General features: G+C 37.0%; 4 protein-coding genes across 5 annotated transcripts; 1 reads left to right on the top strand and 3 right to left on the bottom strand.

Moving 5' to 3' along the window:
- Window positions 1–20,284: 20,284 nt before the first annotated feature.
- LOC113298004 (transcription factor TCP15-like) lies at window positions 20,285–22,354 on the top strand. Its single transcript, XM_026546631.1, has one exon. It carries the CDS (start codon window positions 20,688–20,690, stop codon window positions 22,056–22,058), a length of 1,371 nt encoding a protein of 456 aa, XP_026402416.1. The 5' UTR covers window positions 20,285–20,687; the 3' UTR covers window positions 22,059–22,354.
- A 1,133-nt stretch (window positions 22,355–23,487) lies between these two features.
- On the bottom strand, window positions 23,488–25,719 carry LOC113295015. The gene is made up of 3 exons (XM_026543378.1): window positions 25,390–25,719; window positions 24,139–25,056; window positions 23,488–24,039 (listed from the first exon to the last, which is right to left on the bottom strand). Exons 1-3 carry the CDS (start codon window positions 25,717–25,719, stop codon window positions 23,488–23,490), a joined length of 1,800 nt encoding a protein of 599 aa, XP_026399163.1.
- Window positions 25,720–30,762: 5,043 nt separating this feature from the next.
- On the bottom strand, window positions 30,763–34,445 carry LOC113295014. The gene is made up of 7 exons (XM_026543377.1): window positions 34,078–34,445; window positions 33,681–33,991; window positions 32,879–33,520; window positions 32,618–32,713; window positions 31,807–32,446; window positions 31,284–31,485; window positions 30,763–31,176 (listed from the first exon to the last, which is right to left on the bottom strand). Exons 1-7 carry the CDS (start codon window positions 34,443–34,445, stop codon window positions 30,763–30,765), a joined length of 2,673 nt encoding a protein of 890 aa, XP_026399162.1.
- Window positions 34,446–43,303: 8,858 nt separating this feature from the next.
- LOC113298003 lies at window positions 43,304–50,887 on the bottom strand. Of its 2 annotated transcripts, none has more exons than XM_026546628.1 (13): window positions 50,384–50,886; window positions 49,979–50,056; window positions 49,686–49,840; window positions 49,474–49,546; window positions 48,296–48,363; window positions 47,222–47,480; window positions 46,756–46,881; window positions 46,544–46,650; window positions 46,411–46,464; window positions 46,214–46,297; window positions 45,150–45,313; window positions 44,045–44,194; window positions 43,304–43,733 (listed from the first exon to the last, which is right to left on the bottom strand). In XM_026546628.1, the coding sequence occupies exons 1-12, from the start codon at window positions 50,721–50,723 to the stop codon at window positions 44,047–44,049; spliced, it is 1,656 nt and encodes a 551-aa protein (XP_026402413.1). In that variant the 5' UTR covers window positions 50,724–50,886; the 3' UTR covers window positions 43,304–43,733; window positions 44,045–44,046. The 2 variants fall into 2 exon arrangements, with proteins under 2 accessions (XP_026402413.1, XP_026402415.1); XM_026546630.1 differs by having other exon boundaries at window positions 43,370–43,898; window positions 50,384–50,887.
- Between the last annotated feature and the right edge of the window lie 21,202 nt (window positions 50,888–72,089).

Here is a 72,089-nt window from a genome sequence, read left to right as displayed (position 1 = left end):
CAACAAGTCCGGGATCGTCGTCGCTAGAATAATTCCTCTTAGTAGCATACTTCATTCTTGTTGTTGGTTTCCATATTTTATAGAAGAAAGAAACGATTAATCGTCGTCGATCATCGACGATTTTTGGTTTGAAAAAAATGGAAAAAGAGGGAGTGGAGGAGGAGATGAATCGGTTTTTATGTTAAAATAAAAACAGATTTTTGTTAGTTAGGTTTATTAAGGATTGATGGGGATAATTTAGTAATATTAATATTTTTTTGAGGATAATTTTGGTAGTTTACATAAATATTAGACACCCCTTATCATTTGAATTGGTTAGATGAAGTAATCTATAAGCCCCAATTAAGTGGCATATACCCCAATTTAACCGGACAAAGTATAGCTATACTATTTTCATTTCTTCTAACATGAGAGCAAACACAGTTGGTCAACTTTTAAGAAAAAATAAACACTCCTGGACTACATTAATTGTTGTACAGTTAATACTACCTAAGCAGTCATTGATGCACTAATAAAAAATTTATTATCTCATTCCCGAAGAAAAGAAGAAACTCCCTTTCCACTAGCCCACTTAGTTGCTTCCACGGCTGCTAAGGTTTCGTCTTTTACCTTATTAACTATATATGTGAATTTTTCCATGTTGTTTCAAAATCACATGCAATATTACGCATAATTACACCAATGCCTATTGGAATATATTGTGTATAAAAAGATACAAGAAACATCAAATTTAACTCTCATATTTGAGTGAAGTGGTGGACACCATTTCTGAACCTGCAAATTAGATTGAGGATTAAGGTCAACAGTAATTTTTTTGTCTAATTCGAAAATGAAATCAATTGGTTTCTGAATTAAGCTTTATCAAATGTTATTGAGCATCTCAATTTTTAGATAAACCTTTAAGTACAACTGACAAGTTTCATGTTCTTATGCGTAACAGACTCACCATATTGATTAGACAGAAACAAAGATGTTAACCGATCAACAACATCCACATTCTTAATAAACACAGCTACAGAATTATCCAAATTCTACGAGAGGTCTAACATTGTATAAAGTAAGTGTTATATATTTTCATCATAACTACACAGGCAAATAGAATAATGTCATATACAAATGTAGAGATTTTATCTCTAGTTGGAAGATATTGCTAAAGACATTTCCAAACGACATGCAACACTTCAAAATAAAAGTGTGTGCTCCAAAGTCTCTTCCTAGAAAATTCACCTGCATGTTGAGTATTTCCCTACTGGATTTTATTAAGCAATAATTATAAACATATTGTAGGATCGAGCAAGAGAGAGGAGAGCATACGCGGAAGCTAAAAAAGACTACATTGATAATCAATTTTGTGTACATTAACTCATGGCTTAATAGCCTACTTATAGTCTCACAAACTTGACAATCACTCAAAGTACTTTCCTAATAAAAAAAAACTCTAAATAAAGCACACTTCTAGAAACACAAAGAACTCTAAATATAGTAAAATTCTAAAACAAGCAGCCGACACAACTTGCTCTTCTAGTTAACTCAAACTTCCAAATATCGCACAGTGTGTCAACAGTTCTTGTTGATCCAACTTGACTGCGTCAACTGCAGCAGTTGATCCATTCGGACTGGATCAACATCATATGTTGATCCATGAAACAAAACTCCATATCTTGGTTTAACTTCCAACATCCTCCCTTAAACCAAGATATCATTCAACGATAATTCCGTAACCCTCTTCAACTCCTCATCTTCTTCCATAGATCGACGTTAGCACGTCCTTGTCTTTTATCATTTTCCATTCCTCTTCTTCCATAGATAAACGTTAACACGTTCTTGTCTTTTCTCATCTTATTCAAAGAAACCACGAAACAAACCCTTACTCCTTGATACTCGATTATAGCTTATCCCAACTTCATGATCACACCGGAATTTCGTCAATCAAACTCAAACTCAAATAAAAACAAAGCACAAACAGCAAACTAACCAAAAAACGAAGCACAATCTTCTAATTTTGCTTAACAACAATCTTCTCATACCATAATGTCGTCATACCATAGCAACCAGCACAAACTTCTGTCTTCTTCATCGCACCGGAACATTTTCTTTAACAAATCCTTAACAAGCTAGAAACATCTCATTATGCTCTATTCAACTTGCTAACCAAACACAAAACCAAATTCTTTAACTCAACACTGAGCATTGTAGCTCACCTTAAACTTTCTTCACTGAGCATTGTAGCTCAAACTCAACACGTGTTTACCTACTTCACTCGCAGGATTTCCACTCAACTCTCAAATTCCACCCTGGAATTTCTTCACAACTCTAGCCAAATCCCCACTGGGATTGCTTCACTCAACTTGTAGACTTTACTCGCCTACAATCTTGTCTCACGCTCACAACCTTGTGACGTCTCTTCCACAACTCATAGGCTTAACCTCCTTTTGTTGTCTTCTCACACATCACCCCCTGGTGATTACTTATCTTACTTCACAACCTTACTGTTGTATTTCTTATTCTCTTCATATTTACTTCTTCGTTCCAGTCACGCTTGTTAGAGTTATAACTTTCACACTTCTTTGTTCTTCAAGATTCTCTCACAATCTTTTTCTTGTTATGCTTCTTCCACAAGCAATAACTATCACAAAGTCTGCCACACTTTGCAGGTCTTCCAAGTTTCTCTCACAAACTCTTCAACCACACTTCTTCCAACATGTTTGAGCTTAAACTCCAACATGACACCATCCTCCCTTAAGCTCAAACATAACCACCCAACATTCCTTGTCATTCTAAGTCTTTGAACTCGATCAACTTTAATCAAACTGTACCAGGCTTTCCCATCTACAATACCAACTTTGATCTTCTATTGCGTATATTTCGAATCCATAACTTAACCCTTTGAAACAACCACTCACCCAAAGCTTTCTCACCTTCCAAAAAATCAACCAATGCTCTGCCACAGCAAGCCTTGCTTACTAACGTCACCAACATACACATCATACTAAAAACTGCTTTCAGCCACGCCTGTTAAGACTGACACCTTTTGTTTAACCTATCATCACACTTACTGTCACACACTGTGACCTTTTCTTCTATCACTCTTCTGTAACAAATACTTCTGTAACAACTCTTATGCAACTCCTTCTTTGTAACACATACATATTGTTACCAACGTCCGATACAACTTTCTTCCTTTTTTTTTTTTGAAACGTCCAGCAACAAAACCATTAGGGTTGTGAAACCAAAAACTCCAGCTCACGTCGCCATAACTCGGTCTTGTTATTCTCAGTATATGTTCTTTCTCAACGATTGCAGCTCCATCTTCTCGCTGTTCTCTTGATCAAATCTCTACCAAACTCAAGTTTTTCATCAATACATCATCTACTGCCGATAATGGAAGCAACCTATCATCTCTGTCGTATAGCTCTCGGTCACGCCAATCATAACCAATCATCAATAACTGATCCACAAACATCATCAGTCATAGAAACAAGTTTCTTCTCTTAGTTTGCTGACCTAAACACCCACGACAGCACCAAATATCTCATAAATCACTGATCAGCAACAAACTCCTTCAACAAATTTCCTTGAATTTCCTTGTGTCCACCACAACATAATATCTTCTTCTTATGCTTTTGTTTGTACGCGATAACCCTAATCATAATCGACGAAGCATTGTTGTATAACTATGTTTCCTTGTTTGTCTCCACTTCTAAACACAAGTCCATCCTTCGCAAACACGCAATCGTTCTTAAGTAATTCCGTGTTCTTCTGATAGACGCATTTTTGTGTCTAATTTGTCCTCAATGTCCGTATTGTTGGAACTCTATTTTTGCACTAATATTGTGTTTTTATGTATTTTTAGGAAATAAACATTTTTGGAAAAATCGGCTCGAAAAGTTGCCCGGGGCACCCTTGAAGGTCAATTGTTATTCGGACTCTCACTATCGGTTAAGGGGCACCTCAGTGGACACCTGCTATTCGCACCCCAGTTCAGAATAGGGGGACACCCGTTCTTCTTCGTTTGAAAACTGTTTTTTGGCGGGAAATGAAATTCTCAACTGGCAGAAGTTTGATCACAAAAATGAAGGGGTTACGGGTCGATTCAATGGCTGAAATTTGATAGAGAGATTTGATATAGGTTAAGGAACACATTTTGGGTAGTGGGTTCGATCGGAATTGGCTGGAAAACGCGTGATGATTCACACACCCAAAACAGAGCACGTGTACTGTAACACGAGCAAAATTGAAGTTCTTGTGTGCATGGAGGAGTTATACTAGCGTTGAAAGAGTGCTGAGACGTGGAGAAGGCTAACTAGAGCGTGCAGGATCAAATCTAACGTGTGTAGAAGCCAAAAATGGAAATTATTGTTAAATATGGGCAGCGAGAAATGACAGGATTAATGGGAGATTATACGGTGTTATGGTCGGATATTTTTGTTCTAAAACACTATAAATACAAGGCTAAAGAGTTTAGCAAGTTTGGCAAGTCATTGGGAGAGAGTTAGAGCCGAGAGAATCAAAAGAAGAGGTCGACAGGCGAAGAAGTTCTGCTGCTGCTCAGCCAAGAACACGAAGAACATTGTACAGTCCAGGAGAGTCGTTGACTAGTGTCGCATATTTGCGACAATTCTCAGTTCCTTTCCCGCGACTTCAGTGTTGTGCTTACAGCACTTCTAAAGTGCCGTTGTTCCCTGACGCTTTCAGTGTGTCGCAAAGAACGGTCTTAAAACGATTTTCTTCTTATTTCATCATTTGTAATCAACTTTTGAGCATTAATAAAATCTTTTGAGTATATTTCCAACACGATGAGAGGCTAAATTCTTGGTGATTGAGGCAATGGAGGATCTATTCACTCATGTTTGATTGGCAATATTTTTATTTATAATTTCTTTAATTATTTACTTTATTTAATTCACTTGGATAAATATAAAAAAAAGGGATAAAATGGTTTTCTTAATTAGTTGTGAATCAGTTTGATGTTTTATGCTTAGAATAATTCTTTGATAAATCATGCTTAAGGATTACAACTTAATATTTGGACACCTTTTAAATTAAAAAGTGATTTAATAAGAAAAAGAGCTTAATAATAATTTCTGAAATATTATTTATAACCAATCAACTTGAAGTGGTAGTGAATCCTGAGCCCTAATCCTTCTAAAATCTTGACATTACTATTAATTTCCTTCATTTATTTATTTGTTTAAATCTTAAAAAAAAAGAGTTACCTTCACAAGTTCGAAAATAACCCCTTTTACCACTATCTACAACAACATTTGAAAATACATCAAATTTTTGGCGCCGCCGACGCGAACCTGTGCTTAGGTAGAATTTTTTTTTTTTAGGTTTTTTTTTTGCTTTTTACGTTTCTTTTTGTCTTTGATTTCCAGGTTCGAAGTGGAGTACTAAGGACCTTGGAAGGAAAAGCTTAAAGCGAAAGGAGCGAAAGAAGAATTTTTTTTGTTTTATATATAGAAAAGAGAGGAAAAAAAAAAGAGAGATTTTTGTATTTTTTTTTAGGTTATTTTTCTTTTTCTTTTGCACTTTACTTTATTTGGACTTTGGACTGGACTCTTGGACTTTATTATTATTATTTTTTTAAACCCTACGGAAGGGTAGTTAAATACAAACTGTGTGCAGGGAAGGACGGTAATTACAATATCACCTCGGCCCCTCGGGTTCGCACACGTCATAGGAGTCGTGGCCCGAGTCGACGACAACGGTTCATCCCCCGTCTGGTACGGGAGGTAAGTCCAATCGAAACACTCGCGAATCTCATGTAAGCGAGTTACTGTATTCCTTAAGGTGATCATTGATTGAGGACGAATTTGGACTGTCTTTATTTTCCTAGTAAAGGGCAAGGCCTGGCCTAAACAAGATAAGGGTTCGGATTTCATCACCGCTCCCTTCGCCCGCTTTAGGAGAACAAAACCTAACGCGAACCCAAGCTTTAAAATCTGATTAGAAAGAGACCTATATGGTATCGAGCTTGTTAAGAAAATTTTTCGAAGGATATTGGTTATTCTTTTAGCATACTTCGAAGTTCATGACGGTTTCTGTGAGTTGAATGCGTGACTGCGCCGCCTTGTACTGCGGTGAGGCCTTGGGTATCAAAGCTCCACTAAGCTTCCCTCGCCTCAATTCAACTTACTTTGACTCGGATTGATTCCAGAGGGGTTTGCTTAAATTGTAACGAATTCCCTTTCGAAAGATAGAAGCTGGTCTAGAAACAATCTAAGTGAGCCATCATGCTTTTTGTTTGCTAGATTTAATAGGTTTGATTTGGTCGAGCCAGCCTTGTTTGTTATTGTGTAGAATTCCCTTGCAATTAAGAATGTCGAGCTGGTATGATAGAAGCCAATACAATGAATATCGATCTGAATTTGAATATGGACATCATCAGTTTTATTACCATGGTGGGAATAGTGGTTGGGAACGCCAAACTTTTCAAGGTTATGGTTCATACCATGGTGAGCCCAATTACTATCCACACATGCATCAGTCTTACGAGCAAGAAGATTATAGTACGAGTTCTTCGTCTCTAGAGGATACGATCAAACTATTGAAAAGTAGTCCTTTTTATGATCCCTCTGTTCCTATTCCTCCTTTAGAAGAGTCCCTCAGGAAGTTAGCTGAGTCGACGCGTAAGTTAGCTGAGATGAATAGTATAATTATAGACGAAAGAACTACAATAATGAGTGAACCTTATTTAGAAGACCACCTCAAGCGGATAGCTGAGACGAACGAAAGAATTGCTCGAAGTTACTTGAATTGCCAATATAGTGTATCCAATAATACCCTTGAGAATGAAGATAGTTATTCACATAATCAAGATGACGAGGTTAGAATTGGTAACACTAGTTGTTTTGATGAGGTTCGACCTTTTTCATGTTATTATAATGAGGACTGTGATGAGGATAGTATTTATGAAGAATCTGAAATATGTAGGCATAGTGATCAGGAGTCTAGTAATCCAATTGAGCTGTATAGTGATTATATTATTTCTAGTTCAAATCCAAATAATTTTTATGATTATTCACCTATTCAAAAGGACGAGGATTTGATTAGGGATACCACAGTTTTAGACTATGTAGTTTTTCCTTTTGATTACGAAGCCGATAGTGGTTTAGAGGAACGGGTTCATTTCGAAAATACTGTTTTAGAGTCTAGCGACTTAGAAACAATAGTCTTGGAAGAAGAAGATAGACCCGTAGAGATGAGTAAAGATGCACTACCTGATAATAACTTAGAAGAATCTGTTGAATATTTTAAGGACTCTGAATATACGGAAATTCAAGAAATAATTAGAGGTCTATCTAGAGACACTGAAAACTCTAAGTTTGGGGGTGATTATCACTTCCCTAGTGCCTTACCTTTAACTCTCAGAAAGTCCTCACACTTAGGACTTGATATCTGTGCCTCGACCATTTTATAAGATTACCTTCATACTCGTTTTCCCGAGCCTAATGATGTCCATGAAGGAGTTCAGTTATTAGAAACCCATCCTCTAGTTGATGTGGTTTTCCCAGGCTATGATACCCAGATTGACTTTGTTTTCCCACCAAATAGTTTTCTTCCAACTGTGGGAACGTTTCAAATGAGTCGAATATTAAGTTCTGAGACTAAGCCTAAGTACTTTAGGTTAATAGAATCGACACATTTTCCTAAGAATGACCACTACTCTCACTGTGGTCAACTATGTAAGTCATATCTGATTGACTTAGAGGATCCGCAATTATTTAGGTTATTACTTCTTGATTCTAAGTTCGTATTTGAGTTTTTACAAACTCTAATACCTAGTGATTCGGATCCCATCTATGAAGAAACGCAGCCAATGAAAATATTCTATTTAGACCCTTTCATAGAACCTGAACCTGAACCGCAATTAACGATAGTTTTCAGGAAACTAGGTAAGGGCATGCTATTCTTGTCCACTTTCTTGGTTCATTGCAGTTTCCTTTGGTCAGCTCTATTTAGTTTTGAAGACCCACAGTTATTTCGACTGTTACTTTATGGTTCGAGTTGACTAATCCTTTCCTAAGTCTGGCTGAAGACTTTAAACTTAGCACTTCTTGGGAGGTAACCCAATCTCATGCAACACGGTAATATCTTTCCTTAACTCTTTTGCTTCAAATGGTAACAGTTTCTCCTTGTTCGTGCTTTTAATTTTATCTTTAGAACATTGAGGACAATGTTAGATTTAAGTTTGGGGGTATGGGAGAAACTTTTTAGTTGCAATAAATAAACTCCAGAGCCTAGAAATTTATGCGTATTTAGGATGGCACTAACCAATCTAAGTGGATGGAAGAATTTTGGTTGTAGGAGTTGAGGAACCAATCTGATTAGATGGAAACATCTAAAGAGTCTATTCATAAAAGCACAGAGCTCAGGTGTTAGAAATAACATGATAGTTTCATCATATCTCGTTGAGTCCTTTTCACTTCTATTTTTATTTTATTTTGTTTTTAAACTATGTACTCTAAGTGATTAGGTGAGGCCCACGATTCAAGTTGTTACCACTTCTAGGGTGAATTAGAGTGACTGAGTTACTAAAAAAAAAAAAAGAAAGACCGGACCAGTTAGACCAATCGGAATAAGTATTAACACTTGGATAGAAATATGCGTGTGTTCTCCCTGTTTCCGTCGCCTAAGCAAGCGTGGAATGCAGGACCCGTGGGAACTATCGTTTAATCTGCTGACAAGAAGCATGCGCTTGGATCAAAAAGATTTATTCATGCCGTTAAGTTAAAAAAAAAAGAAAAAAAAAAGGTTATTGTTCTGTGTAGTCAACTGCTGGTTCCCTTGTATTTGCCAGTTTGTTGATCTAGATTTAAGTTATTGACCATTGGTTCCCTTGTATATGCCAGTTGTGTTGATATTAGTCAGACCGGTATCTCAGTCCATTAGGATAGGTTCATTCTGGCAGTGGCCTTCAGACAGATATGGGAAACGTCGTTCACTTAGTAAACATCAAAACCATCTATGTTTCTCTATATCCATATCTTAATCTTTCCATGTGATTAGTTTGACTCTGAATATGATGTCCATAGTGCAACTATCTGAGTAGAGCTCTGTCACTTATATGAATTTTAGTATGCTTGAGTGCAAACTCGTGTACAGCAATTGGAATTTCGCTTCAGGGTTCTTCCTCCTATAGTCAATGATTGTATGCCAACCAAGGAGATTCTTTAGTGCCTTACAAGGTTCGTTGTAGATATTTAGGGTCTGGAGTAATGGTTTTGTGGGCAAACCTCTGGTAAACCCTCCGGAGACAACACTCCGCCACTAGGGCCACCTAGGGGTTCAAATGATTTCCCTTTCTAGAATAAATTTGCTCGAGGACTAGCAAATAATAAGTTTGGGGGTATTTGATAGACGCATTTTTGTGTCTAATTTGTCCTCAATGTCCGTATTATTGGAACTCTATTTTTGTACTAATATTGTGTTTTTATGTATTTTTAAGAAATAAACATTTTTGGAAAAATCGGCTCAAAAAGTTTCCCGGGGCACCCTTGAAGGTCAATTGTTATTCGGACTCTCACTATCGGTTAAGGGGCACCTCAGTGTACACCTGCTATTCGCACCCCAGTTAAGGATAGTGGGACACCCTTTCTTCTTCGTTTGAAAACTGTTTTTTGGCGGGAAATGAAATTCTCAACTGGCAGAAGTTTGATCACAAAAATGAAGGGGTTACGGGTCGATTCAATGGCTGAAATTTGATAGAGAGATGTGATATAGGTTAAGGAACACATTTTGGGCAGTGGGTTCGATCGGAATTGGCTGGAAAACGCGTGATGATTCACACACCCAAAACAGAGCACGTGTACTGTAACACGAGCAAAATTGAAGTTCTTGTGTGCATGGAGGAGTTATACTAGCGTTGAAAGAGTGCTGAGACGTGGAGAAGGCTAACTAGAGCGTGCAGGATCAAATCTAACGTGTGTAGAAGCCAAAAATGGAAATTATTGTTAAATATGGGCAGCGAGAAATGACAGGATTAATGGGAGATTATACGGTGTTATGGTCGGATATTTTTGTTCTAAAACACTATAAATACAAGGCTAAAGAGTTTAGCAAGTTTGGCAAGTCATTGGGAGAGAGTTAGAGCCGAGAGAATCAAAAGAAGAGGTCGACAGGCGAAGAAGTTCTGCTGCTGCTCAGCCAAGAACACGAAGAACATTGTACAGTCCAGGAGAGTCGTTGACTAGTGTCGCATATTTGCGACAATTCTCAGTTCCTTTCCCACGACTTCAGTGTTGTGCTTACAACACTTCTAAAGTGCCGTTGTTCCCTGACGCTTTCAGTGGGTCGCAAAGAACGGTCTTAAAACGATTTTCTTCTTATTTCATCATTTGTAATCAACTTTTGAGCATTAATAAAATCTTTTGAGTATATTTCCAACACGATGAGAGGCTAAATTCTTGGTGATTGAGGCAATGGAGGATCTATTCACTCATGTTTGATTGGCAATATTTTTATTTATAATTTCTTTAATTATTTACTTTATTTAATTCACTTGGATAAATATAAAAAAAAGGGATAAAATGGTTTTCTTAATTAGTTGTGAATCAGTTTGATGTTTTATGCTTAGAATAATTCTTTGATAAATCATGCTTAAGGATTACAACTTAATATTTGGACACCTTTTAAATTAAAAAGTGATTTAATAAGAAAAAGAGCTTAATAATAATTTCTGAAATATTATTTATAACCAATCAACTTGAAGTGGTAGTGAATCCTGAGCCTTAATCCTTCTAAAATCTTGACATTACTATTAATTTCCTTTATTTATTTATTTGTTTAAATCTTAAAAAAAAAAAAGAGTTACCTTCAAAAGTTTGAAAACAACCCCTTTTACCACTATCTACAACAACATTTGAAAATACATCATCTTCTCAAATAAAAAAAACCCATTATCACAGATAATGGCAATGAGTAGCTCACAGCATCATTAGGAGACATCAGCACACTTCCCTTCAATGACATCAAGACAACGACAGCATGTCACTGGTCTAACCTCCATCACGGATCAACATCAACTAATAACGACCAGAATACATTCTTGCCACCATCAATCAATGACAGCAGAATCGTCCTCCAACACCATGTCTTATGTGTCTCTAAAGAGACCTAGTTACACACGTTCACTTCTTGGGTGGTGAAATCCAACCCACATAGCTGCATCAACACTCGCACCTTCGTTTCTTTTCTTTTTCTGTGTCTAGATTCTGCAGACTCACACGGACAAGACCAGCACGTACACATCTTGACAGAGAACAGGTCTTAGAGCAACAACATACGGTATTCTTACGCCTTCTTCCCAGCAAACAAACGCAGCTTCTCTCTTTTTTTAAAACCCTAAAAGTACCAACGTAGCAACAACAACGACTCTCGTAAAACAGCTCCTTCAAAAACTTGCCTAACTTGTCTTCTTTTTTTTCAACACCTTCACGAACAAACTCCTCTTTTTTTTTAAACTCTCAAACCATCAGAACTTCGCACAATTTCTTTAACTTTTCTCTTAAATCCTAAAAGCATAAAACAATGGAACTTCTCTTCTTTCTCCTTCTAATCGAAAAACAATTCTTTAACACAAACGAAAAACTTGTTATCTTCTCCAACTCTTTCTCCTTCTCCTCTCCCTTCCTCTCACCTTGCTCTGATACCAAATGTAAGATCGAGCAAAAGAGAGGAGAGCATACGCGGAAGCTAAAAAAGACTACATTGATAATCAGTTTTGTGTACATTAACTCATGGCCTAATAGCCTACTCATAATCTCACAAACTTGATAATCACTCAAAGTACTTTCCTAATAAAAACAAACTCTAAATAAACCACACTTCTAGAAACACAAAGAACTCTAAATATAGTAAAACTCTAAAACAAGCAGCCGACACAACTTGCTCTTCTAGTTAACTCAAACTACCAAATATCGCACAGTGTGTCAACAGTTCTTATTGATCCAACTTGACTGCGTCAACTGCAGCAGTTGATCCATTCGGACTGGATCAACATCATATGTTGATCCATGAACCAAAAATCCATATCTTGGTTTAACTTCCAACACATATTGAACTAAAAAGATACCATTTTAGCACAAGTTAATCATTACCTACCATTGGAATTCTTACTTTGCAAATCTGTTCAACCATATCATCAAGAAATATAACATTAAACATGTACATTCTTAAGGAAGCTAACATCACACTTGACAGCAGAGCATTTGTATATGCATTGTCATTTCTGTCTCTAAGCTACTTTGTCCAGAAACTAAATTAAAAATAGCAGAATAAGAGTTCAAAGGTTCAGTAGAGATTGTAATTTCAAGCTGATTAAACTGCACTTCTTTGAATATTCATTCGATTCATTGATAAATCTCAGTATTGGTCTCTATTTTTTTCAAAACTTCTAGAGTTGCTGCAACTTGTTTTGTTGTAAGGCGATCTTCTCCTTTTAAGCTAAGAAATCATTTTGAAAGCTTTGCAACTGTATTTATTTGTTGCGGCTTTCCCTATTCAAAACTTGATCTTCAAGAAATTTAAACAATTTTTTTGCTTTCATCGAGGTTAAGGGAAAAATATAATTAAATCCCTTTGTTTTTCGAATCTCTCGAAAGAAATGAGTTTTTTTCCGGTTGAGAGTTCTACAACAACTACGCGAACTGTAAACATCATTTTTCTCTATCAATTGGCCATTATTAAAGTATATCATATCCAAATATCCTAATGTACCTTAAACCAATGTGTCTACCCATGATTGATCCATAGGAATCAACTGTGATACTCCAAAATCCGATACTTTGGCAGTGTGTTTTTCATCTAGCAATATGTCCATAGATTTAATATATCTATGAATAATATATGTAGATGTTGCAGAGTGTAAACATGAAATTGCAACTACTAACACATTTATATTATTTGAGGAAAATGTATTTGAAAGATGTTTCCCAATAGTTTGAACGCATACCTCTTTCGAAATATTAATATTGTTCCCATTAACAACACCCCAACAGTAGTGTTTCTTTATAACCTCAATACCCCAACAAATCTTTCCATATCCATGATCCAATACTACTAACCTAATTTATTAAGGGATCACATCTAGAAAAGTACTTATGTGTCAACACTTTAACCCAACATTATGATCTTGTGACATCCTCCAAACTAACTTAATTAGTAAATATTTATGTATTAAAAACTAGTTATTTTTCACTGGGAGCGGTGCACAAGCTTGATTTTGAAAAGACATTTGATAATTTGATCAATTCGAATTTCCTAAATGAAGTCTTATACAAAATGAGTTTTGGTGGTGTTTGGAGAGTATGGATTAGAAATTACTAAACCTTCTCAAAGTTCTAGGTTCTTGTTAATGGATCGTCTTATAGATACTTTAGTAGTGAAAAAGGACTTAGTCAAGTTTGGTATTTCTTTTTCTTTTTACTATCGTAGGTGAAGTTTTTAAGTTGTATGTTGAGCAAATCATAAGAAGTCATATCTCGGTTTCCTGGTAAATTGGGGGGGGGGGGGAATAAATCACTTGCAATTTGCCGATATTATTGTTCTTGATGCCAAGAGAGAACAAGTTGAAGCTCTCAATTATCAACTTCGCGTTAACTTCGCGTTTGAAGATAAATTTCTCGAAGAGTAATCTATTTTGGGTCGCGGTCGAAGAGGGAATTGAAAATTTTGCTAACATGTTAGGTTGCCAAAATCATGATTTCTAATTTGTACATGTTTGTGGGTGAAAAATGTTTCTGTCGGTTTTGGTAAATTCGGGTGTATGGATGAGAAACAAATCTAAACCCTAAACAATGCACTGCACGGGAGTACTTTTGATTCGAAAGATCAATCTGTACAGTCCTGGCCTAAACCAAGAAATGGTCGTTCCAGACTTTCTTCGGTCACAAAGTGAAGGAGAAGGGTTGGTCTTAGGGAGGTAAACGAAGAAAGTGTTGAGACCAGAATGGTTAATTCTGAAGGTGTGACTGTTCTATGACTTGTATCAGAAAGTGGAGCTGGCTTGCGGAATGAAAGCTAGCATTTCTTTGGTGATTTCTGGATACTGTGTTATTCTCTGACCAAAACTTGTTTTTTGGTGTATTGCATCCGCACGCTGTAAACCGCCAGACCAATACCCTGATGAGTATCCCCCAGTTTGTGACATGTTTGATGTCTAAAGCGTTTTCTTGGAAAACATATAGCAGTTTGCTACGTATGGCAAGTCAAAGTCAAGAGACTTGCCGCAGGAAAATAACATGTGATGGTATTAGGCTCATCTTGGCTGGTCGCCTAAAACTTGCCACAGGCCTGTCAGTTCGGTAGCGAACTTGGACGGCCGAGATTATATCTCGTGAGGAAAGGTAGCCATTGATTATGGACACACCATGTTAATGCCTGGCAATGGCATAGTGGAGTTTTTAGCGTATGCAAGTGGCACTGCGGCATGGCTGACATAGTTCGTGCATGCCAGTGGCACAGAGGTGCAAGTGGCGCCTGGCGTAGCCATGACCACTAGATTTAGGCTCATCTCGGCTGGTCGCCTAAAACTTTCTACAAGTCTGTCAGTTCGGTGGCGAATTTGGATGGCCGAGATTGCATCTCATGAGGAAGGGTAGCCATCGATTATGGTCACACCATGTTGATGCCTGAAAATGGTACAATGGCGCTTTAGCGCATGCCAGTGGCACTGCGGCATGGATGGCATAGTTCGTGCATGCCAGTGGCACCGCAGCATGGCTGGCATAGTTCGTGCATGCCAGTGGCACAGTGGAATGGCTAGCATAGCATGTGCATGCCAACGGCGCGATGGTGCAAGTAGCGCCTGGCGTAGCCATGGTCACTAGATTTTGGCACATTGGTATTAGACTCCAATGTGGTGTGGTAACATCAGTTTCAGTGGCCACATCAATCCCAATGCTCTGTGGAACATTATCTGGCTTGGTTGGCGTAACAACTTTGCCTAAATTAGGGTTTGGCATGCCGAAACCCTAATTAGCGCATGTGGCATGTAGCATGTGGTAGATGGTCGTGGCATGGCATTTTATACAAACGGTGTCAGATTCATGCCATAGGAGCCATAGGCAGGCCACCATGTAGAAACGGTCACAGGAGCAAATATTTCCACGAGTGGCTGTGGTGTGGCACCTTTTTGCACCTTTTTTAGGGTTTCCTAACTCCGCACGGCTTGTGGCATGTTGTGTGCCCGAGGCGGCATAGTTTTATGCCACGATTAGAAGTTAGAGTTCCATCCACCGCTACTAGAGCATGGCCGCGCTTACGGTTAGGCTAGCCAAAACTGAAGTCTGTTGTGATGCTGGTCACGAACAGAGAGTGGGTTGGTACGTTTTGGCATGCTGTCGCGGTAAGTGGCACGTTTGGCATGTGTACTTGCCATGCCCATTTGGCATGTGCGCCTGGCATGCTTGTTTTGGCATGTTTAGCATGTCGTTAGTATGTTGGCACGGTTTTTGGGAAGCCAACTTAGTATGGCGACTTCTTGACACAATTTCCACCTCTTTTAAAAATGTGGCAGGTTTGGAGCAACCTGATTGGTCAATAAAAGTATGGGGCCGGCCAAGCACGGGTGTGGCCACCCTTTTGGGCGCGTGGCAGGTTTAATGCGACCTGATTGGTCGATGGGAAATAGGACCGACAAGTATGGGCCCAGCCGCAAATCATGGAAGTGTGGCAGGTTTAAAGCGATCTGATTGGTCGACAAAGGAATTAGGGCCGGTTGGGTAGCATAGAGCGTGGCCAAGTGGCGCCGGCTAGCCTATGGCATGGCCATGCTCCCTCTCATAGCTGCTCATACTCCGCGGCTCCGTTATTTTCTGTTTTCTGATTTTGGGCAGGACTTTGCACCTACTAATCCACGACGGATCAATTGCTTAGTTGTTTAAGCATAATCTCGACCAACGGAGTCTAATATACTGTGCAGGGCGCAAAAATCCTAATTTTTGCAAATTAGTTAGATTCATGAATTGAATTCTATGTGTTGATACAGAATTCTTTATTTACAGAGTGCAGCATGCTTTCTGACTGAGTATTTCGTGCAAGGACCTTAACCTTTGATACTTGGAAATTTGTGCTACTCTGCTGCGAGTGAACACAAATCCGTCATGCCATACTAATATTAAGGGTTCTGTCGGGGAACATAACACAGGAAAAACACTCAGAGGGTCTTATATTAGGGAATAACATAAGCAAGGTGTTGAAATTTACAGAGTATCTGGGATTGTTGCTACATGCGCCAGTCTGGATAAATTTCATGTAAATATATTGAACGGCTCAATAAATGTGCCAGTGGAAAGGTTGACACTCATCACTTTTACATGGATCCGTTTCTTTGCAGAGTGACGGTACATTTAATGCAAGGTTTTACAAATTTAACCCTGAACTAAAAACCACCATCAACAGTACCCTAGTATTCCCTTGGAAGATAAGGTGGGTGGCTCGCAAAAATGGGAAAAATTTCTTGAAATTATAGGAAAAGAGTTGCTTCATGGAAAGGGAAACTCTTTCGAGAGGAGGTAAGCTAATTCTCGTCAAAAATCGTTTTAGCTAGTCTACCCATTTATTATCTTCCCAATTTTCTTGCCCCATGTTCCATAACAAAGAAAATCGATAGCGTAGTAAGAAATTTTTTATGGTGTGATGACTCTAATAAGAAAAGAGTAAATAATGTTGGTTGGTCAATGATTTCCAAAAGAAAATAAATAAGTGGTCTTGGCATGAGAAGAACTAAGCAAGTGAATTTGGCTTTGAAAAAAAATGATGGAGGCTTTTTGGTTTAGAGAAAGATGCGTTATGGAGAAATATTATAGTTGAAAGATTTGGTGAAGCATCCATCAGATGAGAAACTATCCAACCCAAGGAATCAAAAGGCGGTAACTTGTGGTTTAATATCTATAAAGAGCTAGAAGATTTTAACAAATATATTAGATTCAAAATTGGTGTGAGCAAGGAAACTAGATTTTGGGAAGATATTTGGCTAAGTGATGGAAGATTATGTGATATGTTTTCTTTGGCGTATGAATCTTCAAGGACCAAAGAATTTGTGGGTGATAGTATATGAAGCTAAGAATTGTGGTATATAGAGGAATTTTATATCTAGATAAAGATATCCACAAATCGAATCAAATGAAGTCCATATTATTAAATCTTGTCTCTTCCATCTTCATTAAAGAAGGTGATTTGGATAGCCGAATTTGGATTGAAAATGAACATGGTCGATTTACGGTTAAGGATGGTATGAAGAACGAAACAGAACAAGATGAGTCAAATTTCAAGTCGATGTCGTTTGGAGTCGTGAATATCCTTGCAAAATAAATTCATTTCTTTGGCTTCTTTCTCATGATAAGATAATGACGGATGATAAACTTATAGAAAGAGGTATGGATGTTTCAAGTGTTCGTTGTTTTTGCAGGGAAAATGATGAAACTAGGTCACACTTATTCTATTATTGTTGGAGGACCTAAAGAATATGTGATTACTTTGTTGAAGGATGTTATTTTCGATGGAATTATGATTCAAATGTCACCACAAAGGCGAAATCTTGGAAGTTTAATTGGGGAGATGCAAGACCTACATCATTTTTTTTTTTTGGATCTGAGTCATTTGAATCTGACTCGTGTGGATCTAACAGAAATCACACGACTCGTCTGGGTCTGATTCAATGTGTTTGTTTTTTCTGAGTCAGATGTGACTCAAAAATACGAGTCAGTGGCTTGTTCCCATGAGTCAGGGGTATGTTATTAATTGCCTAACTCAAACGGGTCCAAGCCATGGATTAGGTCTGAGTTAGATCGCGAGTCAGATTTGACTCAAATAAGAAAACACAGACGATATGACGTATGACTCGGGCCAAGTCAAATCCAGACCGAGTCAACAAAAAGTAAACCACCCCCACCCCACTCCCTGTTAATAAAATATGGAACAATATCCTTGTTACAATACGTTGATTTATATGGAGAAATAGAGGTGCAAGAATTTTCGAAAACTAAACAAATTATTTGGTGAACCTAATTAGAAATATCAAACTCCAAGTTTTCTTATGAAACAAAAAGAAAAAAAATTTGTTAAGCCACGTGCCTGAACAAACAGCGTTTCCCACGATGGGAACTGTGGTCAAATTTGGCTTTCTAGGGTCCCACTATTATTTATCTTAATATAAGATATTTTGTGGGATAAAGTTAAAATATAAAATATTATATTTAGGTGAGATAAAATGAGATAAAGTGAATAAAGAAGTAGAAAAATAATTTTTGGAATTGTACTGGACGGTTGTCGAAGAGCCGCAGGCGGTTGAAGAAGATCCTCCCGTGAATTTTGTTAATCCGCGCGGAGTTAGTTGGTTCGCTCGGTTTTTAGTGAGACGGGAGTCTCATGTTGGTCCGCAGTGAACAAACCATCAAATTTATTGGTACGGCCACTTGTTTTTTATGTTTCTTTTTTTGGTACACTTGTTCTTATGTTTATTGAGTCCATAATGGGAACAAAATGAACAAACTTCAAATCTTATAGCGCTAATGGTGAATATAGTGATAGCACTTTAGAACTCTTTATTTCGATCTTCATAATCTTGATACGTTTTTGTTTTTGGTTGATGAATCTACCTTAGATTCCCTTATCTTGTTTTCGTTCTTGTGTGTGTTCATTAGGTTGAGCTACTCCTCCTAAATAACCTCATTTTTCAGTAAATTCTTATTTGATCGATCCAAAAAATGAAATGTGCACCCGTATTTTAATAAGCTGGTGTTTGGTGTAATAATAAGTACAGAATGTACATATTAAAACCGAAAAGCAATTGAAATTCATTTACATTATTTAGACCTCGATGTCCCCCCAAGGAAAAGCTTTCCGATTGCAATTTTGTCCTGTAAAGGATATTGTGGTCTTCCTTTTAGATCAGACTCGAATGTCTATATCTGTCACACTTTTGATGAATCAACGACGTTCCTTTTATTAAGTATTCTCTCTATCAATTTACAATTAAAATAAAAAAGAAAACAAAAGAAATATATATTGCACATCCAATCGAAAGAAACTTTCTTAAATAAATCTCTTTATGGGAATAACAATCTCATTTTCCAGATCTGTTTGATTTAAAACCTTAAAAGAATCATATTAATGATTTAGGTTAAAGGAGGGGTGAAGAATTGGGATGATGGTTGTACAACTTGCACTCCTCTTTTTTATTATATGTTATCTTACTAATCCTAGTGAAATATAAAAAGAAGAGGTTTTATTTATTTTCTCATATCTCACCACTTACCTTCTCACCTTGCCATAATGCTATTTTAGGATTTCTATGGGGATTTCTCAAAGAGAACCGTACTGATGTATATTTGCACTATTTTAGAAAAATACTATGCAACTATTTGTTACATAGAGTCACATACTACATTGGTCACCATCTTAGGGACGCCAATTAAATTTTCGAATCCATTAGATGGCATTAGTTGAGCCAACTGCCATAATGTGAACGAACCATAATCGAAAAATCAGTTCAAAAACCAAACACAAATAGTTGAAATCATGGATTTTTAAAAAAATAAATAAATTATTGATGAGAATTGAACTCAGATTACTGGTATTATCGTCCAATAATTTAATTACTGTACTATAATTGTCTTTGATGAAGTAAGGAAATTCTGACCAGTTTCAACTATTTGAGACTTGCAAAATTCTGACTTTCAAGTTGGAACGTATTGCTTGCTGCAACAGAGAAAATCAACAACTAATGTGACATTACGTCAAAGATTATATTAATCATTTGCATTCCTGTTACCACCAGTAGCCAAAATATCCCTACAGCACTCTAAAGCTCCTCTAACCAAAGACCAACTCCAAAAAGCAAGTGTAGATTGAACCATGGTTAAATTACAAAGGCAGCAGGGTTGCAATGATTACTTTGAATGAATTGATGGGCCCCACTCATTTTTATTATTCATCATCTTTTCTTTTCTTTCTTTCTGATCTTCCAATATTTTTTTTGACTTTCCGGGTAGGTCACCACCAGGGCCATCACTGTCTTTATGGATTGAATGATAAAGAGCACCGCACGTGGAGTCTGAACCATGGTGACTGTCACTCCACAATAAAAGGAAAAAAATAAAAATAAAATATTTTTCATTCTCATTTTACACAACCAAGATTGTAAAAAAAAAAGAAATATTTTTGTTGATCGATATATCTAAAAGCAAGCAAATATAAGAAGGAAAAAAAAAAACATCGCTTTTAAAGACCCACCTACATAATTCCTACTCAATTCTGTAGTTGCTTAAAGCTTCCCATCCCTCTCTCTATCTCTCTCACTTATCCTCTAGCTCTCTTTCTCTCTCTCTCTCTCTCACACACTTGAGAAATTTAACTTAACCAAACCAAAGCTATCTATCCATCTATTCTAGCTAGCTCTCAATCAATATCTGTGTAAGGATTTGCTGGCAAAGAGAGAAGATATATACCATCAACTCAAACTCTCTGCACACAGAGAGCTTATAACAAGAGACCCACAAGTGATCATTGATTTCATCAAAAAAAAAAAAAAAAATTATGGTCACTTATATTGTGAGGAGTGTGTGTGAGTGTTCGGAATGATCAGATGTTTTAATTCGTTTGCCTAGCTAGCAGGCCTAGTGCTTATAGGTTGGTTAGTTCGTTAGTTACTTCATCTTTATCAAGAATCTATTTACTCATCCATGGATGGAGATAGTGGCAATATCCGCTGGCCAAATTTTCCATTGCAGTTGCTAGAGAAGAAGGAAGAATATCAAGAGGAAGAAGAAGATGATGATGATGAGGATAATAATAATAATAATAATAATAGTAATAGTAACTTGTGTTCATCGAGATCTGGTGGATATAATCCCTCATTATCGATATCTGCTGAAGCAACGACTTCGAACACTATGATTGGATCGAATTCAGGTGGAAATCTTTTAACAACAACAGCCGATCATGATAGTAATCAGTTGCCATTGGTTAAAAAGCCACCGCCGAAGCGGACGTCAACGAAAGATCGACATACTAAAGTGGACGGTCGTGGACGTCGAATACGTATGCCGGCTGCATGTGCTGCTAGGGTTTTTCAATTAACTAAGGAATTAGGTCACAAGTCCGATGGCGAAACTATTGAGTGGTTATTGCAACAGGCTGAACCGGCTGTTATCGCCGCTACCGGAACTGGTACAATTCCTGCTAATTTCACCTCTTTAAATATTTCACTTCGTAGCTCGGGGTCTACTATATCTGCTCCGTCACAATTTATGAGAAATGCATATTTCAATCAGAGTTTTCTCACTCCACAGCTGAGAATGAGAAGTGAATGGGAACGGAATATCGATGAATCTTCCTCTCAGCGACAGAATTTGTTTGCGGGTGGTGGGTTTTCATCGGAGAATCCATCATCTAGTTTACTCAATTTTGCTGCTACCAGTAATATGATGAACCCTAATCTTTTACATGCTAAGCAAGAATTCCATGAAATGTCATCAAATACCGCAGATCATCAAGGAAATATAGAAAGAAAAAATGTCATTTCTACGTCTATCACATCACAGCAACAACAACAACAACAACATCAAATGGGAAGTTATTTATCTACAAATCATGGTCAACAAATCCCAGCTGCAGCGGCATTTTGGATGGTTTCGAACCCTAACAACAGCAATAACCAAGTTATGAATGCTAGTGATAATCCTCCTCCTATGTGGCCATTTCCAACATCAGTTAGTAATAGTAATGCAACTCATGGAGGAGGGTCTATGTCAACTAGTACCAACTCAGGGTTACATTTTATGAATTTCGCAACACCTTTGGCTTTATTGCCTAGCCAACAATTAGGTCTAGGTATGGGGTTGCGTAGTGGCGGTGTTACAGCCGAGGGGCATCTTGGTATGCTAGCTGCACTTAACGCCTACAGTCAGGCGCCAGTTCATGGCAGTGGGGGTAGTGGTGGTGGTGGTTCCGATGATCCCCAAACATGTGGTTTTCATTCACAACATCATCATCATGGCGCAGGGAATGATCATGACCAACAGCAACACGACACAAGTAGTCATCACTCATAGATAGATTCATTAAAAACAAGTATGGTTGATTTACTTTTTCTCTTATCTGTTATTTTATTTTATGTTTAATCGTCGCCAAAACTTCGCAGGTTGAATTATTTTCAATTTTCTTGGAGTATTTTAGAGTCGGTCCATTTTTTTTATATATATATGGTGTATTAGGATATGAATCTGCTAGGGTTTGAGAAGATTGATGAACACTACTACATATCAAAATTGAATATTTATTGGTTAATTTAATTTACTTGTAACATAAATAGTGATTGCGATTCAAGAACAAGGTTGATTCATTCTTATGCCTTTAAAATCTTCTACTATACATGATTATTAGCTGGATAATTATACATGTTAATTGTTTGCTGATGTACTTTCATATATATACGTACATACATTGTTCAGATTCATATTCAGAAACAAGGGGCAATATGATGATCATGATGATTCACTAGATATGATTAGTTTAATTCAATAACAATTCCATTATATTTTGTCTAATCATGATTCATGAGTATCCATGTAGAGTTTGTTTAAGTAAAGAAATGGAGTGCTAAACCAACCCATGCATATTATTATCGTTAATAACAGATATACTTGATCTAATTTCTTACTGAACGCACTGCATATCTCTCTCTGTCTCTCTGCAAGATAGATGATATTGAATGATTATGTATATACATACTGTCAAGTTGGTGTGTTGATAAAAAAAAACCACAGAAATTTTCTTTTCTTTCTCGCACGACAAACACTGTGTACTGTATAGTATAAATAGTGCATTCATTCATTATCATGCATTTCTCTCTTTTCAGTTTTACTCTTTCTCTCACATCCATCCATGCATCTTTGATTCTTAAACGTTACTGCAAAGTTTTGGACATATATATTATGATTCAGAGAGAAAACATGTCAGAGCAAGGAGGAAATGGGGTTGAACAACACTATTTATTTACTATTTAAAAGAGGGGTGTGGGTTCCACGTATTAGTTCTATACACCCACACCTTATCAGATTTCAGGTGGGTAAAACTCTGGCTCACCCTGCTACCTGGTGGGAGGACCTACTCAACCCCACTCTTACTCCTTACCTCCTGCTCTCTTTTTTTTTTCTTTTTTTTTTCCTACATTTCTCTTTCCCTATCCATATATGCATCCTTCCCATTATACATATACCATGGAGTATCTTACATTTGAGTAGTTTACTATCGGTTGACATAGTTTTTCTCGAATTATCTCACAATATCTTTTTTTTTTCTTGCTAAGAAAAATATTGAATTACTGAAGAGAAAATTACGTCATAGGGTTAAGAAAACTTGGGATATTTCCCCGCCATTTCCTTGAGATTCTAGATCTCTTGCTAAACTTGACTGCTTGATCGGTCAAGAAAATGTAGTTGCGTTTTAAGAATGTAAATTGTGCAAATTGGAAATAAGAAATCAGTCCTCTATGACTGTTTTATTATACCAGTAAAGCTGGTTAGATAATGAGTTCAAAGACTCTATCACTAATTTAACATCACTAATAAAGCAAACTTTCTCCAAGCTTTTCGCCTTAGCCCATTGAACTGCCTCCAATAACGCCAAAGTTTCAGCCTCTTCAACGTTTCTTACTGACCCTGCCTTAAGCTTGCATCCAATGAAGCTGCATGAGTTATCTGTCAAGATTAAACCGATACCTGAAGTTTTAGTATCCTTATCAAAAGCCGCATCACTAAAAATAATGACACAATCCTGAGGTAAATAAGCCATAACAGTATTAACAGAAGATAGATTTATTTCTGCTACAGGATCATTGGATTGTACATGTTGAGCAGAGACATTTCTTAAATAGTTATCAGTATCTGTAACTAATTTCAGGGCAAGTCTAGCAGTAGAATAGTGATTAAGAGTTTTCCCCTGAAAAATATGAAAACATCTATCCTTCCATATGCTCCAGGCAATAGTGAATACATCACAAATCTTATCTTTCATAGTACAATCAGTGGTCCACTTAAGGACCCAATCATGAATATTAGTAAAAAAAATAACTATCCTGCTCAATTACATCTGCAAAAGGTGTTAGAGCCCAAACATACTTAGCAAAAAAACACTGGACGACAATGTGTTCAGGGTTTCAATTTGACCATTATTACACGTACTACAATAAGCATCATGTGTATTATTATATCTAGCAAGAACAAAGTTACTAGGGATGATTTTCTCATGACATTTCCAGATAAACAAAGCCACCTTTGAAAGAATAGAAAGTTTCCAAAGGGTTTTGTAGAAAGGGTTGCCGACCTGACTATTATTCATGTAATTAATCTCCCCTGAAATAACTTTATACGCAGACTTCACAGAAAAGTCACCATTTTTAGAATAAGGCCATATAAGTTTATCATTCCCTGAGAAAGAAATCCTAAATTCAAGAATATTTTTGGCATTTTGAGGAGTGAAAAAAGCATGAACAAGGTCAGTTATCCAATTCTTTGTGTCCTCATCTATCAAGGCAGAAACAGTAAGATTGGGATTAGGCCTAGTTTTACGAACAAGCTCAACAGGACTAGACAACCACTTATCTTCAAAAGCAAGAATATTCTTACCATTCTTAACTTCCCACACATCATTTTGAGCAATAAAATCAAGGCCTCTACTTATACTTTGCCAAGCCCAAGAACAATCAGTTTTCCTAGGATGATGAAGGGGGTGAACATTTCTAAAATATTTATATCTAAGAATGATAACCCATAAAGCATTAGGATTATGAATCAGTTTCCAAGTTGTTTTAGATAAAAGTGGTAGATTCATGTATTTAAGGTTTCTAAAACCCAAACCACCTTGTTGTTTATGAGTACAAATTCTTGGCCAAGCTCTAAAGTAGATATCTCCTGGTCTAGACTTACCCCACCAAAAGTCTCTTTGAGAAGATTCCATGCTATTGATAATGTTATCTGGAATAGTAAAAGTGTTCATATGATAGATAGGTGATGATTTTAACACATGTTGAACCATAACAGACCTACCTGCCTGATTAAAATGCCTGCCTTTCCATTTAAATGATCATTAAGATAATTAAAAGAATCTGATCTAGACTTAGTAATGAAAAGAAGGATACCTAGATATTTTTCATTTAAATCAATTTTATTAACTTTAAGACCATTGATAAGGGACACATCATGATCTAGGTGAACAATTACTAAAGAAACATCCAGATTTTTGCAGATTAAGAACTTGGCCAGAAGCCAAGCTAAAATCTTTGATCAGTCTCAATAAATTAGCTACTTCAGAATTTTAAGCTTTTGCAAATATGAGACAGACATTTGCAAAAAGCAGATCTATGCTTGGAGCATCTTTGCAAACCTTAACACCATGAATGAGGTTGTTCTGTTCAGCCTGTAACAGATATCTTGAGAAAGTTTCCATGCAAATAATAAACAGGTATGGAGACAGGGGATCACCCTGTCTCAGACCCCTTGTTGGTCTATAGGATTTACATGGAGAACCATTTAACATAATGGATATACTACTGGTACTAATGCATTGGTAAATGAGATCACACCAATGCTCAGAGAAACCAAAAGCCTTAAGGATATCTCCTAGAAAACCCCATTTCACTATGTCAAAGGCCTTAGACATGTCCAGTTTAAGGCCCATGACACCCCATTTGTCCTTTTTTCTTTTCCTTTTCATCGTATGAACCATTTCATGAGCAATACTGACATTATTATGTATGTTCCTATTAGGGACATATGCAGCCTAGAAAGGGCTGATCATTTTGCTTAGTAATGGTTTCATTATATTTACAATAATTTTAGAAATGATTTTGTAACTAGAATTACATAAAGAAAATGGTCTGAATTCAGAAGGACTAGATGGGTTATCAGTTTTAGGAATTAAAGATAAGAAAGTATGATTCATCTCTTTTAACAAATATTTTGATTTAAAGAAACTGTTAACAGTGTTCCACAAATCATTTATCAAGAGATCAATATTCTCCTTATAGAACCCAGGTGGGAAACCATCTGGCCCTGGGCAGTCGAGGGATTCATTTGATTTATAGTATCAACAATTTCCTGCTTAGTAACAGGTCTAAGCAAGTTGAGATTGCCAATATCAGAAATACAAGGGTTAATGCAATTAAGGAGATCAGGATTCCTAAAAGGATTATAGGTAGTTCCTATGGAACTGAAATGGTTTATCAAAAGGGTTTCAAGATCAGAACTCTCATTAACCCACTGCCCATTATCCAACTTGAGAGCACATATATGATTGAAGTGTTGCCTCCTGTTGGCATAATTATGATAGAAGGCTATTATTGGGGCGTCACACTCCAATAGAGGGGCTTCACTTGGATTCTTAATGTCCAAAAAAGTGGTTATGGGATATCCTAACACATATACATAATGTCTAGATTACCCTTTAACTAGAAGTGATTTTACGTCCAGGTTTGGATTGATTTCAACCGTAGAATTTTATTTGCATGTAATTTTACGTCCAGGTTTGGATTAGTTTTAGCCGTAGAAGCTCATTTTACGTCCAGGTTTCTTTTAATTCCAACCGTAGAATCCGATTTTACGCCCAGTATTCTTTTAATTCCAACCGTAGAAGTGATTTTACGTCCAGGTTTGGATTATTTTCAACCGTAGAAGTGATTTTACGTCCAGGTTTGGATTAATTCCAACGGTAGAATTTTATTTGCATGTAGTTTTACGTCCAGGTTTGAATTAGTTCCAACCGTAGAAGCTCATTTTACGTCCAGGTTCCTTTTAGTTCCAACCGTGGAAGTGATTTTACGTCCAGATTTGGAATATTTCCAACCGTAGAAGTGATTTTACGTCTAAATTTGGATTATTTCCAACCGTAGAAGTTTATTTTACGGACAGTTTTCTTCCCACAAAAACTTTGTCCCAGAATTCACCAAGTATACAACAAAATTCATTAATTTAATTTTTATCTAATTAAATTAAATTAAAATTAACTAAATAAGGGTTGTTTAGTCATTACAAAATTATTTGAGATAAGGGGTTTTTCATATTACTTATGGGTGACCCGTTTTTGTCCTATTAGGTGACTCCCCTCTAATGGAATGTGACGCCCCAATAATAGCCTTCTTATTTTAATAACCAGTATTTCTGTCAAAGGATCTAAAGAACTCTTGTCTAGATTTTTGTGCATAAAAGTCTTCTCGAACTTTTTGCCAATGTTCTAGATCAAACTCTACTTGTTTAATCAATTCCAAATTCTCAGGGGAATGAGGAAGATTAGTAAGACCATTGAGTTGATTATCAAGAGATATAACTTTGGTATCAATGTTACCAAAGTGCTGATTATTCCAAAGTTTAAGATCTTGATTTACAAATCTAAGTTTATTGGTGAGTTGAAATAGGAAAGAACCCCTAACTTCCTTAGAGTAGGCATTGGATATAACCTCTCTTACAGAAGGATCACTACTCCAACATTTGAAATATCTATAAGGCTTACTACCTTGGTAAGACATAAGGTTAGTCTCCAAGATAATAGGTATATGGTCACTGCCTATAGTGTATATATGATGAACTTTAGAAAGACCAAGTATACTGAGCCAGTAACCATTACCAAGAGCCCTATCTAATCTAGTAAAAATACAATCATCCCCAGACTGTCTATTACTCCAAGTAAACTTGTTACCAGAGTATCCTAAATCAGAAAGGTCAGCTCCATCTATGATGGACTGAATTTCGGGATGCTCTATAGTAGTAGGGGAAGAAAATGTGGATATTTCATGAGCATGCATAGTGATATTAAGATCACCAATCAATACCCATGGAAGATTAGCTCTAGCACCAATTTCTCCAATATATTTACATTGTTCAATTCTCTCATTATGGTATACAGAACTATATATAAAAGTAAACTCAGGTTTACTTGGATCATCAGAAATTAAAGCATTAATCATTTTATCTGTGTCTTGGACAATTTGACATTTAAAACCAGACTTCCACAATAAAGAGATACCACCAGACAACCCATTAGAGGTGAAAAATCCAAGAATTGGGAAAATTGAATCTCCTTAGATATTGGTTCATCTTAGAAGAATCATTCTTAGTTTCACAGAGAAAAATCATATCAGGGTTTTGACTCCTAATCAAATTCCATAGTGAATTTCTAGTTGTAGGGTTGTCGAAGCCCTGAACATTTCACGACAAAATCCTCATTTTAAGAAGATGGGGACAAATTAGACTCTTCTTAAAGAAACAATTAGAATAAACAACAACTTCAAAACAGTGAGAAGCAAACACAAACTTTGAATCAATTGTGGAGACAGTGGAGGGAATGCAATGATTATCACAAGCAACAGAGACGATATTATCCGTTTTAAGGTACGGCTGAGGCCGAGTATGATGGGAAATAACAATCAGGTTATAGTTCAGAATTTGAATCAAGCTACTAGAAGTGTAAATGAACAAATTAAATGAATGAATTGTTTTCCTAAATAAAAAGCTAGACCTAGAAAGTTGGTTATAAGAAATAAAAAAGATAAAATTAAATTGACAATCAAAAAAGAGCAGAAACTCAGATTTACGATAAAGATTGAGAGAGCGAAAAGATAGATTAAGAACCTGATTTGATCTGCTACCATTCATTCCAATAGCAGGGATCTGGTGCAGCAACGGATTTGATTCTCTATCTCCATTATCAACATCAACCATGTTCAAATCTGAACCTCCATGACCAGGATTCTCGAACTCTGATTGATCACCTCTGCTGTTAATCATCACAGTTGAAGGGTCTTCAAAACTAGGGTTAGGGATTTGAGAATTCATTTTGAGCATAACATAGTTATCCTCAAGGACCGAATCTCTGCTTCTTTTATATTTCCTAGAATCTGGATCGTCCACACCCGACTCATCCGACCCGTTATCCATATTATTCGATCCATTACCTCCAGAATTGTCAGATACAGTGTTTTGCATTGCTTTAACCATGTGAGCATGCTTGGCATAATATTCTTCAAAAGCAGCATCAGTCATGCCAAATATGAAAATGTTCCATGCACGTTCATCACACATCTCAGCATTCTAATCAATTGTAAAGCATTCTGTGCAAATTTTTCTGGGTTGTTTTTCAAAATGGTATTTGCACCATACTTTTTCTTTAGCAGCATTGAAGAGCCAATTTCCTCTTTTAAGAGGCTTACTAAGATCCACCTCAATCTTTGCAGTAACCACTCTTCCTCTTATAGTATGACCCCTTTGACCATCTTTTCGAATCTTCCTACCAATATCTTGGCATAGCTTATCGATAATACCATCATCCAAGTGTTCCAGATATAAGATGATGTGGTATTAGAGGAAGAAAGCAATATAGAGATTGTTGTAGGTTAAGAAAGAAGAGAATTGAGTAAAAATAGAAAAAGAAACGTAGAAGTTAGGGGAAGAAGAAGATAGTTTTATAATAATAATCGATTGATAAAGTTGTGTCTAAACAAAAATAATACTAGCCTTTATATAGGCTTAAGCAAATAACTAAACTAGGAAACGTACAAAAAAAAAAGGAAAATCTAAAAGAGTCCTAAAATAACGAAACACATAAACTAAGTAAACTTAGAAGCCAAGCTTCTATGCGGAATCTTCTGGAACAAGAGTATGCCCTGCATCAATCCCCCCTTCTTGAATGAAACTCGTCCTCGAGTTGTTTGTGCAAATCAGTAAGTCATTATCACCATGAAAGGTGAAAATCTCTTGCACATTAAATGTGTTTGAAATATTCCAGTCACTTGGTAAATCAATAACATACGCATTATCACTGATCTTCTTTAAAACTTTGAAAGGGCCATACTTTTTCATCTTGGTTTTTGTTGTAAGTCCCCACTGGAAATCTTTCCTTTCGCAGATGGATCATGACTAATTCACCTTCTTTGAAAATCTTTAGTCGCTTGTGTTTATCAGCATCTTCCTTATACTTTGAATTAGACTTTTCTAGCTTAGTCTTTACTGACTTGTGTAGTTCAGTAGATTTTTCCACAAAAGAATATGTAGTTGTAATTGTACTCTGATTGTTAGGTAATACCACCAAGTCAAGTGTATGATTAGGAACCTTTGAGTACACAATCTCAAATGGAGTTTTTCTTGTAGAACGGTTGATAGAAGTATTGAAAGAAAACTCCATATGAGGAAGTAAAATATCCCACTGCTTGCTATTGTCCATGCATTTAGCTCGAATGAGATTACCAAGTGAACGATTCACTACTTCCGTTTGGCCATCAATTTGTGGATGCGAAGTTGTGCTAAACTGTAAAGCAGTCCCCAAACGCATCCAAAGAGTCCTCCAAAAGTAGCTTAAGAACTTAGTATCTCTATCAGAAGTGATGGATTTTGGAACTCCATGTAGGCGTACGATTTCCTTGAAGAACAAGGCAGCTACGTTTGAAGCATCAATGGACTTTTTACAGGCAATAAAATGAGCCATTTTAGAATAACGATCAACTACGACCATTACAGAGTCATTACCTCTAGCAGTACGAGGTAGACCAAGTATAAAATCCATACTCACGTCAACCCAAGGTGCATCAGGAACTGGTAATGGAGAATAGAGGCTTGTATTTTGAATTGTACCTTTAGCTCTCTGACAGACCATGCATTTTTGTACAAATTTTTGTACGTATCGTTTTAATGAAGGCCAATAAAATCTTTCTTCGACAAGTGCGATGGTTTATCTCTTCCAAAATGACCACCAAGACCACTTCGATGCAATTCACGTATAAGATGTAAACATAAAGAAACCTTGCGGAATACATAAACGATTACCTTTAAAAAGAAATCCATCTTGATTGAGAAAATCATCAACTTCATGACTTTGAGAACTGCATAAGTTCCATAATTTACTGAAATCTTCATCCTCTGGATAGATATCTTTGATGTAATAAAATGCAAAACTCTCATTACGGATTGTGACCAACAAATGACTTCTTCTACTTAGAGCATCGGCAACTTGGTTCAACTTTCCACTTTTGTGCTTCACAGAGAAAGTATATTTGTTGATTGTAGCTAACCATCGATCATGCATCCTGTTAAATTTAGCAGAAGTATTCAAATATTTCAGTGCATGGTTGTCAGTATTGACAACAAATTCTCTATGTATCAAATAAGTATGCCACTGCTTGAGAGCCTGAACAAGAGCAAGTAACTCTAATTCATAAGTTGACTATTTTTTTTTTGTGCATTTGAATTCTTTTCACTGTGATATGCTATTGGATGACCTTTTTGTGATAAAACAGCGCCAATACCAATAATAGAAGCATCGCAATCTATCTCAAAAGGTTTGTCGAAATTTGGTAAAACAAGAATTGGTGCAGTACAAAGCTTTTCTTTCAGAGTATTAAAGCTTATGTTCATTGCTTCTGTCCATTCAAACTTCTCTTTCTTGAGGCAGTCAGTTAGGGGTGCAAAAACACTGCTAAAATTCTTCACAAATCTTCTATAGAAGGAAGCCAAACCATGAAAACTACGAACATCCTTAATAGAATTAGGAACTGGCCAATCTTTAATTGCTTGAACTTTAGAAGGATCGACATGTATGCCATGATTAGATATCACATATCCCATAAATGTTACTGAAGAAGCCATGAATGTGCACGTCTTCAAATTAACATATAAGTAATTGTCAACAAGAACTTGAAACACTTGAGATAGATGATCAAGGTGCTCTTGCTCATTTCGACTGAAAATCAAAATGTCATCAAAATATACGATAACAAATTTGCTAAGAAAAGTTTGGAGAACCTGATTCATGAGTCACATAAATGTACTTGGTGCGTTAGACAATCCAAATGGCATGACAAGCCATTCATATAATCCTTCACGCGTCTTGAATGTTGTTTTCCATTCATCTCCTTCTCGAACTCGTATTTGATGATATCCACTACGTAAGTCCAACTTAGTGAATATAATAGAACCTGAAAGCAAGTATATCATGTCATCAATACGAGGTATAGTAAATCGATAAGGAATTGTGAATTGATTTAATGTTCTGCAATCGAGACATATCCTCCATCCACCATCTTTCTTGCTAACTAAGAAAGCAGGGATACCACAAGGGCTGTTGCTAGGTCGTATCAAACCCTTTTGAAGTAAATCATTCACTTGACCTTGCAAAATCTCATGCTCAGTAGGACTCAACCTGTAGTGTGCTTGATTAGGTAGAGAAGCTCCAGGAATAAAATCAAGACAGTGTTGAATATCCCTTAATGGTGGTAAGGAAGTTGGTAACTCAGCTGGAAATAAAACACTATAGTGAGTTAACAAAGGTTGAACTTTTTCAGGTAACTCAATCATAGGTTTAGTTTCTTCATGGGAGTTCAAAGAATGCTTTTGTTGTAGAGAACGAACAATAGTAGCTACAATATCACTTGTTTTGTCTTCACAAAATTCCCGAATATCTGTAGATAATTTTAATGGACACAGAAGTTTTGTTTTCCCATTATGATTGAAAGTATAAGTATTGTCGAAACCATTGTGTACTGCTTGAAGATCATACTGCTAGGGTCGACCAAGGAGAAGATGTGTCGCAGTCATATCAATAACATCGCAAAGAACCGAATCTTCATAACCTTCAAACTTGAAAGTGACATAACATTGGTGAGTAATATCTTGAGTAGTTGATTTATTAACCCATCCTACAGAGTAAGGTGCTGGATGAGGATGCACTGGTAGCCCAAGATTTTTAACCACGTGAGTAGTAACATAATTTTCAACACTTCCACCATCAATGATCATATTATAAATTTTACCACCAATATAGCACTTGGATCAAAAAATATTGTGCCTTTGAGAAGGACATGGTTGTGTAAGAAGAAGTAGACGAATCATACCAACAAATTCGTCTTCATCTTGAGTTTCAGGTGAATCTTCTTCTTCGGGTTCATTAAAATCAGCATTGACTTCATTAATGAACTGAGTATCTCCAATAAAAGCATTAATTTTTCGACATTCACTAGACGTGTGTCCAGGTTGTAGACATTTATTGCACTTGTCTCCTAGAAACTTGGCATAAGAATTATTACTTTGTTGTTGTGGTGGAAATTGTTGTTGATTTCTGCTAGGAAAACGATTTCCAGAAGTAGCAGCAGCTCGATTTTGTTGAACTTGAGTCTGTTGAACAGCTTGAATCTCCATTGGAGTTGGTAAAATAGGTGCAGTATTCAAAGGAGGAGGCGTGTAAGGAGTAGTAGAGGCTTGTTTACGATAAGCATGACTACTATCATCTTGATACGAAGACTTTGAATAATACATTGGAGTAGCTTCTTGATAAAAATTTGGAGATGAAGTATTAGGTATGTAATTACCTTGGTAACGACTTTGTCTAGGTTGGGAGATCTTAGTTGAACGAAGAAGTCGACGTTCAATTTTAATCGCCTGTTGAATAGCTTCAACCATGGTGAATACTGACTGAACCATTCCTTTTTGAATCAAAGTATTCAAACCCTCCACAAATCTTGCTACTAGTTTCTCTTCTGATTCATGCAGTTCATTACGAGCAAGAAGATTATAAAATTCTGCGACATATTCCTCAACTAAATGCGCTCCAGTGTTGAAGTCTAATAAACAATTGTTGTTTGTAATCTTTTGGAAGGAATTTAGCTCGCAATAACTTGCGCATGCGATCCCAAGTACGAATAGGAGGCTTGGAAGTGTTAATTCTGTCATCACATAATCTCTCCCACCAAGCAACATCACCTCCTTTAAGTTTATATGCAACAAGTCGAACTTTAGAATGATCTGGAATCTCCATAAATTGAAAGAAAGCTTCAACTTCATAAAACCAATCTAAAAGCTCTTCAATTCTGAAACTACCATTAAAACTAGGAATATCAGCCTTTAATTTGTATTCAGGCAAAGAACTGTAAGGGTTTTGTGAAGACTTAAGCCTTTTATCTTCAGTCCAAATTTTTTCTTGATGTTCTTCTTGAATATCTTCATCTTCACTATCAGCAATAGAAATAACAAAACTTTTGTTTGTATACAACCAATAAATCCCTCATGTTGTAGTTTTATTTTTTTTATCTTTTGCATGATTTCATCAGGAATATCATCGTTGTGAACAAGCAAATTCTTCTTTGATGATGAAGGTTTCTTAGCTTCAGCCAGTAGCTTTAAGGTTTCTTCATCTTCAATCTTAAGAGTAGTTACAAACTTGTCGAGAATCAGATGAATATCTTCAAATTTCTTTTCAGAACTTTCATACTGAGTAAAGCAAGTTTTCTCAAGCTTTGTTAGGTTATCTGAAACCGTAGCAATATTTGTATTAATTGTAGTTATACTAGCATTAGTAGTATTACTAGCATTAGTAGTATTACTATAGTTAGTACTTGCAGTAATAAGAGTGGTAAGCTTGGTGATGGCAGCGTCAAAATCCTCTTGAGTAGCGGTGCTAGCCATAGAGATTAAAAATATTATTTTTTTGTTTTGTTTTGTGTTTTTTTTTTGTATAAGAAAAGTAGGGCTGCGGAAGCGATTAAAACAGGATCTAGTAAAAGTTGAGAAACCTAAACTAAGCTGATGATACCAATTGATGTGGTATTAGAGGAAAAAAGCAATACAGAGATTGTTGTAGGTTAAGAAAGAAGAGAATTGAGTAAAAAAAAGAAGAAGAAACGTAGAAGTTAGGGGAAGAAGAATATAGTTTTACAATAATAATTGATTGATAAAGTTGTGTCTAAACAAAAATAAGACTAGCCTTTATATAGGCTTAAGCAAATAAATAAACTAGGAAACGTAAAACAAAAAGGAAATCTAAAAGAGTCCTAAAATAACGAAAGACATAAACTAAGTAAACTTAGAAGCCAAGCTTCTATGCGGAATCTTCTGGAACAAGAGTATGCCCTGCATCATAAGACTTTGAACATAACTGAAAAAATTTTATGAGTGAAATCATATTGTTCTATTGGGATCGAGTTTTTATAGACCCTAAGAACAACCAAATGATCATGGATAATCCATGGCTCTCTTGAAAAAACCTCTTGAACAGCATCTAAAGTATTGAACTTAAAAACGAAAAGGTTTTTACCCATAGTGTGTATTTCCACCCTTCTTAATCTTCTCCAAATGATCTTCACATCTTTCTGGACATTATCATACTCAATATATTCATTTGAGATAACTTTCCCAATAAGGTTGTTGTCCCAGTTATTAGAAACTGCTGCGATTTCCTCTTCCGAGATTAGACTTCCTCTCTCACGAATAAGATGAGCATTATCTGGGTTAGAGTTTTGAAAGCGCTTGGTGAGAGCAGAAACTTGAAGCCTAGAGCTTTGAGACATTTTTGGATCTAAAATATTATTGATATGTTTGATAACACTTGAGCAGTTGTGAGATGAGGTTGACTTATTGTTGAAAGTGAATGCCTTTATATAAAGAATTATGAGATTAGGGTTTTTGAAGAGGTTACCTAACTTATCTGAAAAGTTTCCAAGATAATTCAAATTTGTTGAGATATTCTCGTAAAGTGTTGAATGCGAATAAACAAGAATATAGGGTTTGAATTTAGGTAAGTGGAATTCAAACTTTTGAATTTCCACAAATCGCGCCTTGTAATATTTTTGTATCACCAAAATACCCTTTTGATTCAGAGAACCGAGTTGATGAAGATCTTGAGGATGAAACTGAACTAAGTGCAAAGGATGATTAATGAACGAAATAGCAGTGAAGCCTACATACTCATGGATCATTCCTCGCGAGCACCAAATTGAGAAAACCATTATAAATAAAACGCTGCCAATAATGGAGTTGAATATTTCCATATTTAAGATACGGGAAACACTACTGTTTGAGATCTACGAGAATCAAATCGACACCACTGCTCCCACTGAAGACCACAACTGGTACACTACTCGAATGAAACAAAGCACTACAAATCACAAAACTTAGTTATTCATCACACACATATAGTAAATAAAACTCATAGAAAAAGAAATCACAATAGCTATAGATTAGAAAGTTCAGGTAAAAGGAAAAAGAAAAATAAGAAATCAGATTATGCTAAACAACAACTTAAAATCATCAGAATCATGAAAAAAAAGGAGATATTGGTTAAAGATCAAAGAATTTTATCACCGATTTCATCGACTGAGTCGACTCGGTTTTCGCCCGATCCTCAGAGCCCAAACCTCAACTTCAGAACCTCTCACAATATCAGATATACCTAAAATAATTGACCCAACGTTATACATATACCATGGAAGTATCTGACCGTTGACTATCATTGACATAGTTTTTCTCAGGTTATCTCACAATATCAGACATATCTAAAATAATTGACCGTTGACTATCCGTTGACATAGTTTTTCTCAGGTTATCTCACAATATCAGACATACCTAAAATAAGGCTGAAAGGGTGATCCCAGACCTCCCAAAATCTGAAGCTTTGACATATATTTTCTAACTTCTCCTCCAGCTAAATCAGACCCTTGTTAAGCTAACTTTTAAGCAGAGAAGTTAACTTCTTTATAACTATGAATAAACTCTATGTCATCGATTTGAATACCGATGTTATTCCATCTTGTAATAATAAGCCAGGGAAGCTTCCTTGATTATAAGCCCTGATCATATCACTGGAATCAGTTCTCAACACCATCCTAAACTTCTGGTTGTCAACTTCATATTCACCAATACAAAGGATAACAACTATTTCAGTCAAATAGTCAGTAGCAAGACCCTGTCCTCCGGCCACAACAACTTCAAAATCACCATTACAACTCCATCGTGAAACCATAACCTGCATTAATTACCAAGGTTTCCTCCGGAAGCACCAGGTGTTGGAGGGATAACAAGAAAATTAATTAACCGTCTTAATATATAAACTCTTTTACACTTTAAGCCAAAATTCTAAAGAACCCGGAGATCATAAGAGATATTCCACATATAACTTTATTATGACTTCATAATCTTTCACATTCCGCAGAATCCTACTCTGCGGGAAATTAATGTTGAGCACCACATCTTTGAAAACAACTTTATTTCCTAAGAACCACACTTCATAGTTGTGTAAGCTGCAATTGTCAATACCTATTTAACAACACCGCTATTAAAATTTGAAAATACGAGGGTACCCAAATACACCATAATCTTTAACTTATCCACCTATAAATCCTCTTACCGAAAGTGATTGTTTATGGACAAAGTCGAGACAATACTACTAATCGGTATTCACACTTCGTGTGATTTTCTATGGATACGAGATCGAGACAATACGACTACCAAAGTGTGATCACTTGATAATAGGTTTGGACTTAACCAAACTATATAGGATCATTATTAAGTAAAGCGGAGTTAACGTTTGTGTATTTTAATTTTAATTATAATAAACAATTATAATTGTGGAAATAGAAAAGTAAAAGACACAGCAAGATTTTGTTAACGAGGAAACCGCAAATGCAGAAAAATCCCGGGACCTAGTCCAGAATTGAATACTCTCAGAATTAAGATGTTATACAAAATATAAACCAACTTTGTATAGTTGAGACCAAGCAACTAACCCTAGTTCACTTAGTTTCCTCAGTATCCCTGCGCTTCCGAATTTAATGAGTGCACGCACTGGAACAATTCCTTTGGATCATATTCCAAACATTAAAGGAACAAGAAATCTATTTGGTAACAACTCTATTGATTCTTTAACATAATATATCTCAAGTCATATGCAAAGGCTCTTTCGTTTAAGCTAATAAACTTCATTGCATGGTTATAATTAGATCAATCTATCCAAAAACTATCGAAGTAGCAGAGTTTAGATCCACACTCAATCCAAATAAATCTCAAAGAGATATATTTTGAATGTCGATCTAACGCAACTAATCAATCGAATAAATCCGATTATAGTTGGATCCCAACCGATCAAGGTTTGTGCAACACAAAGATATGAGAAACCAATAAGAAATCTTCTTCGTATTCAAATCTTCTTTAATTTAATTTAATTAAAACCTGCACAACACCACTTAAATCTCTTGTGATCAATCATGCATAGAACAGAGTCTGTTAACAATGGATTATCACAAAATGTTTTTAGATCTACAAACAGTTCTAAAGATCCCATCGATACTTCGATCTAGTTTGAGTGAATCTTATATCAGAAGAGAAGATTCTCAAGAATAAACAAACTAGGTGTAATCAAAGTTTCAACAACCGTTAGTCAATCAAATCAATTGAAAACTAATAATACTGCAATTATCTAGTTTCCCACCAATGGTACTCGTAGAGCTTCTTGATCCCACGGAAGTCTTTAAAAGAGCGGTCGTAAGAGATTTCGCCTAATTAGGGTACTTTCCTCTCCGATTAGACGGCTCCACCAGAAACAAGAAAAGATGAAGTTTTCCTGGCTCTTAGGATAGTTTGATAGAAATGAAAACTTAGGTATTTGTAGACCAAGGATGTTTGGGCACCAAGGAATTTCCAAAACCGAAAGTATTCTCAAGATATGCAATAATGCCCATTCGGTTTTCATAATCCCAGTAAATGCTTTGTCCAATATTTCCCGAAATCTCTCAATAGAAAATCTCCAATTACTAAATGCACATTACTAATTTTTATTCTCTAGAGATATGCTTTTAATTGCTGGTAATTAAAGCATATAAAACTAATAACCTTAATTAAAAGATTCTTAATTTATTTCGAACAGGATCTCCTTGAGTACTAAGGAATATCTTTGAACAATAAAAGATAAGAGTTATTGTATGTGTTCAAAGAATGTTGACATCTCTTATTTGTAAATCCTCTTTCATATTTACAATCTTGGAATCGATTATACCACACTTCCAAACAAGTTTATAATTGGTTTATCGGTATTCCAAGACAACTATGTGATTGATCAAACATCAAATTACATCCATGGGTTCAATCGGTTCTACCAATCACAGGGATCGGTTATACCCCTAATATGGAGCACTCGTGATCGGTCACACAAGTTACCAGGACCGGTTACATCTGTTACCAGAATTGGTTATGTCAATTACCAGGATCGGTTACCATATACACATGGCATTACTTGTGACCGGTCACACCAATCACCAGGACAGGTTACACCAATTACAAGGATCGATTACACAACTTCTCTGTGATCGGTCACACCAATTACTAGAATCGGTCACACCAATTACAAATATCAATCATACTATCTCAGGTGATTACCTAGGATCGGTTACACTAATTAATCAAAACTAGTCATACCAAATCATAAGTCGGGCATTGTGATTAGTTGTACCAAGATACATAACAAAGTTACGATCGGTTATACCATCTCACACATATTGGTAATCCAAATATTTGCAATGAATAGCCGTACCAATAAGCCCAGCGATTTCCCTTTCGATTCATAAAACAAGTTCATGAATGTACTTCCTTTAGACAAATGTAAAACATTGTTTCCAAAGCGAAATCTTCACCTTCACCTTTACACATACACATAATCATAAGAGCATTCATGAGATTATGTCGATGTCATATCTACGAAGTTCAAAAGATAAGCGTTATACTTCGTAGTCTAATTCTCTGATACTATGATCATGTGATCATGTCTCACTACTAGAGTAATATATCCATACACAGTTTGGCAGTTATGTTTTCAATATAGCACGACTTGAAAGATACGTTAGGAATGAAACAGTTCAAGTCAATATTACTAACCTCAAGAGGAAGGATGATGTCGTCGTTGTAGCTCCTTGCTTCTTCATGTCTTCGAGTAATACTTATATGTCTCAACATTCCTAGACTTTCTAGTCTAACCTAAACGAAGTTGTCTCTAGTACATAATCAAGCGATTCTTAGATGATTTTTGACTCACTAAAATATGACAACCAAACTTGACATACAAACGCTCGGTGAGTTCAACCGAGCTATGCTCTAACGATCTCCACCCTTGTCAATTTTAATGACAAAACTCTTAATACATATGGATAAACAAATTACAAGAATTCATTATACATACGCTTGATTCCAAGTTTCAACAACACAATATCCTGCATATATTCAATCAATAAATGCCGACGTTGACATCTGAATAAAAAGCTTGTACTCCCCCTAAAGGTAAGATAGGCAGATACTCAATCCGAACATCTTTGTTATTCCACTTTTGTAGTACAGAATGACTACACAGCAATATGATATGTTTCTCCCCCTTAGTCAATGCTTTACTCTTTCGTTAGATATAACGTGTAAGTACAATTGTCCTTTCCGTAGTGATTGCAAATCACTTGTTTACTCCATATATTTCTCCCCCTTTTTGTCACAAAATGACAAAGGTTCGAGCAAATACAGGTCATACCGAAAGGATCTTACAAATCCAAAAGACTTGTAAACAACTTATAAGAGTTAAGCACGAAGGTTTTACATACCACTTTTAGATACCCAACATTAAAACCGAAACTACAAGTAATTTAGTTTTAATATGTTATCAAGAAAAATTATTTCCCGAAGCAATTTTCCCTAATAGTTTAACAAATTGAATAAGAAACTTAGTTCCCTTGTTAAACCGATTGTACACATACAATCGCTTATTTTGATAAGACCAAAATAAAGATCAGAATTAACTTTATTTCTCTCATCAGGTTCTAATTGTTAGCTTGGATTCTAAGAAACTTTAGCTTGAATTCATGGAGCCTTGAAGTTATATAAATAGACATACTCTTGCAAATGGATATCTCAATCCCTTGCACTCTTGTGTCTTAGTTGCATATCTAGAGTCGTCCTCTAAAACCTAGGTTTCTTTACGAGATTGTATTAGGTTTAGAATTTGAAGACTTCACTTAGGGGTTTGTGAAACCCGATTAGACTATCTTTTACCTGATAGCTCTTGCATCTGGATCTCATTCTACTGATTATTAAAGTTCACAGACTTTAGATCGGGAACAAGATAGATAGGAATCACAAAGTCCACTTCGTATCAGATTTTATGATTCCATAAGATAGATATTTAAACTCTTCTTTGATTTGTTTCTTCTTGTCAGGTGGTAGTCAACTAGGCTTCTCTTTGATAAAAGTATAAGTGTTCTGGATCCGTTAGTTTGCTAGACTTGTTCTACTGCAAACAGATTTCCAATCCTGGATTCAAACATATCTGAGAGGCAGATAGTCCGAAAAGTCTTCACTCAGGTTGTAAATGACGTCAACTAAGAGAATCAAGTGTGTATGATCTTGCGAGATTCAAGAGACGTACAAGAGCACAACTGGCGGCTGAATTGCTTAGAGGGTTAATTCGTTCTCAAATGCTTTCTAGCCCGAAGTATGATAGTAGGCTAGTGTCTGTAGCGGATTAACACAGTGTGGTGTTCAAACTGGACTAGGTTCTGGGGTTATTCTGCCAGCGCAGTATTCCTCGATAACAAATTATGATCTCTGGTGTTATTTTCTTTTTTGTATATATTGTTTATCTTTATAATTAGAATATCATAAGTAGTAATCAATCTAGATAGCTAGTCTTCTACCCTTGTTGATTGAGGTCCTACAAGACTCGTTATTTTAGAATTCGTATCCTTAAATATAGATTACAAAACATGTACTTGTTGGAATTCTACAATTCTGGTATATACAAGATTGATCTTGGATATTGATTTTTGAGATTGTGAACTTTTCTACAAAATCAGGTACACAAACCTTTGGTCTTTACACGATTGTATTAGGTTTCGTCCACACAGCTTGCCGAACAAAAATGGTACCCCCTCCTTTTCAGATTTATTGGGATTCTCTGCACGATTAAAGAAGTAGATAACCTAATATTTTGATTTAAATATGTGTAAGTCTACAGAAATATTTTTGGAACTTTGACTTATTATCTTATTAAAGAAAATTAATTGGTGTCATGTTTGAGGCAAGGTAGCGCTAATCTTCACGAATGACTATGAAGCAACTTTTGGGCATGTAAAGAACATCAGCAGGGGAATAAATGCGTAGGTTCTTGTGGTAGTCATGAGTCATAGGGGTACAAATGCAGCATAGTAGTTTGTATGATTTATTTTGTCTCAATTATATTCCTTACCGAAGTCATTAGGTTAGTGCTTCTAGCGGCTTAATACAATATGTATTTAAACTGGGCGATGTTCCGGGGTTTTTCTGCCATTGCATTTTCCTCGTTCACAAATTTTCTGGTATCTTGCTTTTATTTGTCTTCCGCATTAGATTGGTTTATTCTTTATAATTGAAGTACAAACAAAGTTGTACATTAATCATCCTTGTAATTCAAGAATTTCAATTAGAGATTATCCAAGGATGTTCCTTGTCTGCTTTTAAAATTAATTAATGTTCATTTAAGGAATTGTATACTAGGTTTAGAAACGAAAAAGTTGGTGGCATATTTGGTCCTTTTCTCTTTTCAAGTTTCTATCGCTCGTTAAAAATTGCCTCTAGGTTCGAGGGACGATGAAAAACGTGTTAGTAGTAAATTAACATTCTCCATGTTTATATTTATTTTATTTTATTTTTTGAAAATTCAATTAGTCGGTGTACAATTTAAGTACCAAAATCCTACCTGGAACAATGTCAGTACTAAGCGTACGTTCTTGACATAATCTAGGTATCAAACTACCAAAAAACAACAACAGTTTTTCGGTAATTTCAAAGTTGGATTCATTAAATTGTGCCAATACCCATCTTTGTTCGTGCCAAGAAGAATGAAAGCCGAAATCTAAACCAATATCATATTTTTTACATCGAATTTAGTTTTCAGTCGTATCAATTTATGACATGCATAGTGGCTCAAACCTAAAATTATAAATATCGACATCGATAGATGTGTAACGACGTGTGTAACAAAGTGGATATTCGCTATCTACCACTATGTAATGGTGAGACACAATAAAAATAAAAGATGTTTGTTTTAAGCGCTCCTTCTATCTAAATATTGGGTAGTCACTATCGAAATAGTGAAAATCAAATAACTTCATTTCTAAATATTGGGTAGTCACTATCCAAATAGTGAAAAATAACACTTCATTTCCGCTTTCTCCTTAATACTACGGATATCTTGTATAAAGAGTCTTTTTAGTCTTTTACAAATATACAATTTGCTTCTTGTCCATTATAAAAACCACCCTTGAATTCTGTGAATGATCGTCTTTCTCATCAAAGCAAGCCCGAAATCTCAATTAAAATAATTGATTCATCCAAATCTTAATGGATTAATCTCTTACTTTAGTCTTATGTAATAACATGGTCTATCTTTATCCATGAAAATCAAATCAAATAAACACAAACTACTCTTCATCTAAATGGATGACCAAGTTCAATAATCTTTGTTCAGTTATGAGAAGTAGAGGTTGATTTCAAATAAGTTATACTTGATATTTTGGTCAATTTGTTATTCTTTTGTTGTAATATACTAATAATGGGAATTTTCTACCATGATCATAACAATGGCACAACATCTGGGAATAACCACGGTTTAAGTGGGGAAACATGGGGCATGCTTATGGCGGTCAGAACAACAAACATACAATGGACAAAAGTCTTGGCGCACAAAACCTAGTCAATTGCAATTTCGTCATCTGACTTGCACTATCTAAAAGTAACATTAAAAAAAGAAGAAGAAAAAACTGTAAGAAAAATTAAAATTTCGGGCCCCACCAGTATGATGCTCTAGGCAACAGGCTAGCTGGCCTAGTCCATAACACGGCTCTGGAAGGAATCTAGCCGAAGTTCAGTTCAATGGTTTTCAAAGATTTATGTTGCAACACAACCCATAGAGGCCTGCACACAAAAATTAAAAAAAAAACTTAACCTAAATTATCTGTTTCTTGATACTATTTGTGATTTAAAGGCTCTATATAATAACTGACTGCCACATAGATAATAAATCTCTGTTATTAGCATCATCGGCCTTGTTATAACCCTTCGCCCAGAAAAGATTTGAACCTTTTATCCAAATATAGGAATTCATAAACATCAGATAAACGAACTCTTATGTTTATCAAAAATTGAAGATTACACATACAAGATGTGAAACATAATGAGTTACAAAAAAAAAGATGTTTAAGAGTTTGGATGTAGGACAAACCAACCTTCAGTTACGATTCCACATGGGTCCGAAAGAATCAGACCTCTCATTTCTTGTATTAGTAGGCTGAGCTCGCGGTGGAGGTGCGTGTACAGCTATCGGAAGTACCCATTCCCCTTTATCTCTTCCCTCAATAAGAAGAGGATGCTCGTATCTGCCATTAGAGAGTGACAACAAAAAGTAAAGGTTGCACAGAAAGAGTTAAAAACAACATTAAAATTGATTGGTTTAAGAATACACCATAGTATGACTTCAAGAGATATTACGAGATGTTGTGTTTACTAATGCATAAAAAGCCAATTTGTTACTAACACAACAGTTCTAAAGATTGTAGGGTGATGTTCCAGTGGGTTCTTTCTTCACGCCCCACAAAACTTTGTAAGTAACAAAAAGGAATTACAAAGGAGAGGTTAGCTTCCTACAACAACAGAAGCTAACTAGGAATTTTGAAATAAAAAGATCTGGCGAAGTGAGTACGAAAATACCGGCTTAGAGTCAAACTACTCAAAACCCTTTTAGCTGAGCTATCTGCAGAAACGTAACTTCTTTAAAAACATGCCAAAAATGAATTCTGGCTACAGATTTCAAAAAATTTCTCAATCTGGTTCCACTAACCAAGGGACATGATTACTTGTAAATTTAACAGAGCACTAACAGAATCAGAATAAACCTTGACAATGCAAATATTACAGTGAGAATAAATGATGCTCCAACGTGCTGTGGAGTGTGGAGTTCAACAAAAACTGAATGCAGTGGTAGCATATACTTAAGCTGACTGCAACTTAATAAAACCAAAAGGGCTTAATGCTCTTATTACCAATCACTATTGTAGAGTTACGAATTGATTCTAGATTGTATCCAAAATATATGTAATATGAATAGTTTTGGATCCGAACAGCTATAGCGGCTGAACCTAATAAGATAGCAATTACGACCCATGACGTAATAAGTACTTGGGCATGGACTTGAAAACCACCTATTTGCCAATAGAAATGTTGGCCCTACTTCCACAACGGATACTGGCGAAGGGTTGAAATGGCAGAAGCCCCTAAGTTTTGCTCCTAAAAGTGTTGGTCATCAATTATCGTATGTTATGCACTAAATCATACCTTCTCCAATCCACATTCTTAGGGGTGGTGAAGAACTCGAACCGAAGAGCCCATTGTACAGAAACAAGGGGAGTCGAAAAAGACATGGGCCCATCCATGGGAATAGAGAAAAGAAAGCTCGTCTGTACTAAATCCGCAACAACCTCATAATGATCGCTCTGAATCTAGAAGAAATGATAAAGTAAAAGACAATTGTCAGCTATCCAAATCAATCCCAAGTGTATGAAAGTGAATATAACACAATGGGGAAGTGAAGTAAACCACATAAAACAGTTAACTCGTGAAACACAAGATCCAATCAACAATTAACAGCACCAACCATAGAGACCCTGTAAAAATTTGATATTATACAACCATAGGGAATCTCCCTTCAGGGAGCATCATTACTCTTAGCTGTACAACTGACATCGTAGGCAGCCTCCTTCATGTTAGAGTTAGCAACAACAGCCTAGATAGTCTACACAAGTCCTCAAACAAATCCCTACTTCATGAGTATAAGAACCACATCCTCATTTGCAATGACCAACAAATCAAGAATTTTTTCAGAACCAATGGAAAGACCATTACTATAAGCTTCTAATAAATAATAAATATCTGTACAATGCTTGTAGGTCAATACTACAGACCAATCAGAAAGGACGGGATATGGTGACAAGGACCAGAAAAGGGAGAATTATACAAGTTCAGCTGTGTTACAAGGACACGGTGTCGGTGTGTCGTGTCCAATACGTTACCTTGACACGACAACTTAAAAAACTAGAAAATGGGGACACGGATAGCGAGCATAGCAAAATACTTACATATATTTATATGACTAATAAAAAAGGCATTAGAAATACAGACTCCATTGATATTTCTACGTATCTCCATCATCTCATAGATATAGCTGTAGTTGTGGGAGAATATCTCCATTTTTGCTACAAAAATCTAATGGAGATCAGTGGAGAGTTTCGGGAGTGTCTCTAGTTAAGTTATAGTTGTACAGACTTTTAAATGAACCATCAAATCACATAGATGTTAAATTTATCATATAACATATGCAACTTGACTAGATGGATATTCACCTTTGTAAGCATAGGAGCATTTCTACGCGAAAGATGGACAAAACGCTGACTTATTGTTTCTGAAGTTTCTAAGGTTATTGAGACCTGAAAATATCAAATAGCTCAGAAATTTTACTCCCATACATGCAAGAGTAGAACTTGCATAACATAACCTTTTTTCCACGAAAATTCTATTAAATCCAAAGTGCAGGAGTCACCTCAAGGCATCTCCTAGCCCCTTCTTCATGAAAGAAAGTCAAAGTGCCCCCAATCTGATGACAAACCACAAGATATGTAAGATATGCATCTCATGTCAAAAAGGTGATGGCATACAAAGTAGACTCTACTTACCATGTCACTGAAGTAGTATGTCGAATCAGAATTTTTTGGAGAAAACCGGAGCAACACTTGGTCATCTAGTCTAATATTGTAGGATCTCCCTCGCACAAAGCCTTCTGCTGCAGTAAATGTACACAGCAAATAAGTATACCAAGACAAACATAGTACAAATTAAAAAATGGACCCATTAAAGCTTAGAAAAAATTAAGGAACTTGATAATTACATGCTGCAGGTTCAGAAGTCCCAGCAACAGGAGAAACTCCGGTATCTTCATCAGGGGAAAAGGCATGCTTTCTCTGCTTACTAGGAGACAGAATAGCAGGAGACTTCTTACCCGGGGACAATACATCTATTCCAAAAGCATATACAAATATTATGTCAGATTGACTTCATGAGACATTAGTAAAACAAACAAAGAATGAGTCCCGGATAACTGAAGATCTGCTAAAAATATTGCCCATATGAGTACCAAACATGAGGGAAGGAAGGAATCATAAATCTAAGAAAACAATAACTGAAAATAAACGAATGACAGTAAGATGACCACTTTGAAGCTTACATTGAACAAAGCTAAACCAAAAATTTGAAAACAAATGAATAATGGTAAGAAAACCACGTTGAAGTTTACAATGAACAAAGTCAATCCAAAATAAGCAGAGCAATTCCCATTTACAAAATAGTTCACATACCACCACTCGAATCATGCAAGACTTCAGCAACAGATACACGAGGAAGTGCCAGATATGAAGATAAGCTAGAGCGTTCTCCTTGTAAATGTAGAACATCCTTGTTTGAAAACCTCGTTGCAGCTGATTGCAAGGACAAAGAACTTCCAAAAGCGGTGTTTAAATTTCCCTTTGAGGGATTGTAGGAAGAAACAGACAATGTCTCATCCCTTGAGCTGTCATATCCTTCTTCACCTCCATCAAATGTTTCATTGGCTCTTGCCTAATAAGAGCACCAAGACATGACTAACAATGAAATTTGCAGGCTGAAAATATTCTGTGAGAAAACGCATGACATGGCTCTAACTCTGACAAATCTGAAATCTCGTTGTGAGAGTTGGGAATGCTTGCATTAAATCAAAGTTAAGAAAATGAAAATGAAAAACTAATCTAATGCTGTGTTGCAACGACACGGATACAGTATCGGATACCAGATACCAATACGCTACCATGATGCACCAACTTAAAAAACAAAAATACGGCGATACGACATACTCAATATTGATATATTATATATAAGATAGAAACTTAACAAAATACATACATGTGTTTGCATGATTAAGATATAACATGTATGATTAACCTCAATGGAGAGAAAAGGTCTGGATAAGAAGGAAGAAAGTCTAGAGCAAGATCAGTGGACATATTTGGAACTAATATTTTGTCACTATTGTCAAGTCTTCTCATAGAATCTAGTAAAATATCTAAATTTTCTAATATTAAGGTATTGAGATTTATTTTGACAGCTGTTGATATCTAATATTTAGTCAAAGTTTTCTAACTGAGTTGTATCTTGAAGTATTGGGAGTATTAGTACGCGTATCCGTGTAAATACGTATCGATACGGCTGATTTTTCTTTTTAGGCATATCGTTGTAACACAGATCTAATGTAATAATATTGTAATACATTCTGTCTTTCTTTTTAAAGTTGCTGCTTGAAGTGGCATGCGCAAATCACTAAAAGGGAGGTACAAAAAAAATAGAGCATTCCTCTCCAAATAAATTGAATACAGATCCCAGTGTTATGACTTGCTTACCCATTCAGAATCAGAATCCTTCTCCTTCCAGTATATGTCCTTTGAGATGGTCGCAGCCTGCAAAATTCCTGTACGAACATTGGCATCAGCTAGATTGATCTTGTTCTTGTACTGCTAATGGTATAAAAAGAATCAGGCAGAAAAAGATATAAGCAAATACTTACGAATTATATGCATGAAAAAAACCCAAAGGTCATTGTGAAGTTCGAAGGACATATTTATCCCTTCAAGGGTTTATGTTCAGAAAATATTTTCTTCTTCTCCTTTTTACCTAACCACTTGGTCAGTCACTATATCACACCGTTGACATAATAAGGATGTTAACCTAATCTAAGACTATGAAAGTATGACATTGACATGTTTCAATACACATTTCTTAAAAGAAGGCCATGAAGTTGTAACTAAACAGATGAACAAAGATTATGAAAAAGATGAATCAATGAAAATTGCATTTAAGAAACAACACATTGGGTTATATTGCTAAAAAATTGGATGAACAAATAAACGAATCAAACTTGATTTGAAAATAAGTTGTCCTCACAGATTCTAAGCAAAATCAATCATGCGCGATCCTAAACTGGTGTGCAGGCAAAATAGTCAATCTCATAGACCATATGGCCTTTCAGGAATCTTGCTGCTATATATGGCAATTGCTATCTGAAATTGCTAAATTTCAGACGCCGATGTCGCCAAATAAGTGTGGATGCTTTTATTCAGGGATACTTCCTGTTACAGACACCACTGTGGATACTCTTACATGTTAACTTTTTCATTTAAAAGCATAGGAACAGTTGGAACTAAAACATGGCAGATGGTTTGACCTTAAACTGAGTGTTTCACGTGGTAGAACAAGAATTCCTTTTCGCTTCATGTAAAACTTTATAGAATGTTCTGGTGCATAGATGGAATAAGATTTTCAAATTTCGTGAGGAAAATAAAATTCCTCTAGTTTTTATCGTCATAGATAGATAATTTAATGGATGGAGAATAGCAGTCCATTTCAGAAATCACTCTGATGGATCAAAGGTATAAATGGTAATCTTCTTTGCAAAAGATATGTAAGCTATTCGCATATGAAATTTCAAGATGTCATAGGATCTGGATTAATATGTCTAAACATGATTATCTTGATACATAGTGGCTAACAAAGTAAAAAGGAATAAGGAGGAAGAGCACACCATCACTTTGATCTTCAGTTAGCATGCCACTGGTTTTCTGTGTCACCCATATTTGCAATGGAATACGATCTTCCTGCAAGGTTTAAAATTTGAGATAACATGTATAAAGATGATATGATAAAATCACAACAGTCGGTGCATAAAAAATTGAGCTACTTATTATCATGAAACCACGAATCCTACTATTTAAAATAAAAACTAATCAAACCTACCAGTATTATTGTTTCGTTTATTGAGTCTTGGCGAGAACCTCTCTCCAATGCCAGCAGTCTCCCAGATAATGTAGTTCTAACATAGTAAAAATAACGAATGGTTGTACCCCTGTATGATGGTGGTATATCATCAGGTAGTTCCGTTCTGACTATATCTGCAAATGAAATTAGTATGTTTGGTTAAGAACAAATTGAATTAAGCAACGTCAGAGTTTTTAGACCAACTCGTATACCACACAACTACACAAGTAGATATACAAAACATGCAAGCAGATAGGGACTGGCCAACTTACAAGTTTTGGTGGCACCAGCAGAGACAATCTGATTTGAAACCACATGAGGTGTCGAACAGTCCAGGAAGATCTTCTCACCTGCACACGATAAAGAACATCAACTAAGCATAGATAAACTTGTGAAAGAGCCGCGCTCATCAAGTGGTTTAAGAGACTAAATCTACCAACTGTTGAGCACAATATGCACTCAGACAAAGAAAATCATAAATAACACTGCTAGGAAATGCTGATCAGATTCGAAAGAACTATTAAATAGCATATGAAACAACTCTAATAACCAATTCGATAAGTAACACAGGCTATGGAGTAGCATTAGAGAGAACCTTTTTGAAATTAAGATGCACAAATGAAAAGAATTCAACACAACAATGATTACATAAGGAATGAAGAAAAAGCGAAACAAACCTCTTCTATGCTTTGTTCCAGGTAATGGCTTCTGCAATGAGAACCACTGAGTATCCAATTTTTCAGTCCCAATGATTTCAAACCCAAGTCTTTCCACCAGAAGTGAGCAAGCATCATCGTCATCTTCCTGCTGAATTTCAGATTGATCAGTAGGGGTACAATGGTTGTGAATCTGAATAGTAGCAGAAACTAGATCCCCAGGCCTGTAGACATCTTTATCTAATTGTAATCTCAAAGGAGGAGAGGGAGAATTTTTGAGAGACCCATCAATATTTCTTTCGACGGAGACAGAATCCCCGTTTCCAAAGAGAGAGAACCCCCATGAACCCTTTGGCGGCATTTCCTCAATGCAAATTTTCCACCCGTAAAGTAATTCCCAAATTTGCAATACGAAGATTATTAATAGAAAACATGGAGGGAAAGGAACCTAGATCAATGATGGAACGAGCAATGGAGAGAAAGAGGGCGTGAAATGTCAAGAGAATGACTATGACTGACCGTACCTGTGTTGCCTGTAAAAGTAAACTAAAGCCAAGCTGAAAAGACGATTATGCCTACTTATACTGGTGTGTAACTTCATCTTTTTAACTTAAACAGTTACCAGATTGAGAAAAAAAAACAAAAAAACAGTGATAATCATCCATCGATGGTCTTTTTATTTATTTTTATTTTTTTATAATCAACGGCCTGAAAAAGGCTAGAGATCTGTCTCAACAGTTGGCATAAGCCAGATTAGAGGTCTCGACGGAACGATGTTTCAGAGTTATCTTTGGTCCAAACTGTCAGAGAATGAATAACATTGTTATAAGTTCTTGCTTGAAAAGAAAAATTACAAGGTATAACACTATAACCGAAAAGAGAAATGTCTTTAAAAAGAGCGTTCATCCGTTAATTGCCTTCAAAGGTTGCCACAGAAAATTGACCAATCGGATCTTTAGCAACACTTCAACAATAATATGAGTGAGTTGTCGATCCACTGCCTTCTTCAAACTGCCCAGATGGCCTGGTTTCTGCTTCTTCTGGAAAATATACTTCATAGGTGATAGCATCTCAAAATGATGGTTTGCCAAAGGAATCAGCATTATGTTGCCCGTGCAATTAGACAAAGAAACTTAGTTGAATGCACCATCAGTATTGCATTTAATCCAGCCGGGTGGAGGAGGCTTCTCAGTAGCATCACCAACGACATCAATGACGAGGATATTGGGAATTTTAGCTTTATCTCTCGCTCTAGCAATGAAAACTGTGGGATTCTCCTTCTTTTTACTAAAGATGGCAGCAAACATTTTTTTTTTAATTCATCAGATAAAGAAGAAACAATATTAACAAGCCAATGATCTAGTCAATCAATCAAAAAAAAATTAAGAAAATTATGGACATGCAAGCAAAGATAAGAATAGAGTCAAACTGAAGCGGCAAAGAGACATAAAACAAAGGCATGCATAAAAGTTTCATTGGAAGACAAATATTTTGGGCAAATTGTAGTGTAAATGTGCATTATAGTTTGCATAATAGTTCCAAATCTTCTGATTGGTAAGGCATTTCTAGCAGCCTTCCAAAAGAAAATATGGATGCGATATGTGAGTTTTCATATGTACTTCCAAAAATTGTTGCTTGGGGAAGGTCTAAGACCCTTGAGATCTAAGTAGGCATATTTAAAGCTAAATTTGTCATTCTATAAAAAAACTCTCAATCCCTCCTGTCAGAAGTGCAATGTTGGCTTAAGGGAATAGTAACAATCTTCTGTATAGAGGCGTTTTCACAATGGGTGTTTAACTTGGAAATATTACAGGATATAGTATGAGGATCGATGAAATAAGACACTTTCAAACTAGGGGATTGAGGCACAAGGGGATTAGGTTTGGCATTACCAAAAGTTGGAATCCAGTTATCACACTAGGGGTCAATGAATTGCACATTACCCATAATCCAAAAAATAAATGGTTTTATGAGCTCCTTAATGATATGAAGACATCTCCAAGTACATGAGAAATAGGATGGGCATTTGGCATTCAAGAAATCAGTATTGAAGAAGTATTTGGCTTTCAGAACATTATCTAATAGGGAATCAGGGTTTTCAACCAGTTTCAAAGCATTTCTAGCTAGCATAATAAGATTGTTTAATTCATTCTTTCTGAAACCCATACCACCTTCACTCTTAGGGGAACAAATAATGTCTCATCCTAAAAGGTGGAGTTTTCTACCTTTAGGGTCAAGATTTTCTCGAAATTTACAAAGATGGGATTCCATTTTCCTACCCATTAGCTTTTCGGATTAGAAAAGCAGCCTTGTGATAGATGTGGATGGCTGGACCAACATGTTTAACTAGAAAAGTTCTAGCATCTTGAGATAATAGTTTGTGGAACCAGAAAGTTATTCTAGCATCAATAGATTGTAGGATACTCATATGGGTCTGGATTTTTGACTTCTCAAATCTAACTGAGTGCCCAAATACTTATCACTTAGTTCAAGAGAACTAATATTTAGAATTGATAAGTGTTGGTAGATTAGCTGGGGCGACAGGTCTTTGCTGAAAAGAATACCATGCTTATTAAATTAATTTCCTGACCAGAAGAAAAACAATACTTATGAAGGTAAAATCCTGAGCAGTACCCGTAGAGAACAATAAACAATCATTAACAAAAAGGAATAACATTTATACAAACCTTAATACCTTTCACAAGTTCTGATATCGTAAGTTTATCAATATAAGCAGATAAAGCTTCATAATAAATAATGTAAAGGTAAGTGACAAATGATCTCCTTGTCTAAGGCATCTCTCAAGTTTAATCAAGCTAGTAAAGAGACCACTAAGCATGAGAGAATGTGAGTCAGTGGCAAGACATTGAATAATTAAAGATAACCAGTATTCACACAAACCCAATCTCTTAAGAACTTTTTCAAGGAAGTTTCATTCAAGATTATCATAGGCTTTAGACATGATAAGTTTAATTGTTGCTAGGCCTTCCTTCCCATGATAGTGGTTCACCGTAAAAACCACCTCATTAGCAAGGAGAAATTTATCAACAATACTTCTTCTAGGCACTAAGGCACTGTGATTTTGAGAAATCAGACCATCCATGAAGGGTTTCAGTCTATTGGCAAGGGTATTAGAGAGGAATTTATAAGCAAAGTTACACAAATAACTATGTCTATATTGGGAAACAACCTCAGTCATGGGGTTTTTGGGTAGGGGATATTGGTGTGGTTAAGAAAGTTTGTCACATGGCCAGTTCTAAAATAGGTTGTGTTATATCAATGACAGATTCACCAACAATATCTCAATATTTTTGATTTAAAAAAAATAAAACTTGTGAAACCATTAGGACGTTCTAAAACAGGTTTGTGTCATATCAATGACAGATTCACCAATAATATCTTAATGTTTTTTATAAAAAAATACTTGTGAAACCATTAGGACGTGAGGCGTTTTTTCCTCCCATTTGGAAAGCAACATACTTAATTTCCTCGGGGAAAAGAGGTATATTTAGAAGATTACTACCACTCAAGGAGAATTTAGAGGGAAGGTCAGCTAGAAATTCCCCCTGGAAAGATTGAGAATTAGAAGAGTATAGGTTTTTTAACCAATCAACAAAATAGGTTCTTACATTACTTCTATCAATCAGAATGGTTCCTGATTATCTTTAGTCCGACTAGTAGTATTTCTCCTTGTTTTATAGAGGGTGACCCTATAAAAAAAAAGTGTTTCCATCCTCTACCAGGAGCCACGCGTCTTTAAACTTGTCTTTCCAGTAAATATCTTCTAGGGAGTATAAGAAGTCTAGTTTATCCTTACATGTGGAAACAATCATGGCATCAGAAGGATTAACAGACTAAATTTATTTAAGATCCTCTCTAGTGGTAGATATATTGGATTGAACATTACCAAAAGATTTTATGTTCTATTTTCTTAAACTTTTTTTTTTGTATTTTGTAGCTTGGCCTTGAGTTTATAAGCAGGAGAACAAACCACGTGAATAGACCAGGAGTTAGCTATAATGTCTCTATAAGTTGGGTCAGTAATCCACATAACCATGACGTGAAAAGGTAAAAAAGTAAAGAGATACAACGACGACACCATCCTTCCTTTTGAGGTTAGTAGTATTTTGACTTGAATTGTTTCATTCCTAACGTATCTTTCAAGTCGTGCTATATTGAAAACATAGTTGTGAAGTTGTGAATGATTATACTCTAGTTAGACGTAGTATTAAGGAATTATAATACGAAGTATAACGCCTATCTTTTGAACTTCGTATATAAGACATCAACATAATCGTATGAATGCTATTGTGATTATGTGTATGGGTATGGGTGAAGATTTCGTCCTAGGAAACAATTTTTTACATTCGTTTAAAGGAAGTACAATTCATAAACTTGTTTTATGAATCGAAAGGGAAATCGCTAGGCTTATTGGTATTGTTATTCATTGCAAATCTTTGGATTACCAATATGTGTGTTTAGTATAATCGCTCATAGCTTGTTTATGTATCTTGGTAAAACTATTCACAATGCATGCCTTATGTATTGGTATGACTTTTACTAGTAAAACCAATCTTAAGTAATCACCCGAGATGGTATGATCGATATTTGTAATTGGTGTGACCATTCCTAGTCATTGGGTAACCGATCCTATAACTTGGTGGGACTAATCACAAGATGTTAATCGATACTTGTAGTAGGTTAAAAAGTTTTAGTAATTGGTGTAACCGATCGATCCTATAACTTGTGCAACCTATCACAAGTAAGTACCATAAATATTGGTAACTGATCCTGGTACTTAGTTAGCCATTTTATGGAAACTAGTGTAACCGATCCTAGTAGCCACTTGGAGGTAGAACCGAACTTTTGTTTGGTAGAACCGTTAAACCCATGAATGGTGATTGAATGTTTTTGATCAATCACATAGTTCTCGGAAATCATATGAACCAATTCTAAACTCGTTTAGAAGTGTGGCAAATCGGTTCCAAGATTGTAAATATTAAAAAGGATTTACAAAGTAAAGATGTCGACATACTTTGAACATGTGCAGTAATTCTTATCTATTACTCCCTCCATCCCTATTATATAGGCGGAATTTTCATTTTCCCTATACCACTATATAAGCGGAGTCCAAATTTCAAAACCATTTATTACTTCTATTACCCCTATTTATTTGCTTGGGAATCATCACAGTTAAGTGTATGTCTCTAATATTGGGAATATAATTAAGGGTAAAACAGGAAAAAGCATAGAAATTTATAAAATCAAAAAAGTTTCTTAATCTAAGAGATTTTACTACTCTGCCTATATATGTGGTATGGAGGGAGTATTATTCAAAGATATTCCTTAATAACTAAAGGAGAATCCCGGATCGAAATAAATTGAGATTTGAGAATCTTTTAATTAAGGTTTTTAGTTTTATATGCTTTTAATTTCTAGCAATTAAAATGCATATCTTTATAAAATAAAAATTAGTAATGTGCATTTACTAATTGGAGATTTTCTACTAAGATTTCAGTCAATATTTGGATAGAGCATTTTCAGGAATTATGAAAATCGAATTTGGAAATATATTGCATATCTTGAGAATATTTTCGGTTTTGGAAATTCCTTGGTGTCCAGACTTCCTTGGTCTATAAATATTGAAGTTTGCATTTCAAGCAAACTAATCCTCAGAGCCAACAAAACTACCTAATTGTGTTGTTACGGGTGAAGCCGACTATTCGGAGAGGAAAGTAACCTAATTATGCGGAATCTCTTACGGGCGCTCAGTTTAAAGACTTCTTTGGGATTTAGAAGCTCTATTAGTACCATTAGTGGGAAACTAGATAATTGCAGTTTATTATTAGTTTTCGATTGATTTGATTGACTAACGGTTGTTGAACTTTTAGTTTCTCTGACATGACAAAAGTTTTAAGCCTATTATATGTCATTATGCAAATATTGATGGAAGATAGGATGGACTTTTGTTTACGAGGATTATGTCTATTGTATGTCATTGTGCAAATAGTGATGGAAATAGAATGAATCTTTGTTTATTCTGTAGTATTGATCTTCCCTGATCCATATTTATGTGAATACTGTGCAGCTCCGTAAGTTTTCTTATGTGAGCATTTTCAATTAGATTAATCATGAATTCTTTTGTGGTTAATTTGGTTGAGTATTCCGATTAAATTAATCATGGGTTCTCTTGTGATTAGTTTAATTGAGAATTTTTGGATACAAAATCATTCTCTTTGTGGTTTTTGGTGTCCAAATAAATCCTTCTTTTCTAGTAAAAGTAAGGTCTCTCTTGTTGTTATTTCGGAAATGACATCAAATGGGGGAGAGTTCTTTTGAACTTGCGCTTAATTTCCATATCTTTGTGGCGGCTGTGGAATCATTTAGAGGTTATCTTGTATCTTTATAAACTCCTTGATGAATGCATTTAGCTTCGGCTTTATGATTGCATCTAAATAAGTTGATATGTACTTTTATTTGGTCTTGAAACATCTTCGTGGAAATTTCATTAGGATCCTGTTTTCGTACCTTTGCCAATTTTATTGACAAAAAGGGGGAGAATTAATATGTAGTTCACACTACAAATACATACTCCCTCCGTTCCAAATTAGTTGAGCTATTTGGTTTTAAATTTTGTCCCACAAATAGATGAGCTATTTCACTAATCAAGGGGATATTTCTAAAACTACCCTTTTAATTGATTATTGTTACTATAAGAAATATGTATAATTTGATAGCCATGTTTATATTCGTTACATAGGTGTTTTAAAATGCTTTTCAATGGTATAAAGTTTACGAAAAACCGTGGTATAGTTTAAGAGATAAATCATTTCGAAGTTTTACAAGTTATTATCCATAAGGGAATATTTGTAAAAAATATTTAAACATACTTCATACGTAGGTTTTCCTCAGAATCCTTGAGGATCGATTCGGTAGAACGATTCGAAAAATAAACAACTGCGTAACATCTTCTCAATTTCTTGTTTTCTCGACAGAGAGGAGTCAGAAGAGGTGTGACATGAGAAGTTGTAATCTTTTTCATATTCCACGAATCCAAAAACTTAACATACTCTTTGTAGATGGGGAAAAACGATTTTCTGGTTTTTAAGGAATTGAGGAGATGACCGTACGGAGGAGACTCCTCGAACCGAGCGAAATGTTAAACCTCACACAGATGCACCGCTGCAAAGGGGGTGCTTTTAGATTCGAGAGATCAATCTGTAGTACTCCGGCCTAAATCAAGACAATGACCGTTCCAGAGTAAATTCGGTCACAAGAGAGGATGGGTTGATCTGTAGGAGGGAAGCAGGGAAATGTGTGGAATCAAAGATTGTGGGTGTATGAATTCTGAATATGATAAGCTCTGAATGATTGAAATTGCTCAGTTGAGAGTAGTTGCTCAATTGATGAGTTGATGATCTCGTGTTGTCGATGAGACGTGAGATTGATGATATTGTTGATGCCGATGATTCAATCATGATTCAGAGACTTATTTATATTGCTGGAATTTTAGACACCATGACCCCATGAAGTGTGACAGTTGATGGAATCAAGGAGTGGAGAAGTGAAGATTGTGTTTGAAACCAGTTGCTCAACGTGTGGAGACTTGGTCGATTTTCCACCCACCACCTCGTGAATTCCTTCAACTAATTGCACGACTTGCTCACATTCCATTGTGTGTTTGAACACACGTGCCGTAGACCTCCAGACCAAAACCCTAAGTGATATCCCCCCAAAGTGACACGATTGACGTCTCGTGGTATGTTAGTCAATTGATGACTTCGTGGTTTGATGGGACGATGAGTCCATGTAGTTGCTGAGTTGAACATGATGTTCAGAAACTCATGAGTTGAACATGTCATGAGACAGAGGTATAGTTCTTACGATGAAGTGAGCAAGTATTGCTCATTCGATGGATCGTTGAATATTGATTGTTGAACCAATATTCCTTGGTTTGAGCAAATATTTATCATCTGAGCAAGTGTTTCTCATGTGATGAATTGTTGAATATTTGATCGTCTGAGCATGTGTTGCTCATCTAATGGATTATTGGCAGCGTACCAAAAATATTAATTAGAATACTGGTCGTTAAACCGAGCATAATTAATAAAATTAATGACCATGAGGTCGTCGTAAAATTATTAAGGTTGAAATCTGGAATGATGATCCTTGGATTCAGAAATCCTAATTTGATCAATTGATGATCAATTCATGGTTCGTCAGAATTTCAACCATGGGACGAAGGAGGGAGCGACTACACGGGACCGTGGATCAATCATGTAGTGTCCATATGCTCACGTGAGCAAATACAAAGAACTCCTGAAGAGTTGACGATTTGTTGGTGAAAGAATGATTAAATGCTGGTTTAATCATTTATTCGAAAATGCTTGTCTGAGCCTTAAGTGAGAAAACCTAATTAATTATGACAGAGTGAGGGACCGACCATGGGTAATGAACCCGACCCTGGGTAGTCACGTGACCGCCTGATGATCACTTCATGAAAATCCAAAGTGTTTGGAAGAGTCTTGGACCTAATACGTGCAATTGTGCAAATTAGGTCAAAACTGTGAAACTTGATGGGACCGGCTTATGTAAGCCAAAGAGCCAATCTTGGTCGGTCAAGATAGCGTGCTCGTATCCCCAAGGCATCCGCGTCTCAGTCCTGAGAATTTTGATATTTTCTGGCATGCAATTGAGCATCCATTCGAGAAAATATGCCAAATTAGGGTTTCGACGAAACTGAGGAAAACACCATGAGATGATGGAAAATAATTACTCCCTCCGTTCCATTTTACTTGATGTTTTAGGGTTTTTTTTATGTTCCAAAATAGATGAGTGTTTAGATATTTTTCCCAAATTCTCACTAATTTGCCCTTGCATTGGATTCATATCATACCATTAATTTTCATTGAAATTAGTAAATGGATAATTAATCTAACTTTTTAATCCACTCAATAGAGGATAAATACTCTATCCCAAGTAAATTACAACGGGATTCGTAATTTACACTAAATATAAAAACTAAAAACTAGGTGATTTAAATTTTTAGAAAGCTATTAATATGGGTAGATTTGAAAAAAATTACTCTCTATGTTATTTCTTAATATGCGTGAAAAACTCTACAACATCAAGTAAAATGGAACAGAGGGAGTATAAAATAAGGAATAAGGAGGCGTGGGACCGCTGAGGCCAAGGCATGGTCGGCCAGTCGTGGCCACGGTCCCGTGGTGCCTTTTCCTTAATTTTATAATATTTTGATGATTTTATAAAAGCATATCATGGATTTAAAGAGTTTTGATGAATTTAGGGAGTTTCCCTGAAGTGAAGGAGTTTCATGAGTTCAAGGAAGCCAAAAATATTAAAATAATAAAAACAAGGGCGTGTGGGGCCGTGGGAGGCATGGACGACCGGCTAGGGCCCGGTCCCACAATTTTTCATAATTTTTAATATTTTTTAGGTATTTTTTCATGATTTGAGAGAATTTTTCATAATTTGAGAGAAATACCATGAAATCAAGGAATTTGATAAATTCAAGGAAGATAAAATAAAAAATAATAAAATAAAGGGGCGTGTGGGACCGGCTAGGGCATGGTCGGCCGGCTAGGGCCCGGTCCCACAAGTTTTTCATAATTTTATATTATTTATTTCCTATTTTTTGCAAAATACCATGAAATCAATGAGTTTTTTCATGAAATCAGAGAAATAATAATAATAATAATAATAAAATAATGAGGAACCATAAGGTGTGGGGACGGATGGGACCAAGGCATGGCCGGTTGGCCAATGGTCACGCCCACACTATTTTTCCTTAATTTTATATTATTTTCATGGGTTTATGAAAACACCATGAAGCCGAGGAGTTTCCTCAAGACGAAGGAGATTTGATAAAACGTGAGAATTTTCATCAACTCATGGAAAATAATAAAAATGCATTAAAAATATAAAACTGGCGTGGGATTGACCACGACACGGTCGGTTGGTCGTGTGTCCGTGCTCCCAGCACCCTGGTCAATATTTTTAATTATTTATTATTTTCTTCCCTATTTTGCATAGGTTCATAGTTTCGTTGTATTTTTAAATACTCGTTCGTTCGGTGACTGTTAGTGCATTGTCGTTGAATACACTTTCACCATATAAATCGGGGCTTACTTAGAGGTAGCTCAGATGCCCGGTTGTTGATTATTTATTACTAATTGTGGAATTCAGTGGAGAATAATTCACAAAACTGAGTAATAAGATGTTTATTATTAATTCATAGGATCAGCTGAGGATTCGACTACAAATTCAGAACAATAAAGTGAGCATTACCATTCCATGGGATCGTAGTTCGACCATAGAATCAGAGTAATTAAGATTTATCTATTACCATTTATGAGACCAGTTGTGGATTCGATCATGAAATCGGAGTAATGAGATAATATAGTTATTGCTATTCTATGAGATCAAGCCGTGGATTCGATCATAGAATCAGAACAATTGTTTATTGCCATTCCATGGGACCAATCGTGGATTCGACCATGGAATAGGATCAATTGTTATTGCCATTCCATGGGACCAGTCGTGGATTCGACCATGGAATATGAGCAATAATAGATTATTCTGGGAATTCAGTAGTGAATGTCACGGCAGAATTAATCTTAATTAGGAATAATTAACTTTGTGGCTCTATATTAGCAGAGCAAGATGTCTAGGAGCATTAATTATCCCGATATGATCTTGTCGGTAAGTCATATCCTTTATATAGTCAGGGTAAACTCGTTGTTTGTTCCTGAAGACGTTATCGCTCTATACTAGCAGAGCAAGCTGTCTAGGAGCCGTACATATCGTGATACTATATAGAAATGATCACTGAAAGTGTTCAGTACTCATGAGATATGTCGTTGTCCAGTCGTGAGACTACATATCTACATGTACTCCGAGAGAAAGTACTCTCCGTTGAGAATTCGATGAGAGACCCGTGTCTCAATACTCACGTCTGATTGCTGGATCAGAGCTTCGTATAATTATGAGTTTACTATTTTAGCCTTGTCGAAAATCCACCATCTACATTAAGTACCCTGCTTACTGAGGAAAGATGTGTTCCTCAGTCAGCATTAAATGGTGATTTTTCGGCCATAAATAACAATACCAGTAATTGAATTTAGTCGTAAGTTGAGACGTTACCGGATTTAGAGAGCATGAGCAGACCACAACTTGATGAAGGCTTCAATGTCATGATTGGAGTGTCTTTTGGTGAGCTTAAATTGGTGTTGAACCGCTGGTTTGGACGACGAGTCCGTGGTTGGTCAGGATTCGCGGGACGGGCCCAATAAGGAAATCCTTGGAAAATTAGGTTTTGGAAATAAAAAATTGTATAAAAGGAATTAATCCATTTTTTTTTTAATTTCTCCATGTCCAGCTCTCTATCACCTCTCCTCCTTCACGCCAACAGGAGAATCATGAAGTTCCGCTGTCACCTGATCGCCGCCGTCGTCGCCGCCAGTCGCTGTTGCCGCCGGCCAACTTCTGGCCGACCAGGTGCGTGCGTTTTTTTTTTTGATGTTTGCTGATGTTGTGACCTTCATGAGTTGTTCATGTTTTGATCATGATGAAACCATATACATGTGTGTATATATTGGTACGAGTTTTATGAAAACCCTCGTTTTTTGAAAACGTATGTTCGTTCGATTGTTAGTTTTGAAAACTAATTATAATCCCTGATTTAGGAGAGATTTTTTTTTAATATATGAACTTAGGTCCAGTGATAAAACTTAGTGTATGATCTTTCATGTGTACCACGGTTTTATCATAAAAGGAGTAAATTTTCACGAAATTGAAATAATCCTTCGTTTTAAAGGCAAATTACGACGACTCGAAGGGAAATTCATATGATGAACTTGTGTCCATTGATAAAATTTTGCTTATGAGCTTTCATGTAAATACAAAACTTTATCATATATATAAATTGTGAGCTTTCACAGTGTTTTGAAATAAACCTTCGTTTTAAAGACAAATAACGACAATACGAAGGAAAAATAGTTTATATATATATATATATATATATATATATATATATATATGCAGCCGTGACATATATTGTGCAAAATATGATGTTATATTTTATTTTCATGAGTTTGTTTTCATTAAATAAAATCCTTGAGAGTTTATGTATGCAAGTTGCATTAATTGCTGCTTTTTTCGAAAAATCAAAGCGTGTGTTTTGAGGAACCTTCGAAGATAGACAATATATTTATAATGAAATATTTTATTGTTATAAACTTCATAGGTCAGTTGTGTGAATGTTCACATTATGAAAATTGTGTCAGTGATTTTATGAAAAATCAGTTTCGGAAATTAAATAAAGTTTCGTTCGTTTTTGCAGTTTTCGAAAAGACAAACGATTTTGAGGTGTTAACTCTTACGGCATAACTACTACCATTAGTAGAATTGTAAAGAGGTAAGAGTTCAGATTTACCTTTTTTACTGATGTTGGTTTGTTTACATAGTAGTAATCTTTGATCTTCCGGTTCCAGAAAATGTCGATCAATAACAACAGCAATTACGATTACTGGTATTCCTCTTCTTCCTCTGGCTCTTCTGATGAGGATTCCGATGCTCCTGTAGAAAAATCAAAGGCTAGGGTTCCCCATGAAGGGGCGAAGCCTAATGTTCCCTTGGGTGAGCGAAGAGTCTCTTTTGCTGAACTCAAGAAAAGAGGAGCTGAAGACAAAAAGGAGGATGCCCGTCAACGTGAGAAAGATCGCACCCGGCGTAAGAGACAGGGTTGAGGAGAAGCGTCGATTCTTGGATGGAGTGCCTTCTGATTATGATGCTGATGCTTCTGAAGAAGAGATCACATGGGAACCATCCGAGCGTTACATTAATCCTGATCGATATGAAAGAGAGCATCAGAGGATGATGAAGAAAATTGAAGCTGAAGCTGCAGCAGAAGATGACTCGGATTCAGATGATGATGATATTATCTTCCGTCCACCGGACTTCACCAATGATTCTGATAGTGACTCTGAAGAAGATGATTCCGAGAAGGATAGTGACGATGAATCTGACAATTCGGATGAGTCCGACGAGTAGTTTTACTTCCATCTTCTTTAAACGTTAAAGCATTCCCTTTTAGTCTTCATAGTGGATATATTTCTTTTGACTGTTTAAATGACTTTACTTCAATTAGACTTTTCTTCTTAATGATGAAATTTTGTTAACCTCGATTTCTTCTAATCCATGACATGGACCAATGTCCATACATCCAAATTCATCATGACTTGTCGATTTTCATGAGAAGTAACATAACACACGGCTGAGAATTCATGACGTGTACAAGGCCGCGTGGCCTATCCTTTGACCCGTGATGTTCAGTCCCCAGTGCGTTATTTTCCTCCGCGTCTTCAGTATTGATCTTTGAAGCCTAGGGTTTCAGTGAAACTCGTAACTGAGTTGACTATTCGCGAGTGATGACTATCACCTGATATATATATCTTCAAGACTCCAAATCCATGATCCACGCAAATATTTCTTCCATTCCTGAGTCAGTTTCATCGTGCAGAGAAGTTTTGATCCTACCTCCTTGCCGTCATGTCGAGCAATAGCATTTCTTCTCAAGATGATCTTCAGTCGAAGCGTGAAATAGCAATGTCTATCTCAGTAAGTGGTACACTTCTTCTTATTCTCCTTTCTTGTCTCTGTTCGATCGAGATTGTTGATCACAAGAGAATGATTTGTCGTAGGACTGTAAGAAGAATGCTACTCCTTATAATGCAAGGCCTGAGCGGACTGTTAGAGCTCCTGCCCGGTATGGATCGGCTCGTGCTGAAGATGGATCGTCTGTAAGTAAACCTATGACTCTTGATATTGTACTGAGTCCCGGGATTAACACTCCTTCATTTCATCGTAGGCGGATGTCTGTGTCGTCGTCGATGCTAGACGAAGAAAGAGTGGAAAGTCCGTGACCGTGGTTGAGGTTGAGGAAAGCAGCAACCAGGCATGTGAAGATTGTGCAGGATCCGTGGAGACTGGAGACAGTGTCCATGTTCGTGAATACCCAACCGCTGGACTCTTATTCGAAGCTCCGTTGATTAATACCTTCCCAGAAAATGAAGTGGTCGGTGGATTCGTGATTCCCAAATGTCATGCGCCTCTATACACCAAGATTTGGAAGAGGTATGGTCGCATTGCTACCACAGAAGCGTGGAAAGGTTTTTTCCAACTCTTTTAACCACGGTAGCGGGGATTGCCGATCATCGAGGATGAAGAGATACAGAAAATGAACATGCATTGCGAGACGTCAAAAACCATGAACTGCACAATGGGATGAAATGATCTCGAATTGTGAGATATTGCGATTCAATGTAAGCTGGCTCCGTCGTCGTCTTGAGATAATCAAGGTTCATAAGGCGGCAGAGGCTGCGATGCAATTTCCATGAATGCGCTTTACTGGATGAGGAGAGGATACTGGCTCTGGAGTCAGCAAGGGTTGAGAAAGCGGTCGAAGACTTGAAGGCAAAGACCAAGATTTTTCAGAAGAAGCTTGACGAGGCTTCTTACAGGGATTATCCGTTGCTGGATGGTTTGCTCTGAGTGAGCATTTGTGGTTGTTGTTTTTTGAGTAAATCTGAGTTTCTAGTTAGGTGAAACAGTTGATCATGGTATGAACGAATTTTGCTCATTTATGAAATGTTTAATGAACAAAGGAGCATTCGCATGCTCTTTGGAGGAATGAAATTACATTTTTGAAAATGCTTGAAATGATGAAGAGGTAGTTTGTTTCATGGATCAGGCATAATAAGCTTTGAGCCATTTGCCATTGATGATGTTTCCTTCCTTTCCTCCATTGATTGCTAAAATTTTGTAGTATCCGCTAGACACTGCTTTGATAACAACATATGGCCCTTCCCATTTAGGAGAGAACTTAGGAGCAACATGTCTTGTTGAATGTGCTTTGCCGTCTTTAATACCAAATCTCCTACTTGAAATGTTCGAGGTCTTACCATTTTGTTGTAGGCTCTGGAGATCCTCTGTTTGTAAGCTTCCACATATTTTTCCACCTTGGTTCTCCTTGATTCCAGCATATCTAGCTCAGCGATTCTTGATCTGGAGATTTCGGCCTCATCCCATTGTACACCACTGGATGCTGCAATCCTGGCTGAGGGAACTTTGATTTCTGCTGGAAGTATGGCGTCGGCTCCATAGACAAGGGAATATGGCGAAGTACCGATCGAGCTCCTTGGTGCAGTTCTGTAAGCCCATAGAGCCATGGGTAATTGCTCATGCCATGATCGAGGATTGTCATGAATCGTCCGACTGATAATCCTGACCAAAGTCTTGTTGGTACTTTCTGCTTGACCATTTCCTTGTGGATAGTAAGGCGTGGAGAAGATTTGTTTGATCCCATATTTATTGAGCAGCTTCTCAACATCTTGATTGGCAAAAGGAGTTCCGTTATCTGTGATGATATGCTTAGGAACTCCGAATCTGCATATTATGTGCTCTTTGATGAAGGCGGCAATCGTAACTCCAGTGGTGCTTCGAAGAGGAATAGCTTCGACCCACTTGGTGAAGTACTCTGTCGCAGTGATGTATTCATGTTGTTTTGAAGATGCTGGATTGATCTTCCCAATGATATCTAGTCCCCAGCTGTAGAAAGGCCACGACTATTCACAGAATTCAACGGGAGACAAGGAGTGTGGATGAGATTACCATGGGTTTGGCATTGGTGACACCTCTGAACGTGTGCGGCTGCATCATCTTCCATGGTTGGCCAATAATATTTCTCATGAATTTGAAGAAATAGTTTCCTCTTTCCTTGATGTTCTCCATCATGTACTTCCTTCAGGATTGTAGGGATTTCATGTTCGGCTAAGCACCTCAGTAAATTTCCACCAAAGCTTTTGCGGTATAAGATCCCATCGAGATAGACGAATCTCTTAGCTTTCTGAATGAGTTTGACTGCTTGCTTCTTTTCCAGTGGTAGTTCGTTGTCCCGGAGGTATTTGATGTAAGGCTCCCTCCAGTCCCCAGTGTGGTGGACCGTCAAAACCTCCAAGTGATGAGGAGGTGTTTGGAATCAGGACAAGATCCTTGTAAAGCTCTTGACTGAGTCTCCATGGATGGCCAGTAGTACCCCATTCTTTGAAGCTTTCTGTAAAGTGTTACCACTAACGTTTGCCCACAGACTTCTCATGTATGCGCTTGAGTGTTCTTCCGCTTCGTCGCTCCCAAGACATCGTGATAGAGATCCATCAGGGTTTCGATAGTATAGCCCTCCATGAAGCAAGAAGTAGTTCTTCAATTCCTTGAGGCTGACTTGGCCTTCTGAAAGAGCTGCTCAATTCATGAATGATGGGTGCTCGCCAATCGTTCGCTGGAATGTCTTCGATCTGAGTGAGCCAAGTTGAAGATACGTACGCCTCTGTACAGTGATCGTTTTCTTGCTCCTTCGAATTGCAGCTTGGAGGCGAGAGTTGCTAGGCAATCAGCATGCCTATTGTTAGTCCGTCCAGTATGGACGATCGTTGCGTCAGCAAAATAGGTCAACAGTCGCTGAGCTTCGGTTCTGAATGGAGCAAGTGTGATTTCTTTGAGAGAATACGTTCCATTCATCTGGTTGACCAATAATTTTGAATCTCCCCTTATCTCGAGGTGTGTTGCTCCTGCTTGCTTGGCCAAGGATAATCCTAATAGGAAGGCTTCATATTCCGCTGAGTTGTTGGTGCAGTGGAAATCCAACTTGAACGAATGTGAGAAAACTTCACCAGATGGAGACACCAACTATGCCCGCTCCTCCGGTGTCACTACTAGGGGTGGCAGATCCATCAAAGTATAGAAGCCATGTTTCTTCCTTGATGACCAAGATGTCTGGGAATTCGCCGGGCACTTCTTCATGTAGTGTTGTTGTGTCTTCCCCTGGAAAAGCAGCGAGCAAGTCTGCGACCGCTTGACCTTTGATGGCTTTAGGTGGCGTGCAAGCTATGTCAAATTCTGACATCTGGAGTAGCCACTTCGCTGGTCTCCCTATCAAGGCTGGCTTTGATAGCAAGAACTTTATGGGATCAGCTTTGGAGATGAGTACGACCCTGTTAGATAGTAAGTAATGTCTGAACTTCTGGATTGCATGTACCAATGCCAGGCATGCCCTTTCGGCCTTTGGATATCGGAGTTGAGCATCTCTCATTGTGCGGCTGAAGTAGTAAATCGGTCGTTCGACGCCTTCGTCGTCTTCCTGAGCGAGGAGTGCGCCGATGGCGACGTCACTGGAGGCTGTGTAAAGAATCAGAGGTCGTCCCCACTGGAGACCTCATGACGGCCGGTGACAATAATATCTGTTGTATTTTATGGAAAGCTTCTTGTTGAACAGCTGTCCAGGTGAAGCTTGCTCCTTTCTTCAGCAGAGGTGTGAACGAAGCAATGAGTTGAGCTAATCCAGGAATGAAGCGTCGAATATAATTTACCTTGCCCATAAAGCTCTGTAGTTCCTTCACGGTACGTGGAGGAGGCATGGTGGTAATAGCTTTTGCCTTGTCTGGGTCGACTTTGATCCCTTCAGCCGTGACCAGGAATCCTAAGAATTTTCCGGAAGAAACTCCGAATGCGCACTTTAAAGGATTCATTTTTAATTTGTATTCTCTGCACTTTCAAACACCTGCCTTAGAACTTCGAGATGAGATGCTCGAGTCTTCGATTTTACCACCACATCATCAACATAGTCTTCTACTTGCTTGTGCATCATGTCGTGGAATATGGCAGTCATGGCTCGTTGATAGGTGGCACCAGCATTCTTTAATCCAAAGGGCATCACAGTGTAGTGAAAATTCCCAATGGGAGTACGGAACGCAGTCTTGTTGGCGTCATGTTCATACATCTTGATCTGGTTGTACCCACTATAGCCGTCCATGAATGAGAACATACCGTGACCACTGGTTGCATCGACGAGCATGTCAATGTTGGGTAGAGGAAAATCATCCTTTGGACAACATTTATTCAAGTTCCTGAAGTCGACACAACATCTGATTTGACCATTTTTCTTCTTAACAGGTACCACATTTGCTAGCCACGTTGGATGAAGAATAGGCTTGATGAACCCTGCTGCCAACAGTTTCTGGATTTCGACCTTGATTTGCTCCTCGACTTCGTGTCTAAATTGTCTGGGCGGTTGTTTGACAGCTTTGGAACCAGGGACGATGTGCAGGTGATGGGTGACGAGTTTGTCATCCAGACCCGGCATTTCTTCGTACGTCCAGGCGAAGACATCTTGATATTCTTTCAATAATTTTACCAGCTCGGTCCGCTCCTCTGGTGATAGCGCTGAACTGATCAGGATTGGCCTTGGATCGTCTTCAGTCCCAATGTTGATTGTTTCAAGATCGTCAGTGGTAGAGTCAGTGTCGTCCTGTAGTTGTTGGGGCATCTTGGACTTCTTCTTCAAGTGATAGCTCACTCTGACACGATTCTTCATGGTGGGGAGACTTTTCATCGTTCTCCCCGATTAATTGCTAATCTTTCCGTCGGCGATAAATGACTCTCCCTTCTACGTCTCGATCGGTCGTGAAGTTTGTCCCTGGAGTTGAGACTTGATCATTATGGCGTTTAGTCGGTGTAGTAGGTGACTTGATCATTTTAGCAGCTGAGGATGACGGATCGTTATCAGCCTTCTCGATAGTCTTCCAGCTTGGAAGTGGAGTACTTGCGAATCCTGCTTGGAGGTTCCGGGACGCCTTTTTGAGATTCAAGGAACTCAGTATCATAGACGGGAGCATAAGGAGATGATGAAGCCGGAATGCGAACGATCTTGTTGTCGAGCAGGGCCTTCATGCATTGATGGTATGTTGAAGGAACCACCTTGTTATCATGGAGCCATGGGCGTCCCAGTATTATGGTAGTCAGGTTCTTGCTCGATCACATGAAACTTTGCTTTCGATCGAATCGGCCCCACCCTCAAATCTATGTATGCATATCCATATGTATGGCTTTGACTTCCTTCAAATCCTGTCATTAGGATGGGATAGCGAACGATTTTACCTTGTGGGAATCTGGCCATCCTGAGAGTCTTCATAGTGACAATGTTGGTGAAGCACCGGTGTCAACAAGAGCTCTTCTAAATTCGGTGCCTTTGATGAAACCAGTGACATACAATGCTCGGTTGTGTCCTTCATCCGTCATGCGATCTTCTTCTCCAAAAGAGATGTTGTCGATCGAATGCCCAGGCACTAGGGAGACTTCTTCAACTGATGGTGTTGGTGGCGTTATTTGCACGCTGGATGATATCTGGTTGAGTGCTGAAAATGTGTCTGTGCGCTGATCCCTGGAGAAGTGCAGGAGTTCACATAGATTTTCAATCAAATGTGTGACCTCTTGTTCCACCGGCTTCTCGTATGTGGTGAAGCTGTTGATTTGAGGGTCAGATGACGCTTCAGTCCCCGGTGTTGAGGCTTCTGGAGCGGAGATACCGCCTAACTCGGATGTTAATCTGATGAGAAAGTCGAGGATGTGGTTTATCGTCTCCTTCATCAGGTCCATGTTCCTGGTATGGACCTCTAGGATTTGAGCCAACTCTGCCAAAGTCGGGATCCCTCTGCCTTCCATGCCGCCAGGTGTAACATGAGGAATGTTGCCGTTTGAAATATTCTGATCTGAATTAGTTGAATTAGTCCTAAGACCAACCATCTTGTGAGATTGTTAGATTGCAACCGAGAGATTAATCTCCCACTGTGGTCGCCAATCTGTAGATGGGGAAAAACGATTTGCTGGTTTTTAAGGAATTGAGGAGACGACCGTACGGAGGAGACTCCTCGAACCGAGCGAAATGTTAAACCTCACACAGATGCACCGCTGCAAAGGGGGTGCTTTAGATTCGAGAGATCAATCTGTAGTACTCCGGCCTAAATCAAGACAATGACCGTTCCAGAGTAAATTCGGTCACAAGAGAGGATGGGTTGATCTGTAGGAGGGAAGCTGAGAAATGTGTGGAATCAATGGTAATCAAAGATTGTGGGTGTGAATTCTGAATATGATAAGCTCTGAATGATTGAAATTGCTCAATTGAGAGTAGTTGCTCAATTGATGAGTTGATGATCTCGTGTTGTCGATGAGAAGATTGATGATACTGTGATGATGATGATTCAATCATGATTCAGAGACTTATTTATATTGCTGGAATTTTAGACACCATGATTCCATGAAGTGTGACAGTTGATGGAATCAAGGAGTGGGGAAGTGGAGATCGTGTTTGAAACCAGTTGCTCAACGTGTGGAGACTTGGTCGATTTTCCACCCACTACCTCGTGAATTCCTTCAACTGATTGCACGACTTGCTCACATTCCATCGTGTGTTTGAACACACGTGCCGTAGACCGCCAGACCAAAACCCTAAGTGATATCCCCCCAAGTGACACGATTGACGTCTCGTGGTGTTAGTCAATTGATGACTTCGTGGTTTGATGGGACGATGAGTCCATGTAGTTGCTGAGTTGAACATGATGTTCTGAAACTCATGAATTGAACATGTCATGAGACAGAGGTATAGTTCTTACGATGAAGTGAGCAAGTATTGCTCATTCGATGGATCGTTGAATATTGATTGTTGAACCAATATTCCTTGGTTTGAGCAAATATTTATCATCTGAGCAAGTGTTGCTCATGTGATGAATTGTTGAATATTTGATCGTCTGAGCATGTGTTGCTCATCTGATGGATTATTGGCAGCGTACCAAAAATATTAATTAGAATACTGGTCGTTGAACCGAGCATAATTAATAAAATTAATGACCATGAGGTCGTCGTAAAATTATTAAGGTTGGAATCTGGAATGATGATCCTTGGATTCAGAAACCCTAATTTGATCAATTGATGATCAATTCATGGTTCGTCAGAATTTAACCATGGGACGAAGGAGGGAGCGACTACATGGGACCGTGGATCAACCATGTAGTGTCCATATGCTCACGTGAGCAAATACGAAGAACTCCTGAAGAGTTGACGATTTGTTGGTGAAGAATGATTAAATGCTGGTTTAATCATTTATTCGAAAATGCTCGTCTGAGCCTTAGGTGAGAAAACCTAATTAATTATGACGAGGAGGGACCGACCATGGGTCATGAAACCGGCCCTGGGTTGTCACGTGACCGCCTGACGATCACTTCATGAAAATCCAAAGTGTTTGGAAGAGTTTTGGACCTAATACGAGCAATTGTGCAAATTAGGTCAAAACTGTGAAAATTGATGGGACCGGCTTCTGAGCCAAAGAGCCAATCTTGGTCGGTCAAGATAGCGTGCTCGTGTCCCCAAGGCGTCCGCGTCTCAGTCCTGAGAATTTTGATATTTTCTGGCGTGCAATTGAGCATCCATTCGAGAAAATATGCCAAAATTAGGGTTTCGACGAAACTGAGGAAAACACCATGAGATGATGAAAATAATTATAAAATAAGGAATGAGGAGGCGTGGGACCGCCGTGGCAAGGCATGGTCGGCCGGTCGTGACCACGGTCCCGTGGTGCCTTTTCCTAATTTTATAATATTTTGATGATTTTATGAAAAATTCATGAATTTTGAAAATTTGATGAATTTAGGGAGTTTCCATGAATTGAAGGAGTTTTCATGAGTTCAGGAAGCAAAAATATTAAAATAATAAAAACAAGGGCTGTGGGACCATGGAGGCATGGCCGGCCGGCTACCCGGTCCCACGAGTTTTCATAATTTTTAATATTTTTTAGGTATTTTTATGATTTGAGGGAATTTTTCCT

Source organism: Papaver somniferum, chromosome 7 (assembly GCF_003573695.1).
Source record: "Papaver somniferum cultivar HN1 chromosome 7, ASM357369v1, whole genome shotgun sequence".
In the NCBI taxonomy this organism is placed as follows: domain Eukaryota; kingdom Viridiplantae; phylum Streptophyta; class Magnoliopsida; order Ranunculales; family Papaveraceae; genus Papaver; species Papaver somniferum.
This window is presented reverse-complemented; position numbering and strand designations above follow the sequence as displayed.

What these genes read in the sequence shown, in the direction of transcription:
- LOC113298004 (XM_026546631.1), top strand. Translation starts at nt 20,688, where the DNA reads ATGGATGGAGATAGTGGCAATATCCGCTGGCCAAATTTTCCATTGCAG.
- LOC113295015 (XM_026543378.1), bottom strand. Translation starts at nt 25,719, where the DNA reads ATGAAAAGGAAAAGAAAAAAGGACAAATGGGGTGTCATGGGCCTTAAA. An exon ending in ACCTCATTCATGGTGTTAAG is followed by an intron (nt 25,057 to 25,389) that starts GTTTGCAAAGAT and finishes CATTTTAATCAG; the next exon opens with GCAGGTAGGTCTGTTATGGT. An exon ending in TGAACACATTGTCGTCCAGT is followed by an intron (nt 24,040 to 24,138) that starts GTTTTTTTGCTA and finishes TGGGTCCTTAAG; the next exon opens with TGGACCACTGATTGTACTAT.
- LOC113295014 (XM_026543377.1), bottom strand. Translation starts at nt 34,445, where the DNA reads ATGGCTAGCACCGCTACTCAAGAGGATTTTGACGCTGCCATCACCAAG. An exon ending in AGATGAAGACGAATTTGTTG is followed by an intron (nt 32,714 to 32,878) that starts GTATGATTCGTC and finishes TTGGGCTACCAG; the next exon opens with TGCATCCTCATCCAGCACCT. An exon ending in TGTCACTTTCAAGTTTGAAG is followed by an intron (nt 32,447 to 32,617) that starts GTTATGAAGATT and finishes AATTATCTACAG; the next exon opens with ATATTCGGGAATTTTGTGAA.
- LOC113298003 (XM_026546630.1), bottom strand. Translation starts at nt 50,723, where the DNA reads ATGCCGCCAAAGGGTTCATGGGGGTTCTCTCTCTTTGGAAACGGGGAT. An exon ending in TGGAACAAAGCATAGAAGAG is followed by an intron (nt 50,057 to 50,383) that starts GTTTGTTTCGCT and finishes TATCGTGTGCAG; the next exon opens with GTGAGAAGATCTTCCTGGAC. An exon ending in CTTGCATGATTCGAGTGGTG is followed by an intron (nt 46,882 to 47,221) that starts GTATGTGAACTA and finishes CTTTTGGAATAG; the next exon opens with ATGTATTGTCCCCGGGTAAG.